This window comes from Athene noctua, chromosome 2 (genome assembly GCF_965140245.1).
Source record: "Athene noctua chromosome 2, bAthNoc1.hap1.1, whole genome shotgun sequence".
NCBI lineage: Eukaryota > Metazoa > Chordata > Aves > Strigiformes > Strigidae > Athene > Athene noctua.
Window position 1 is genome coordinate 88,617,068 of NC_134038.1, and position 72,089 is coordinate 88,689,156.

A 72,089-nucleotide genomic window follows, 5' to 3' on the forward strand; every position below is an offset into this window, starting at 1 on the left:
AAAGAAGATGACATGGAACCTGAAAGCGATTATGAACCTATTTCAGACCCTAATGAAGTCAATGAAAAGCATCTTAGTGACCACAGCAGACTTTGAATCAGTCCTTAATATAATTGTGATGTACTGTCTAGGAAGCATAAGATAAAAATAAAATTAAGAAAAAAGGGTATGGAACATTAAGTATCAGGGTGGCTTATATCTGCCAAAAAAAAAATCAAGATGCATTGTGAAAAGTACCTTATCATCATTTCTTTGCTGACTTGTGTTTAAACAGTCTGCAACAGCTCCTGTAAGTCAATAAAGGAAGGAAACTGACTGAGCTTCTAGTACAAAGTATGGAATGAGAATGAGACTTTAACTACTAGACAATCAAGGTCTGATCCGACTCTCATCAAAATCAATATGAAATGTATCTGTTACCCTATAATTTCCTCTGTTGAATGATGAGGTCTACAGAGCTACAATAATAAGGTTTTGTTAATGATGCTGGAGAACAAGATTGTCAGTTAATGTCTGTGAAGATGAGCACCACAGTCCTTCAGCAACAGCTGAGACACATAGCTTCAGAAATCCCCAGACAGGCTTACAAGGATAGAAAAGTAATAGATTAAATAAAACATTTACACTTCACAGAAAATAATTTGATGAATACCAAACTCTGAATTCCAATTATTTATCACTTTTTGTGCTAATTAATGACAGTTTGCCACAAGTTGGCTCTCTGGTCCCACAGAGAAAAATGGTTGTAGGCGAAGACAGTTTTTTCCACTCAAATTTGTTTTGGGATCATGAATTTATGTTACTGGATGAATATTCTCTGAAGGAGAAAGATGATACTACAATATGCCCAGCTAAAAGAAACAACTTTCTCAGACACTAAAATCCTGCAGTGAAGAGTGCTTGTCTACAATATAAAGCAATGATATGTAGTAACTAGATGACCATATCTTAAAAATAAGTGAAAATGTGAACCTACATGGCTCTCTAACTCATGGATATCTCTGAATGTGGCTCAGGAGATTCCTTTTCATGAAATCTCTAGAAATCTAAGTAAACAAGTCCTGATTACGAAGATGAGATTAAACATTCTCTACTTTAAAAAGTTCCTGGTTTGCTTTTATGTTCTGCTAACTCGTACAACAGTGCTCTGGCCTACTCAATATCTGTCATAGAATATGATAAAACCAAAATATTTGCTGATCTGAACTAAGCAATGTTGTATTTGGCAATGCTCCAGTTGAGACAGAGTTTTGTTTTCCTTTTTATTTTAAGTGCTGGAAAGCTAAGTAGACAGAAAAAATAATTACTTACTTTTCTCTGTGGAATTTAGTGTTCATTTTAATTTAGTATTAATAGTTTGAAGGCAATTTCCAGGTACCATTTCGTAGGAAAGTATTAAGATACTCCACCAAATCAGATCAAGGTTAAATATGGAAAAAATCTTTTTGGTTACCTTTTTAACAAGACACCTTGTTTTATAGAGCTCCTTGATTCACTGTGACTGAATATACTGCAAATAGTTCTGGTTTTAAGTTTTTAAGAAGTATTGAAATATTGAGTGTAGTTCTCATTTTGGAAAATCTAGTTTTATGTGAAAAACAAGATGACTTTCTTTCCAATGTATGATAAGCAATTTAATTCTGTGGTCTTAATCATTAGATAACCATTGGTTATGCTCTTAATCATTAGATAACCATTGGCCTTATTTCTCTTTACTGGGGTGTCTCTATTTAATTTGCTATCAAAATAGATAAGTAAGCAGAGCCAAATAAAATCTTTATTTAATCAGATTAAACCAATTTATGTTATTTTGTATACTTATGTTTACATCTCATTCCCTATATTGTTTCAACCCTATACAAGCACCTCAGCTTTTCAGGCTTATATCAGTGGTGACAGGCTCCCTGAGCGAAAAGCCAATTCTTGAATGCAGCATAGTACTTCCACTGTTTGAATGACCTGAAGCCATGAGATTTAACTGAAGCTGAAAAAGAGGAAGAAGAACTATATGCCATCAGGAAACACTTGTTTCAGAACAAAAATAAGCATATAAGTGCATAAATACTAAAGCATACTTTGATATTTCTGAAGTGGTCTTTTTCTGTAATCAGAAAACTCATAGAGGATTGTGTCTCCACCCTAGGATTGGTGATCTACCAATAAGTTGTCAGCTTTGTTGTGCAGAACCTCTATTAACTGGATTATGTATGCTATGATTTTGACTTTGTATCACACTGAAGTAAAGAGATTGTGAAAAAATGTTGGTTATATTTGGCAGATGCTGTCTGCATTTACATTAATTTTAAAGGCAGTGCTGTAACGAAATGGCAAGAACCCATTACACTTCCATATAAAAAGAAGTGGAAACAAAATTTTTGAGACTTTTGGACAAAAGTGAATTACAGACATCTTTCAAAGTCTTGAGGTCACACAGTCCCCTTTCTAATGTCATTCGGGTTTTTTTGTTGTTTTGGGGTTTTTTTAAGTATTTATCATGAATTTGTTTTTTTAATGGACCTCTGAAGTATTTGAGGTCAGCTACTCATCTGCTGTCTTTTGATTTATTTTTATAGGTTGAAGGGATCATATCTGCAATACTGTCACATGTTTGAATTGCTTGTGTAAGCATGTGAAAATTCTCAAGGTGCTAGATGACAGTTCCTGAATATTTATTTGTGTTATCTTGTCCCTCTCCTTCTTGCTTCAGTAGTCTTCATGTCTGTAGAAGGGGGCTAAGAAAATATAACTTCCTGAAATGAGGCACCAGTTACAAGAGGGTGTTGTTTGTATGCATGTGCGCTTGTATTTACAAACCTAGTTGGAATTAGTGCGTACACTTAGTGGGAAATTTTAGTTTTCGGTATAAAATCTTTCCTTCATCATTCCTCCTCAGCTAAAAGATGGGGACAATATTGTTGTCTTAAATTGCACATAATAAAATAAACATTGTCTGGTACACACTGTGTAATAAAAGGCACTTGCAGAATGAAAGGTGAACAAAAGTAGTGAGAAGTAGGCAGAAAAAAGGGTTGACGTATAAGACTCCTTATTGGTTTTGGATCTTCCACATCTGGGCTACAGTCCCTCTGCTCCTCCCTTGCTCACTGTTAAGTGCTATAGGGATTAGGGAGGCATAGAAACCTGTCACAGATATTGGATACAATAGCATGGCCAGAGAGTCATAACTACATTTGAGGTCTTCAGTGGAACCTGGAAACAGTAATGGTATTTTCCCAGGCTTGCTTTTATCTGACTCATTAGTATTGTTAACTTGCAGCAGCACAATTTAAAGGAGATGAGAGGGAAAAGTCTGGTGCTCTAGAAATATGGTCTAGTGGTTATAGCAGACTTTTGAAAGCACATAGAGGAGAGTTTCAGTTCTCCTAGGTAGGTCTCACCATTTTATAAGAGGGCAGGGAATGCTAGGAAGAGGAGGAAAGTGAAATATATTTGAAAGGAATTATATATTTCATAAATACTAACAGCTAGTGGACATGGCATTTGGCTTTCCAGTGCTCTCGAGTTTGCAAGAATCTCTTGCTTTCAGAGTCACACTTAAGAAACTCAAAAATATACCTCTCTGATTCAAAATGCTATCAAGAATTAGAGACTGTAGACATTCATCTCTGACAGAGCAACTCTTACTGATGGATTTTTTTGTCTGTGTAAAGATGACATCTTGCTTGAAATCCTGGCAAATGTGTGTTTTTTTAACCATGTTCCTGAGTGTCAAGAGTTTCATTAATGTCTTGAAATTCTATCCTACAGACAAAAAGTTAAACTTTTAGAAGAAACAAATCAACAGTATAGCTGTTCACAAATTAGTTTTGCTGCATTATGCCTGATAAAGCATATTGCTCAGCAGTATATCTTGAAAAGTATTAGACATTTGTCTTTGAGCTGTTTAAAAGCATTAGCTTTCTTTCCTCCTCTTTTTCTGTACCTTGCTGTACTTTTCAAAATATCTTTGCAGCTTTCTTTGCTGTCTCAGTGCACACCAATGCAACATCAGTTTGATGTTATTATCAAAGTCTTGGAAATAAAAGCTGCAGCAAGCTGTTCACTGAAGATTTGATCTCTGACAAATAAGCTTGTGTCAGTGCGTCTAAAAAAACCTGAGTCCATACCTCTGTTTTCTTCCCAATAGGATCTTGGCAGGGATGCAATTAAAAAAGAAAATCAATCTGTGCTTTGCTGTCTGATTTCTGAAGAATGGCACTGAGCTGCCAGGGCGTGAAGAGGTGGTATTGCAAATACAGACAAGCCCTCATGAATTCTGCTTTCCTCACTGGTCTTTAAATGAGTCTGATTTATTAAAGCATTACAATGAGAGGGAGGAAAGACTGAGAAAAAGGGCAGTGGATTTTTTTAGCTGACTTCTGATAATTCAAAGAATGTCTTGTGTATCGTTTCAAAAGTACACTGTAAAAAAAAAAATATTTACACCCACCACGGATCATTTATTTTCTGATTTTCAGTAGGATTGAACATCCATCACTAGATAGAAAGCCTTAGGAGTTGCAGAACATATGCCAATCCAACCTTTTAAGTATTTTTTTCTCTTCTGAATGTGAGTTTTGGAAAACAAGAATCAAAAATGTTGGTCTGTGTGGGAGAGCTGAGCACGCACACGACCAGTGTGATCAAGCAATGCCCGTTTATTACAACTAAGAAAGCCCTTTTATGATGTTCTCCCGCACACGTGAGTAACATGCAGTACAAGTCCTCAAGATTGGACAGTTAACTTAGCCCGTGCTTTAAACCTTCTCATGACTGGATAAAAAGTGCCACATCAGCCTTGCCAGGCTTCCTGCCTTGTGTAACTTCCTCTTCCGTCCCAACCCCTTCCGGGGGTTGTTTGTCTCATCGAGTTTCTCCCCCCTCATTCAGGGTCACATCCTTATCGTATTCTTGCTCGGCTGAGGCTCTTATCAGTCTTGTTCTCATACAGGATTGCTCACATGGCCATTCTCTCACAGAAAGCCCTCTAGAATCCCAACAGGTCTGAAATTTATTTTGAGGTTCGTACATTAGGCCAATTGTGAGATTCCCAAACCTGTGAAGTACTTTTAGTCCCAGTGCAGCAAACATTCTAATTTCTACATCATATAACTTTTACTGTTTCAGTACTCCTGCTGAGGTCACTGATACTCCTTGCCTTGGGAAACTTGCACAAATGTTCAAGCTTCTGTAACATAATGACTTTTGGTTGCGTAAGAGTTAATTCAACACTCATCTACTAGTTTCAGTGCAGAAAATCAAAATCATCAACAAGCTATACTACATATGCAGCTGAATATCCTAACAGACATATTATGATTTTAAAATGAGCATTATTCAGTTTCTTAAAAAAAACCCAACCCTCACAAGACTATTTTGTCAGCACCACCTAATGACCTATAACTCACACTGCTCCTGCTTCAACTCCCTGAGCATCTCTGGGTTCAGAATAAAGAATAGGTCCATTGTTACAAGTTTAAAGGAAAGTAACATTCTTACTAAACACGCTTTTTGCTTTTCAAGTGGATAATCATTCTGCTAAGTTTAGTGTTGTAAGAATCTGAAATAAAACATACAATATTGTCCATGTTTTTTTCTTTTCAATTCTTTTTTTTTTTTTTTTAGTTTGCTGTACATTTGCACAGTGCTGCTTAAGTGTTATTGAGAATGTTGGCACAGATACTTCAGAGTGAAATCATAATAAAGGACTGAAACCTTCCCTGAGCGTTGCAGCTTGCCAAATGAGAACTGCCGTAGGTCTAAATAGGTTTTCTGTCCTCCCAAACTTGAGCAAGCTCATGAGCCATTATACTTACACAGCTCTTCTGTAGCATGCCCTGGGAACTGCACAATTGCCCAGAATTTGCACGCTGGTGTCCCCTGCCATACATCTCTTTCTTACCATGCTCCTGCAGCAGACATATTGGCAGAGTATTTTTTGGCAGTGGCAGGCCCAGTGGCATGCAGACATGCTTATGCAGCAGCAGTGGGTGCTAGTGGGGGTGGGAAAGGGAGCTTAAGGTCTTGTCAGTCTCTTCTCCCTTCCTTTCCTCTGTTAGAGGTGAGAGAGGACTGCTGGGGTAAAGGTGTGCCTGGTCTCACTGCTAGTGCCTGCATGCTCTCACCTAGAGGCTCCCATCTCACCTGAAGCAATGATTTGAGATTCTCTTCCTCCTCAAATGCTCCATCTGGCATAAGAGGGTTCATACGGTGTTTATCCTCCATACACACTGCAAGCACATGCTTGGTTTTGGGGCTTTTTGAAATGTTTATAATGTCCCTTTAAATAAGCATTCCCACAATTCAAATTCTTAGGACAGAAAATGTTTACCAGGCAGGTAGAATGGTCCAAAATCTTCCTAAATTCAATGAAGATTAAATTCAGATTTATTTCTTTTTATGGGTTAGCTATAGTGTAACAGCTGATCTAAATTAAAGAGACAATCAAACAATTAGATTATGCTAGGAATAAGTTGCTTGATGTGTCTTTTCTTCACTGAAACCACAGTGTCTCTGAAGCTTATAAACTTGCCAGACATTGCCACTAACATCTGAATGCTTATTGAAGGTGATATCTGATTATTTACTTGTAACTTTCCAAATGTAATCTTCAATTCTGAAATGTCCTCAGTTGGGATTGTATGAATTTTTTAAAAAATCATCCTTTAAAATATTTATATACACACACACACACATATAGATGATTTATGCATATGTAAGTACACATATATATGAATATATATAAGTTAATGTGTTTTATATATCCAAACATACGTAAGCACTTATTTAAGAGAGGATAATTATGTGTGTTCAGTTTTATTAAGATTTATGCATTGCTGGCCAAAACATTGGACAATGTTTTAGCTGTGCTCAGCTATGCACTCTGGCTCCTGGTCTACTGCAGCAGTTTACTTCCTGCGTTGAAAGTGATAAAGACAGTCATAAGCTGACAATGATTAAAACCAGCAATAAAATGACCAGGTCAATAAAACCAAATTATATAAACTTTTTGTGCTTCAATATCAGAGTTTACTGAAATGCTGTAATGAATACCAAAATAATAGAACATAACCTTGAGATAGTCTAAAACTGAGATCATGTGATTACGAGTACCTTTAGTCACATACTAAGCAAAATTCTACATAGTACAGAAAACAAACTTGTATTGTCTTTTGTCTTAGACAGGAAAATATATACAAATCTATTTTATTCAGTTTGTACATACACAAAATATACATAAAGAGTGGTGTCAAACCCATCAGTAAAAAAGGGCTGTTCCTGTTATTGTAATATAGATATATTTTATTTAGGATTTAATTATTTTTATTTACATAGATGACTTTTCATCACAGTGAGAAACTCCAGACACAAATATAGGAAATCAACTTGGAATTTCCCCACATGCCCCGCTTTATACACTGAATCTTGACTCTACTTTCCCAAAGCATCACAACCTTAATCAGATCTTCCAATAACAGTTACTGAAATTCAAGATCCTATAGCACAATCTCTGAGGAAGTTATGACTTCGACTCAGAAATGCAGGTGACCAAGGAACCTCTCAGAGACTATAGCTGAATCCTATAACTGGACAAGTGACTGTCAGACCTCATCTGGTTCATGAATATAAGGGCAAAACCAGCCACAACCTATCCCACAGATACCCAGTGTTGCACTGGTGCAGCTTCTTTGGGAAGGAAGCCTGTCCTCAAGAATTGGAAGTGACCATGATAAACAGATTGGTGGCCCCAAGACATGCCAGGGAATAATTCTCCAATCTCTGTCCCCTTAGTTAGGACATCAGCATATGGCAATGAGGCAATCACTACTATAGCTATGACAGCTATGTAATTAGGATCCTTTTATACATGCTTATGCACTGTAACAGGGAGCTGGAAGCTGTCTGAATAAAGAAAGTCTACAGTAGTGTTTTATAGGCAGCTTGTATAGGGTATAATTAATTCCCTCTAGTAATATGAGTATTAGACAAATTTATTCAAGGAAGATGAGCAGTGTGTTGGCAGGACTTTTAATTAAATAATAGTACTAAATAACGTGCAGTCATATTTCTCCTGCATCTGTAGTGTATATTTCTCTCTGGGTCAGAGACTGTCCTCTGTGTTTGTAGAGTGCCTACACAATGAGCTAGCATTCCAGCAAGTTCTCTCGACACATATCTTCTTCTTCTGCAACCAACTGTGTGAGCTCAAAGTTGATTTCTTTATCCTCACAGACTTCTTGAAGGTAGATGAAGAAAATAGTAATCAGTTAGATTGGGGTTGTCAATTAAAAGTTTCATGCTCCATGCCATTATTCATTATTCCTCACCTTCCTCTATAGCAAAATTATTGTAAAACTTTACAATAAATATTTAATCTCAGGTTCTGTAAATATAAATACAATGCATGTACAAATTAATGTTTGTTAAATTAGGCCTATAAGAATTGCCCTACTGGATCTGACCTACAGCCAATATTCTGTCTGAATAGCTGGTAGCAGAAGGATACAAGAAACCCTTAAGTAAACAGCTGTGGAATAATCTGTGCTCATTAAATCAGTTCCTTATACCTAGCAGTCAGTAACTGACTTAAACCCAGTAGCATGATGTGTAAAATTAATTTTGTTATTTGGGATGTGATCACACATAATAAGATGTTCTAAGCCTAGTATCAATTGTTTTATGGTTTAACAACAATTTCAATCACTTTAACAGTTTCATTTTCAACATTCTGATTTATTGAATTCCATTTCAAGGTTGCTTCAGGACATACTTCTGTATCGCATTGCTGACTGGCTCCTGTTAGGCCTTAAATCTGTCACACTTCAGAAAATGTAGGCAAATGCCTGCCTTCCTGTGAATGTTTGTTAAGCTAAATTTAGGCTGTGTGTATTAAGCAGGGTCCTTGTTGCTTTCCCCTCATCATTCCCTCCATCATGAACATGAAGTAGTGGAATGAGACAATGTGCCTTTGGTATTGCTAGCAAAGGTAAAAGGATATGGAATATGTGGCTTGTTTGAGATTGATCTAGAAATCATGGTGGTGTATCTTGCTTATCCAAAAGAAGTAGTGAATAACAAAAGCAGAAATATTTGTTGTGACTTTTGCTATCTTGTAAGTTATTCAAGAAAATGAATGAAAATCTTTGGTATAAATCAATACTGTTGTTAAATATTGCCCTTTGTGATGCTCATGTCATAACATCGGGCTTGTTTGAATCAAATCTGCAAGCACAAAAGACCAGATTCAATATGGAGATACCTGAAAAGCCTACAGCAAAATGAAAATCTGAAAGGAAGGTTAATCAGAAGTTTATAGGACTCAGCACATGTCAGTGCTTTGAGGAACCATTTGAAGAGGTAAAGCTTTCTCCAATGCTATTCATGCACAAGGAGGCTGCTAGGAAAACAGGGATTTCAGAAGACTCATTCAGACCAGCAAATGAGGAATGGAATACCAAAGGCAAAAAGATGATACTTTGAACCAATCAATCAGATATGTAGGTAGTATGAGAAGATCCCAAATCATAAGAGGTGAGCTAAGAGTGAGTTACTTTCGGCTCAACATGTCACAGCAGCAAGAAGTCACAGAAATAGACACAGTTGAGAGGGGCACTAGAAGTAAGAGAGCCAAGAATTTAATGGTACGGTAGAAAACTCTGTGCCTGAAATTCAGAGAACTACCAAAAACATCTTCCACATTGACTTCCAAGAGTATGTTTTACATTATGTATGGATAACAGATGAACTCAGCTATATTTTGAGTTGGAAAAAATAATCCTGTGTGATACTGTGTGAAAGCTGTACATCTTTTCAAAAGATTTTATCAGCTCAGATATGGTGTGATAAGTCTAGTGGTAATACTGCTTTTTCTTTTGTTGTTCGTCCACTTGTGACTGCAGCATGAAGTAGCTTAAGAGAAGACTTGTAACTCCCCACAACAAGGACTGAGAAAAACAGCCTGGAGAAACAAGACTTGATAAAAATAAGGGATAGTGGGGAGTGGAGGCCCTCTGAGCCGAGGAATGTCTCAAACACTCACGAATAATGAACTATAGTCACAGGGTGTATAATGTGGAAACTGGAGCTGCTAAGGCTGCCTGGATAGCACAGGATGCAGCTGGAGTGGGGACCTCTGTGAAGGTTCTGCTCTGGTGCACCTTACAAAGTTTCAAGGGCCATCTGTTCAGTGAATGACCTTTGCTTCATTACCCACTAAATAAGTATTAAAGTTGACACCCCTGCATATGCTAATGAAGATCAACAAGATCATGCTAGTTACATCATCCCATGAAACACCTTACTTCTCCCCATACATGTGATGCGTATATAGGTAGGGGAGGGACCCAAAGAAAGTGTGTACAAACTGTGTGTGTGTGTGAAAAAGAATTGAAGACGTGAAAAAGATTAATACATCCTTGAACCCTCGTTAATGGGACCAACGTCAAACCCATACTGGTGATCTCTATTTCTACGTCTCTACCTATATCTCTTCTTTTATTTTTTTCATTTTTCCTTATTAGCATTAGGTAATGCAATGGATACCATATCTCTTCCCTTATTTTGTTATATACTTAGTCAATTATTATGTATCCAGTTAGTACATTGTGGGAAATTAATAAATGTTTGTGTATGGACTTTGAGACTTGTCTCACCATTGTCTACTTCACTGGGGATTTACAAAGCTAAGTGACTTGTCTTCCTCTTCTGAGAAGAACATGACAAACAGTAACACACTTTGGAAGGTATTTGAGCTCACGTGTTTGTGATCTACAGATTGTTCTGAAGTGGTATGAGGTAAAGCAAAATGTTAGGAAGATATCAGCAATCTAACAACAAGGAGCAAAGTGATTATATTCAATCAAGATTTGGCAACAGTCAGTGTGAAGCAATGGTTCCTGGTGCCTTTCTATTTATCTTGAGAGACTGATACAGTTTAATGGCCATACATCTCAGGGAAAAAATTCGCAGTAAGGAGATTTGGAAAAAAAAAAAAAAAGAAAAAAAAAAGAAGTGATGACACTGATTTGCTTCACACAGAAAACAAGAACATGGAGGACTGGTGAATGCTTACAATTGAAATTACTGTGAACAAAAGGATTAAAAAAGAGGAAAAATTATATGATTCCAGCACTGAGGAACTATAGAGACATTAAAGGAGGTGGCAATAAATTGAAAAGCACAGATGGTTTTCTCCCAGAAGTTTCAGTATATGGTACAAAGATTGCTTTGAGAAAATCACAAAGAAGTTGCCGCTGGTACAAGTGTCCTAGAGCAAAGTGTAACTGCCATGAGGAATAAACTCTCTCCAAGAACAAACTGCTCAAGCTGGACATGTTCTCACACTATACCATGTGGCAGAGGCATAAAGGCTGACATCAGAAGTTAAATACTAAATCACCAGTGATAAGGAATCTGTAGTTACTTAGTTATCTACCGAGTGAAGGACTGTCAGGTTTGTAAGCATAATAAAGGACAGCAGATGTAGAGGGAGGCCATGATGAGGTCACATAACAGAATGGTATGGCATTGATGTAATGTGCTATATTTTGAATGTAAGTATCAATTCTTCATAATTCCTTTCCTTTCTGTGCCTTGGGTTGAGCTGTCTTCTCAAACTCATAGATGTTTAAAGGGGGAGGGAACACTGATCATACAGGCTGGTCTGTCGAGTGTAGGTTAGAGAATTCCTCTTTCCAGTGGACGTTGAGAGCAAATATCCTTTTTGTATGAGAAAATGAGTAAGCGTACCTTACACATGAAAAAATGTGTGTTTTGATGATATTAATTTAGGTGCTCACAACCTTTAAGGAAATTTCCTCACTAATGAAACAATTCTGTGTTTTAGCTGAGCCTTTTGCTAACACAAAGGAAGATGTACAGAGCAAGAATAGTGTTTTGGTTTAAGAATCACATTTTCTAATACCAAAGCAAAGAATTTAACAATAGTCTACATCAAAGAACTGGCAGTTCTCCCCAATAAAAATGCTAAACATTGTGTATATTCATCTGGGCTTATTTCTTTGGTTACAGACAGAGAATAAAGAGTAATCACTGAAGGTTAAAAGGCAAACTAGGAAGAAAGGAGATTATCTTGCCTTTAGAAGTTCCTGAATTTTCAAACTGTTTTAAAGTAACAGGATCTAATTAGTATCATTCATACTTCATATAATCCTTTGTAGCTTCTTCAAAAGATGCCTCACTTGTTGGATTTCCATGCCTTTGAGAAAATTCTGGCTGTACTGGGAAAGAGAAAAACTCCTGTTTATACAAAAAAGGGAATATAAAAATTTGGGAAGACTATCATGAACCAGCTTGAAGTCTGATGATGATGATAAAATCAGAAATAAAGTTGAACTACTAAAGTGAAATAAGAAGGCAGTTGAAGAAGCAATCAAAAGCAAATGAATATTAGTTGATTGTAGCTATATGTAATGAGTTCCCCAAAATAAGAACTGTGATATGACCATTTATGAAATTCTACATTAAACCTATTCTCTCCCTGACCTATCCCAAAAGATTTTTATTTCTTTTCTAAATGGTTTAAAGGCACTATTTTCAAACATAGGCAAATGTGTGAATATATACAGTTCTGGTGACTTATGAAATTAATGTAATTTTTCTACTGCAGTGCAGTTTCAGAACAGATCCTACTACGCTACCACTGTAAAATCATTTTGTTTTTTCTCATTAGACTGGAAAGTGGTCTGCTTTCATTTAGTTCAATGGCGGATGTTTAAAAATATAGTGCTAAAGATAAAGTCTTTATTATGTGTATGGTTGTGCATAAAGGAATACTTTTTATAAGATCTCTGATTCTGGAAAGAAGCATATCTACAGCAACAAGAATTCTACATGCAGAATAAAATAGTTTATTATGTCTAAAAATTAAGTTTCCTAGAGCTTTTTAACTTGAGCATCTATCATCCTGTTAAAAATGGCATCTTTAAGACAATTCAGAACTGCTCCAGGCTTCCCAGCCTTCATATGGAAATCCAACTCTTCATTAAAAAATCTGTTAGATGATCTGCAACATATTCAGCAGATAAATATAAAGTGTTTGCTCTCATCATTGATCTTCCTGACTGGCAGATGATGTGTAAACAGAATGATTCTAGTCTGATGGCTTATTATATATCTACATGAGAATGATCAAGAAGAAAGTTCCGTTTAATTAGATGGTGGGACCCTGGGGGGTCTCCTGCACACTTGATTTCCCCCAGAGCATGTCATTTAAATCACATGAATCCTTGAAGCTCAGTAAGCCTGTTGGGCTTTGACAAGTCTCTCGGTGTCCCACAGAGGCGAAAGCAAATGCAGGTTGAATGTATTTTTTTCCCCAAAATATAAGTGCTGTGCAGCTTTGTATCTACATTTCTAATTTCTTTTTCTAAATTTAAGGACCTGTAGATAAGACATGCATAGTAAATAGCAGAAGTGAGGTAAATTCAGTGAAAACCAGAACTCTGATAGCAATCATAAGGTTTTTTACTTTTGTACCTTTGTAAACCATTATATCAGCTCTACCATTGTAAACTTACAGGACTTACAACAATATAATAGTTGTCCCACTATTATTAACATTAAAGGATACACGTATACACTTTTTTTTTTGGTTTTTTTTTTTTCCCCAACAGATAGAATATATTCAGTAAAACCAATAACTCCATTCTGAGGAGATAACAATTGAAAGACGGAAATAGTAAGACTCACCATAGAAAGCATTTCAGAAGTGATTCAGCACAGGTGATAGAAAGGTGAACAGCAGGTTGTACAATCTCTACTGCTGAAGATGTCTAAGAAGAGATCAGATGAAAGTCTCTCAGGATCAATACAGGTGAAGTTAGGACAGGAGAATTAAGTAGATTACCTCTTGCTATCTTTTCTAAGCCTATTTTTCCATGTTACATGTGATTAAGCATTCCATCACTCATAGACCTTGAGTATGGAGGGAAGAGAAATGGCAGCATAGCAGGATCTGTTCTGAAACAGCACTGCAGTAGAAAAATTACCTTAATTTCATAAGTCACCAGAGTCATATGTGATCACGAACAGAGCCCCAGACTGTCAGATTTGAGTGCTTATGCTTGGAAATGCACAGGGACTATTAGTGCCATTCATCTTAAGGACACATCACCACTCAAACCTGGTCATAGTTTCCCTTAAATTACCACAAGACTGTCTACCGAAGCGCTTAGTTATTAACTTATAGCTCTCTAAAATACCATCCCTTTACAGTCTCACAGAATGTCTTGATTTCAAAATAATCCTAATGCCTGGAGGTGGTAAGGACAGAGGAATAGAATGAAACAGAATTAAAAATTGGAGAGTCTAAATCTACTTCTCTGAAAGATACTGGAACAAACAATCAATTGACATTTCAGTAAGTAGAAATGCAAATGAAGCCAAATCTTGTTTGGGTTTGTTTCTCAAATCTGATCTGTTATGCAGATTCTCCAGTGTCAGTGAGAAGTAAACACATATTGCAATATTTCCATAAAAAGGGGCAGTTCTAGGTCTTACTTCTCCACTCATTTGTCTGTTTTCAGTAAACTTGTAGGGATTTACTTATCATTCAGATAATTAATCTGAATTTGGCTAAAACCTGTAGGATGTAACAGATAGACACACAGACTGATCATGTTTGCTCCCTGATGAATCGGGTAAGAAAATAAAGAACAAAGTAAGAATTATAGAGTGTACAGCTATATTATTAAATGAAGTATGTTGGTGGCCATTTCCGAAGATGAACTGACCCATAATGGCCCATGTCCACGTTAATAAACTATCCAAAAGAAGGTGCTCATACGTAAGATATATCCACAAGCAAAGTGCCTGCAAGTCTATGGTAATTCCCTAAACATGCCTAGGCGTTATTTGGGAGAGTGTACGTCAAACCAATAGTAAGAACTGTTTTAGTAACTTAGGTTGCTGATTTCTTGTGTATAGAAATAGCCTTGTCATAATTGAATTTGTTAATATCTATGTAGGCAGTGTTTCCCCATACGCAGGTTTAAACTTTTTCTAAGACTAAGGCAATAAATCATTTGAAAAATTTTACTTACTACAAAGCTCTCCTACTGTGTCATACAACTTATTCTACTGTAAAATTTGTATGATGTACATATATTCACTTTCTTCATTCTGTCTCTTTAATTTTCTCAGCTTGTTAATGATGGAGCCAGTGATGCCTTCTGTGTGAAACTGCAGTGTAATCTGTGATTGTCAGCATCTTCTCCAATTCATTTTGTGGATATTCTGCATTAGAAACTTCTCTTTACATATTAGCACACATAAATTCAGCTGAAATTCTTCTCATTCACTGGGATTGCCAGGACATGGAATGTGTCTTTTATAGGTGTCAAATTTGTGCTCTTGTGTTTGCTTCTGTGATGTTTAAGCCATAAGGAATTTTGATTGAAATCAGCCTTTGGAGATCAAGAACTATTCCACTTATTTTATAGAGCGATGGCCCTTGTTTATGTAGCAAAACTTAAACTATCATTGTGCTAGATTTTGGTGCCTGATTTTGTTATTCTTTAGGATTTGTTTTGTCAACACGATGATCCTGATGAAAAAAATGTGCCACCATTTTTAAAAAAAGAATACAAAATGAGTGTTAGAGAAAAGTTGATGTGTACAACTAAGAAAGTCAAGCAAAACTGAACCCAAATTTACCTAAGCAAAAATGATAGGGGGTAGATAACACATCTTAAGCAGCATTTGTACCAATTTATAGAAACCAAGAATGTTTCCTTAAAAGACACATTGGATAGAAAGGATTTTTTTTTTTTTTAATGCCAACAATCAATGATTGTCACATTGCCTTTTCATTAGCTTTCTCTAAAAATATTTGTGAATAGTAGTAATCATCTGAAACCATTTCAGAAGCTCTGGATGATAGAAATATTTTGGCACTAGTTTAGATATAGAAAGTAATAACTTGAAAAACAGTGGGCTATGTTCCCAGCTGGTAGAAATTACCACCGCTGCAATGACTTCCACAAGCACAATTTACACAGTTTTTTTTATTAGTCCAGTAGCACCAACGTTCTCAAAAAATTAAGATTCATTAATGTTGCTTTGGGATTAGTATGCATGAGTTTGATGCACTTACTTTCTTAATTATATTGACATTCTATGCTTTATCCTTTAACAAGAAAAGGAGGGAAAATAACCTTAATTAAAAAGGGACATAACCCCATGCTGTATACTTTCCTTGAAATCTAGTCACTTTGTGTTGCTCAAAAAAATATTAGAGAATAATTTTTCTTCCTAATAACTACACAGAAATCAAATTCAATGGGAATCTATAGGAGCCATTTCCTTGAAGCTACCTAACACTGATGACTATTTTTGGTTTTAACATTTTCTTTTTCCCAAGGGAAACAGGCTGGATGACATCTGGACCACTTATTTTATGCAATCATTTGACAGCCTAGTCTTAGGCTTTTCATTAAAACATCCTGTATCTCTGTAAAATGAGGGAAAATCAGAGGTGAGGACTCATTAGTGGAAGCTTTGAGAAGCAGTAAAGATGAACTGTGGAGAGAGCTGGGCACAGCTCTGTAATTGGCTGTTTCTCTGTAGATAGGCTTTCTGACGTGCATGGGGCCCACAGGAATGGTGACGTGTCTCGTAGCAGGGTCCATGCGTTCTCTGAAATGTGCTGTTATCCACTGCCTTGTTGGAAAGCCTGGAGAATTCTGTGGCCACTGAAGACAGATTTCATGAAACATTTGTGCACTGCTTCCTCCTTGCTCCCTTCTGGTACTCTTTGTAAGTGGGACCTGTTTCAAAATAAGGTAGCAGAGAATATGACAGTGTAGTACTGACTTGCATATCCTATTTTGAGAAGTGGTGTGCTGATGAGCTTCTGTTGTTCTTGAATGCTTTGGGTGAAGCCTCAACTCTTCTGGTGCTAGCAAAGTTTCCCTGCAGGTGCCAGTGGAGTCAGGATTTCATTCTCTGGTTTATGTGACATCTATATTGTGCAGTACTATTGCCTTAAATATTTTCTGATATTTTATAGTATGAGATATGTGGATATGCATGGATTGTCCTAAGTATCAAAATAAGACACTGATGGTCTCTTTTGGTTTGATGTGAATTTATAGAAATATTTATATATTTTTCAAAATATTTCTAATAAGGAATCATCATAAAATTAAATGAAATTTTAAAAATTTGTCTGCATTGGTTACTAGCTAAGCTACACAAGATTTCGGATTTTCTCTGAGTCTTGGTAACGCAAATTATATATGAACAGCATTTGTCTTTGTACTGAAATGTTCTAAAGCTTAATCAATGGTAGGCCTTGCCTTACAACAGCCCTGTCCCTTGAGATAGGATACATAAGAAGCTTTGTAAATGATATTTCATTTAACTAGGACAGGACATTTATCCTCCTGAATTATATTCTGTTGGAAAGAAGATGATGAATTAAATGGAATATATGCAGACTTGCTACCTATGTTATTCATGCATAGCTGAGGTAGTCCATCATCTTCACTTTTTTACAGGAGATAAGAATGGGTGGAGACACAGCATATTTCTGAGTTGCAGAAACATCTCAATAAGATTTTCTGCATTTTCTCCCTTCTGAACCTGTTGCTGAGATAGTGTTATTCTTTCCATTAATATGTAATGCACAGGAGAAATATTGTCTAAAACATTCCAGATGTTTATTGAGGGAAATTAACACATACATACACAAGTGTGTTTCTATATGAAATTCAATATATTACACTGGTTTTAGGTAAAGAGCGTTTCCAGGTGATTTACAACTCCTTCCCAGAATGGCTAGAGCTAGTTGTAACAAAAGATAACAGCTTTGTTAAACACTGCTTGGAGAGCCAGGAAGTTTGATAAGTTCTGTAAAATGAGTATAGAATTATTAAGTGTCTTAGTCTGGACTGGGGTAAACCATTATGGTAGTCATAAACCTACATTTTCAAGTTAAAAAGTGTGTTTATGTGGTTTAAGGTTCATTCTGCCACATAAAGGAGCACAGAGGCACAGTGAGAAGTGTGGGATACTCAGTAACCTCACCAGAGATATGTGCCCCAGCTCCTGTTAGGTTTGTCCCAGGAGAGCATCAGCCCCAGTGTCCAGTTGTCACACTCGGAGGATTCATACACAGGAAGGTTCAAGGTGTTTTGGGAAGGAATAAGCATGGGACAGAGGGATAAAAGGACAAAAGGGATGGTCACATGTAAACAGGTGGCTGGGCAGTATCTTGGTCTGCCCATGCTTTATGTCTGAACAATGTAGTCTGGTTTTTTTCTTATTAAATACCCTTTCCAGCTGTTTTTCTGGGTGTAGGACTTTATCTGTGTGCATATGTGTGTATATGTGCTAGCAACTTGTGTGGGACCAGGGCTCAGAAGGACTGTGTGTCTTTGGTGCCAGTGGCTGGAGAGACCAGAGTGCGTGCATATTGTGTGGGTACGTATGTCAGTGCATGATGGCTAGCCAGCATCAAGCTGGGATACTCAGTGAGTAGGCAAAGTGGCTTGGGAGCCAGTTATTGGAGTGGCCATAAATCTGGGCTGAACAGCAGGGAGACCAATGTCGTCTAAGAGTCAGCTGCTGGAGGGAACAACTCCTAGACAGGCTGAGTACTAGGGACAACTGCTGCCCTTAGTAGGTAGGACATATATATGTAAATAATGTGGATGTTCCCACATTATATATGCTTCTCACTAATGGACCTTCATCATGAATAGCCATAGAAGGGGACAAGATTAGTCCATTTGTGTCATCTGTGTTTGTATGAGTGGTTTTGTCTTCTGTCTTAATTTGTGTGGCCAGCTGAGTATATGTATATATATTGGGTACTGTGTGACTGTGCCTATTGGGTTCCGTATCAGCTTCACTACTGACTGGGCCTGGGACATGGATCTGCAGCAGACTCACCTCTTTCTGCCTACTGTACTGAGAAACCTCTCAGAAAAATAACTTAATATTAGTTGGATGTGTCAGTTAAATGTGTTTTGTGTCCATAATACATTGGGTGAACAATTAGCTGACATGTCATGCTCAGTGAGTTACTGTAGGTGGGGTTACATCAGGCTGACTACCAGCTACCAGTCGGGTTCTCCAGAGCTCAATTTTGGGCATAGTGCTCTTGTTTTTATAAATTATTTGGACACAGGGATTGAATGTACATTAAGTAAATTTGCCAACGATACTAAATTAGGAGGAGCTGTGGACTTCCTCAAGGGTAAACAGGTCTTACAGAGAAATCTGAATAGACTAGAGAGCTGGGCAATCACCAACTGTATGAAATTAAACAAGAACAAAAGCTGGATTCTCCACCTAGGATGGAGTAATCCTGGTTATATGTCCAATCTTGAGGACAAGAGACTGGAGAGCAGTCCCACAGAAAGAGATCTGTGGGTTTGGGTTGATGGCAAATTGAATATAAGTCAACAATGTGCCCTGGCAGCCAAAAGGGCCAGGACTGTGTCCTGGGGTGCATCAAGCACAGCACAGCTAGCTGGTCGAGGGAGATTATTGTCCCACTCTACATGGCACTGGTGCGGCCCCACCTTGAGTATTGTGTGCAGGTTCAGGCACCTCAATATAAGGACATCACACTGATAGAGTGTGTCCAGAGGAGGGCAACCAAGATGGTGAAAGGCCTCAGGGGCAAAACTTACTAGGAGTGGCTAAAGTCATTTTTCTTGTTCAGCTTGGAGAAGAGGAGGATGAGGGGTGACCTCGCTGCAGTCTACAACTTCCTCAAGGAGGGCAGCAGAGGGGGAGTGCTAATTTCCTCTGATGACCAGTGATAGGACATGAGGAAATGGAATGAAGTTGCGTTAGGACAAGTTCAGACTGGACATTAGTTCTTCACTGAGAGTGTAGTTGGTCACTGGAACAGGCTCCCGGGGAAAGTGGTCATGGCACCAAGCCTATCAGAGTTCAGGGATTATGTGGATGCTGTTCTTAGTCATATGGTTTAGTTTTAGGTGGTCCTGTGAGGAGCAGGGACTTGGACCTTTAACTTGAGGTATTCTATGATTCTGTGACCCTATGATTTTAATAAACAAAGCCACAAAATTTAAAGAAACATGTCAAACCTCCCAACTGATGGTTTTATTGAGCACTCAATACTTTTCCTCCCTTCATCTTCTCTACCCTCATCACACCTTTCCCACAAGATCTCCTAACAGGAATCCACAACAGGGCATGAGTGCGGCTCTATGAAGAAGACTAGAGAGAAGCAAGGAAAAGATGAAGTTCATCAGAAATTTGCAGCTACAGGATAGACTGTATGACATACTGCAGACAAATGTGAGTTCACTCTGCTGATATTTATCATTGGACAAGAAATATGTAATCACATAGCACAACAACCTGCCTCTCCAAGAAATTACAGTTTTTATTTTTGCTTCCTATTCAGGAGAAATAATCTGATATCCTCACAGATCCTGGAATTAAGAACCACCTGCACACAAAAAGGGTGAAGGAAACATTTCATTTCAACTTATTTCTTGTCAATAATGAAGCAAAACAGCCTTGTGTCAGGATGATAAAACAAGATTTAGGTGACCTCAATTCAGTTCCATGTTCTTGAAGAAACTTCTTACAAAATCGTGGGTGTACTCACCATGGAGTGGGTTTAATCTTTCTTTTGGCTTTTAGAAATTTAAGTTTCAAAGTTTTGGGGAAGGCGATCTTTCTCAGTGGTCAAGATAATTTATTTTTCTGCTTGATCAAAGACATAATTTCATATTAGCAGCTACCTAATGAATGACAAAGTAGTCTTGACTGACAAAGTAGTAGTGCTGATATTCATTACCATCTAAAGCAATGGCTATGCTAATTTGTGATTGCATATTACAGCTATTCTCTATTTCAGCAATGCTGGGCTTTACACTGATCTAAATAATCTTCTTTACCTTCTTCAAGCATCTGTACCACCAGTCATGTTACAGTTTCGCCAGTGTACTTCCCGTGTCTACATGTGAGGAACATCTGCTCACCCAGATGAGTTGAATGGGGATCATATTTCTGCATACTCCTGTTTGCTGAAACAGGGCTGTCAGGAGGCTGTAGACCTGGCCTGAATCTATTCAGCCATCTGGTGCTTGCTGGCTTTGTAATCCCAGATCATGCCAAGATTTATAACAGAAGCATTGGCTTTACAGATAAAAACAATTGAAAATAGTGGCTTTTTGCAAAGGAACGCAAAAATCAGAGAGCATAGTTACTTTCTGCTGACAGTTTCCTCCAGTCCCATCTGGCATTCTGTGTGCTCTGATTGAACCCATATACCATTAGAGGCAGTGACACATGCTAACAGTTGCTATAGCTTGTGATCCAAATACAACTAGCAAAATCTTTCCTGAATAGTAACTTTGTTCTGCTTGAACATCTTCTATTTATCTGCCTGAATTTGAAAGTTTCTTTCCTTCTGTTTTTTTTTTTTTTTTGTTTTTTTTTTTTGTAAATGATTTCGTGATGAGTTTAATTACAACAGACAGGTAAGAAGGTGTTTCAGTAGGATTTCAATTTGTAGAGTTTTTAAATGGGTTACTTTGGACATTGTTTCATTATATTATGGAAGGCTCTGTTTCCAGGAATTGCACAACTAAAGTGATTGTCCTTTGAAGTGAAAAAAAGGTCACCTTCTGTTTTCTTTTTTTCATCCATTTAGATTACGGTTTTACAGATTTTTAACAAAACTTCTGATATCTTTATGTATACTTCTTCGGCTTAATTACTATTGGATACATGACCTGGATAACAGATAAGTTTCATTTCTGCAATATTCATTCAATCTGAGGAAAAAGCCAGTTGTAATATGAATTCTTTACAGGATAATCTATTATCCTTCAAACTTCCTGATATCAGTGTAAAAGGATTTTTATATTGCTCTTATATGCCACTTACTGATGAGCCCCAGATACCCTGAAGATCCTGATGCGTGAATCCTACTTAGGATTAGCCCATTTGTTTCATATGAAAATGGGCTGCAATTGCCTGACCTATTTTTATTAACTTTCTTTCTCACTTAACTGTAAGCAACTTTTCTCCTTTACTTTCCCCCCCCCCCCCCCTTCCTGCATCTTCACATCTAGCTATTGATTTACAACTGCTGCAGGGCCACCATTTCTCAGAATATATAACAATGGGTGGTGTTTAATCATAAAGCAAACAATAAAGGGAATAAAGGTTTCAAAATCAAGCTTTCATGATAAAAGCCAGGTGAAAAAATCCATCATGGCACACTATAAAATGTAGGTGCTCTACAGTGTGGCCGTTCAATCAGCACTACACCATGTCTCTTGCAGAGAGGACAGCTTCTCCTGCAGTGGTGATGCTAACCCCACGGCCCGGCAGACCTGCATTCACATATCTGATTTGACCTTCCCTTCTGTGACTGCTGGGAAGTCACTTGTCCATTCTGTTTCCTTACTCTCTATAAGTGTTTTTGAGGTTGGGCTTTTAGTCTGGTTTGTTGTTATTATTGTTGCTTTTTTTTTTTTTTTTTTTTTCAATAGAGAAAGAGTAAGTTAGAAAGCTGTGCCTTGGCCCCACAGTGAAGTTTTTGATGTTGCTCTGCATTGTGCTGAACACAATTGGGGCAGGGCAGGGTATACTATTTTTCTCTGTCTGACATTTCATTTCATCAGCTATGAGGGACTCAGTACCTACAAAACCTGTGCTTTCCAAAAGCCTTTAAAGACAGATAATTACAGTAACTTAGAAAAATTAGTGAAATCAAAATATTCTTTAGTCAACTAAACTAACCTACCACAGGGAAAAAAGGGTTAAAACAAGAGATGGGTCTCTCTCACACTGCAGTCTTTCCTGTCAGTCTTCTGTAAATGCACCTTTGCTCAATTATCTTTGTTTCTGGGCTGGAGAAGAGACTTCACTTCACACAGGTGCTTTAATGTGGCCTCTCTGTGTATCTCCCAGCACTTCAGAAAAGGAAAACTTAAAATGTGAAGTTTTGCAGGAGACTTAGTTTAGAAGAATGAATACAGTGAAGTGATTGTGTTAATGTTGGTTTGTAGGGGCTGTGAGTACACGTTCATTACCAATGAAAGAGAAACATATTAGCCTTTATTTATGGAGGTGACATCTCAGGTGAATTTAATAACTTCAGAAGGGATTTTTTGCAGGTAAAGAACTATAAGGCATCAGGATGACAAAGGTAATTCAGGTTGACATGCTACAAGGTATGTGATGTGACTACACTATATAAAGTGAGGCTTTACATCTATTGCGTACTTTAACCTCTACATTTTTATTTGTATTTAATGCAATTCTATATTGCTCAGAATCAATCACTTGCCCAGAAGAGAAGGATGTTCAAGACAGGTTGTTGCTATCCTTTGCCAAACTTGCAACGGTTTTGAACATAAATTGTAAAAATTCAAGTGCTAGAAGAACTGTTAGTATGATGGTCACTATTAATGCTCCAGGATACACAGGATGAATCATCTTACTCTGAAAGCACTACAGTGATAACATTACCTTCAGTAAAGTAAAAGCATGTTTTAACGTACTGTCGTTAACATCATAGGCTTTCTCCTCTGAATTTATTAGAGGAAAGTTATTTGATTTTTTTTCCACAGATAAGTTGTGTGGAAAAATGTATACATAGAGGAATAGCTTGTAGTGAGCTTCAGACACAATGAATAGTTTCTTTCAGCTCTCAATATACATAGAATAATACTACCTGTGAATGTGAAGGGGTGAAAATGCATAAGGTTCAATGATTTCTATCTTTACCTTATGAAAACTTGGCATCTGAAATCCATTCCTTATTTTTCTATACATAGAAAGTATGTGCATTAATGTATGTTGCTACCATATACCATATTTCTATAGTGAAAGACATAGCTGAATCTTTTCCCTTCATGTTATTCTTTCTGTTGGCTGTATTATTAGTAACATAGATTACAATTTACTCATTAAACATCCAGAAATGAAGGAGACTTGGGAAGCAGGAATACCTGAGTGTGCCCCAAGAAGAAAACTAGCCACTGAGGTTCATTCATTTTATATTTTTTTTTTCTACTATACATGGTAAATTGAGCTGCTAGTGATGTTTTTTTCTAAACCTTTGACAACTTGTTACAGCCCTATCAGGTTAACCCCTATCAGGTTAACAGACACTGGATCTTAAAATAAGCTCAGGTAAAACTAGTATTCTGCTATGCTTAAACAGAAGTGTTTCTATCAATTTTTACCAGATGGTGGTTACTCCAAGGGGAAGAAATGAAAACATGGTATATAATCTTTTTAATCTACCACACTCTACAGAATCAAAAATGAGCAGTTGGTTGGCAGCAGCTGAAAGACGAAAACCTGTTCTTTTCGATTCCTTTGCAGCATGTGTTATTTCAAAGGTGAAATACTATACCAAGTGTGAGAAACAAATTACTAAGGTTAGGAAAAATGACCATACAGGAATGCCCTTTGACTGAAAAACCATGTTATGCTGCAGAGGATCCCAGGTATTAAGAATGGTAGTTGAGAGAAGGCAACGGAAGTGTAATGTATGTATCACTTGATTGATAGCTTTTCCAGCAGTACAGTTCATGTATGTGATCTTAAATTCTGATGGTTTCCACATGAAGCTTCATTTAGGGTTTTGCTTATCACTGCAGGAGTGGTAGAAAGCTGAATGCACAACACTGATAAAGGAAAATAAAACCAAATGGCACTTTGGAATGCCACAGAGGCAGTGATCACATTCACCTAGAATACCTTATTATACATTGAAATCTTATCTTTCCAAGCAATCCAGTTTGAACCAATAATAATGTTTAGAAGCAAAATGCTCACACAATTTAAAATCTTCTAGGCAAATCCTCTGCTTTGGCAAAGATGCACTCAATTAATCTTTAGCACAGATAGCGAAGAAGCTAGAAAATGCCACCTTCTAGTCTGACCTTCGTTAAATACTTACCTGTTGCAGGATGAGGTTGTGAGACAAGACACACACCAATATGGTTAACAGTCAAGCTCTGATGTTTATTATATATAGTATATTTATAATATTAAATATTATAATTATATATCTAATATATATAGTATTATATAACATTATAATATTATATATTATAACTAGTTCCTCTCAGCACTTTCGATAAGGACTACTAACCGCGCGCAGCCGGTAGATAAGTTTCTGCTTTGTTATTTTAAGGAATCCCTTCTTATCTGTTTCTTCCCTAACAAGCACAAATTCTTTTGCTTTTAGCCAGCATTAATCTAGATGCCGTTAGTCTTCTAACCCAAATGCATCATTAATTTAGATGTCATTAATCTTCTAACCCTAATGCTGATGATACTTTTACATTGTCAGTGACGCAGAAGGTTCGCGACCAGGCATACGCACCCACAATTCCCCCTTTTCTTTTTATTAAGGTCTCTAGGCTATTTACTTAACAAGATAGGCAACATTTCAACAGAAGAAAAAGACAGTATTCCGATAATCCCGCTATGCATATTGTCTTGCAATTACTAATACTGCCTAAATATAAATTGAGGGTGATTAGAAAGATTTATACAGCACAAACTTAATAAAGCACTAACACTCAGATCTGCAATCGCTGGGGAACCCTGGATGCAGCGAGAATTTAGAGTACTCTTCCTTGCAAATCGGAAATCCTACACAATGCGTCCATCCGTAGGTAAGACATCCAAAGTCACTGCAAACAGGTCCAGCCTCTAAATCAACAGGCCAAAATAACTGGCACTTTTCTTTGAGTGGAAACATCTGATTTCATCCTCCTGTTGGGTTCCACCCAGAGCCTGGCCACCACTCAGGGGGGAAAACCCCTTTCTAATAAGGTAAAACACTTTGAGTTCTTAATTCTTAATATTGCTAAACAAAGAAAGTTGAATACACATTTTTATAGCTTTTCATCCTTATTGATAACTACATTCTGTCTAAGCTACATCTTTCACTAGTGACTAGTAAGCCTATATATTTCATTAAAGAGTTGCAATTACTGTTAGCATTTTCTCTTTTAAGAGTTGGCAACTGTAGTGTCTTTTGTACTGTTGCAGTATCAAACATTACCCAGACATTCTGCTTAAATCATCAGTCGAAGAGACCGCAAACTGTCCGCACAGGGGCACTCACAGCACCCACACTTGGATCCTGAGTGCTGGCTGCCTCTCACGCCTCAGGTGTGGTTGCACACACCTTGACAGCAACCACTGGAGACCGAGACCTGTGAAGACACAAGCATAACCTCTTCCCCAGGTAATTTAAGGACACGGTCCTACCCAGCTACCACTTTCTAGGGTTTTTGTCAACATTTGAGCTTTGCTTTGGACTTCTTGTTGATCTGGTATCTGTGATGAGAAATGACACAATATTGGTGGCACCTGTGAGACAGGGGAAATGTTTAAAAGGTTCATGACATATAATGCCTTATTTAGCCTTTCGTAAGGTGTAGATTGATACCCTGCATCTCTCCTTTTTTCTTTTTTCTTTTTTCTTTTTTCTTTTTTCTTTTTTCTTTTTTCTTTTTTCTTTTTTCTTTTTTCTTCTCTTTTTTTCTCTCCTCTTTTTTATTTTTTTTTCTCCTTTTTTCCTTTTTTTCTCTTTTTTTTCCTCCTTTTTTTTTTTTTCATGAAGTGTAGATTGATAGCCTCCATCTCCCCCCTTTGTTGTTGTTGTTGTAATAGATGCTTTAGCTTGCCAGGTGTATGCTCCACAATGGCCTGTCCAGCTGGTGAGTGGTGAATGCATGAGTGCTCCTGCTGATTGCCAGCCTCCCTTGAGGATGATGTTGCAAATAACCCCAGACCAACGGCTCCACCAAGGCTGCTTTAATAGCATTACAGCTGATGGTGGTGATGGACTGTAACTAGGTGGTGAATTGTTAGTAGCACAGCCCTTTGCTGATATTTCTGTTTTTTGCAACTTGTCTAGTATCTTGTTTAAACCATCCTCTTTTCTACCCTTGTTGTTCTTCAGCAAACTGCTGGGAGACACTGATGACACACTTCCACTGGGCAACACTGCCACACTGCCACCACACGGCGCTGCCACCCTTCCTTAAATGATGTTACTGGCCCCTCTCTCTCCAGAGGACTCCTGGCTCCCATCCTCTTTTTGTTTCCTTATTTCTAGCCGTATAACCGATAACTCCTCCTCTTGGTGAGTATTCTCTACTCCTTGTCTGGCTTCAGTTACTGAGGAGCATACTTTTGCCTGCACCCCTCTTGAGGGAGCAAGATGATCCATTCCACAAAACATGCTAAGCATGATACTGGGGCACCACTCTGGTGGACGGGCGGTGTAAGAGCCTCCACGGCTGCAGTAGCTACCTTTTGTTCAGTGTTCATTGTTTTCAAAGCATTTATCACCACCTTCCAAGTTTTTCCCAAGTGTTTGGCTATTTTTCCTTCCTTTCCACTGCTTACTGTTATATCCCATAGTTCGTTCCCCACTTCATGCCATTCCTCCACACTAAAAAAAAGCGCTGTTTCTTTAATGTGGTCCTTTTGTTTCGCCCACTCAGTGAGCTTCTTAAGATTGATAAGAGCTGTTTCTTCACCTCTCTCAGAGAGGATACTTAACAACAGTCTTAGTGCCTTGTCTTTTTCCATCACAGACTTACCTGCAGGATTTCCATGTTCCAGTGTTTCCGCCTGCTCCCCCACCTGCAAGCTCCCAGTATCACCTTCAGCGATATTTTGGAGTCTTCCACATTTAAAACTTCCACTTTTAAGCTTTCCACATTTAAGCCTTCCGCATTTAAGCCTTTAAGTTTTCCACATTGAAGCCTTCTGCATTTAAGACTTCTTTATGTCCCTGTTTGGGCGCCATATGTTACAGGGCGAGGTTGTGAGGCAAGACACACACCAATATGGTTAACAGTAAAAGCTCTGAAGTTTATTAGAAAAACAAGTCCTTACATATTCTTGTACATTCTAAAAATAACAGCAAATCCGTGTGCTGCTCTAGCGCATGCTCATTTCAAACCCTAGTTCCTCTCAGCACTTTTGATAAGGACTACTAACTGCGTGCAGCCGGTAGATAAGTTTCTGCTTTGTTATTTTAAGGAATCCTTTCTTATCTGTTTCTTCCCTAACAAGCACAAATTCTTTTGCTTCTAGCCATCATTAATCTAGATGCTGTTAGTCTTCTAACACAAGTGCATCATTAATTTAGACGTCATTAATCTTCTAACCCTAATGCTGATGATACTTTTACATTGTCAGTGACGCAGCAGGTTCATGACCAGGCATACGCACCCACACTTACCTGTTTCAGACAGCTAACACAAGCTGAGTCATCATATGACACATTTGAACTTGCTGGGGTTTTGTTTGTTTGTTTGTTTGTTTTTTTCTTGTGAGAGCACCCACAGGTGCAGAAAACTAGACAGTATAGAAGTACTTGAGGCACAAGTGTATAATCCAAGAATTTTCTTATAGGAGATTTCAGTAAATACTCCAGTACTCAGGTTAGGCAGAATGGGAATGATGGCTTGAGGATATTTTTAACTTTTGGGGGTTGATAATTCAGACATGTAAAGTGATTTAGATTAAAATAAAAATGGTGACAAAAGTTTGTGCTTCTGCATAACAGAATGGATTCAAAGGTGATTGCATGTCTTTAGCAAGGTTATAAATAGTCTTACGTGAGATATCTAAAGGTCTTTGAATACAGACAAACTAAAATGAGTGATTATACTAAACATCTGTGTTAGGATAAAAAAATAACCACATAGTAGTACTGTCACAGTCACAATATGGTATTTCAAAAACTGTCAAAACAACGCAAGCAAAAAGCTTTTAAAACACCATGATGTTTTGGTAAAACTTCGAAGTATATTATTTCTTATAAATTTGTGTGAGGCAATCTCATAATTCCTTAGCCTATATTTTGTTAGGATCATCACAAAAAAAGGACTATACTTTTACACTGAATCAAAATTTCATTATCTAATGTATTTTTGTTGTTTTGACAGGGGGGGTTGTGAGTTGTGTTTTGTTCTTCACCACTAGGTACTTTAAATACTACATTTCTGAGTGTCTGAACTTTAATTTTAAAAAATTTAAGAATTCTCCAACTTTAATTTGTAAAGGGATTTTTTTTTTTTAAATATAAGCAAGAGGCACTCTAGATTGAAGGCACTGTGAATACAGTATTATCCTTTTATTTTTATCCAGCCTTTTATATCATGTTGTCTGCCTTATGATTCAGAACAATGAAAAATTAAAAGGTAAAAGAATAATCTTTTGAAAGCAGGAGAAAACAGAAATGAATGCATCTATAAAATACCTTTTATTTGATGTATCTTTACTTTTCAAAAACATACTTTGTAGTATAGCGAAAAGAGACAGACAATGAGCTAATTGTTCCTAATTCATAACCTGTACCTTTGTCACTGCCTTCAGTTGTAGGATCACTGAATTCACAGCTCAAAAAGTAATTTGGCTGTACACAGAGCAGATTTAAGCCACAGAATGGGCATAACCACACAAAAGCTACCCAAATGTCTTCCTTTCACATTGTATGAAAGTTATATATGTATATAAGATACGATAACATATATATTTTATATGTATTCACCTAATTTTCTGCATCTGGTACAACTGGTCTTCATTCCAGGACAAGGAAATGAAGCAGAATGGCACTGCTGGATGATCCATCCAGTGAGCAGAAAAAGGCAAACATCTGTACTCCTTTCCTGATCCTCTTTATAGTGTCTGATCTGATCAATTAGCAGATCCTACCACCTCCCTTTAAAGGAAAAGTATGTTAAAAATGGTTTTGGTCAGCGCATAAAGGTCCATCCTCTGTATATCATACTATTTGGCTCCTGTCCTGGTTTTGGCCAGGATAGAGTTAACTTTTCCCCGGGATGAGAGGGAGCACAGCTAGAGGTCCAGGCCCAGATTGGTAATTGGAGTATTCCATATCATGTGATGTCATGCTCAGTATATAAGGGGACGGTGCTCTCTCATTTTTAGTTTCAGTTTCCTGGTTGGTGGCAGGATTTCTGATGTGGTCAGGATCGCTGCTGGGGGTGCAGGCTGCATACCAGTCGCTGGTCGGTGAGCCACTTCTGTATTTTACCTGTTTGGACTTACTATTGTTACTGTTTTGTTACTACCAGTATTTTATTTTTTTTAATTCAACGTACGAATATTTTTTTTTGTCCCTCTCCTATTTCACTGAGGAGGGGAGGGGAAGTAAATGACTGGCCTCGTGGTGATTGGCTACCAGCTGAGTTCAAACTACAACAGTCTTTTGGTGCCCAACATAGGGCCAGAGGTTTGAGATAATGACAGATTGGGTCATAAAGTTTATTGCTTTGCTCCTTAAAATTTTATCACCACTTTCCTATGCTGTTACTCACCATCCTTGAGATTTGACAAAGACATTGGAAAGAAGACACAAAATCTCAGTCTCTGGAGGCAACTCCTCTCAAGTGTGGGGGAGAGGTATCCCTTCAAGGATGATTTTGTATGTCATCCAAGTAAGTGGACTCCTATGGAGAGAGGTATGGAATGCTTGAGGGAGCTGGCCTTGTGGGAGATGGTTTACTATGACCCAGATGATGCACAGCTACTCACAGATCCAGATGAAGTCCAATGCACCCTGCCCATGTGGCGGAAGTTTGTACGGAGAACATCATCATCATATGGCAATTCATTAGCAGTAATGGACTGGAGAAACCAAGAGGGGACCAACAGTGGATGAACTGGCTCACCGACTACGACAATATGAACAAATTCTTTCTTCCCCCATCATCGTGGCTGTGGAGAAATTTTCTCAAGAATTCCAGCAATTTAAAGAGGACATGTCCTACTCCCTACCTGCATGGACTAGGATCTCGTCTACTAGGAGCAGTCATTTCTCTACATGAGACAACTGGTATACACCACAGGGGAAGCTGTGGCATCACCTGCATGACTATGGAAAACTCATGAAGAAATGGGATGGAAAACCTACCTACCTCCTAGAAGAGCGGGTACATGATTTGGAAAGAAGAACAAGCACAAAACAGGGTTCTTTTAGGGCAAATGTTGCTTCAGTTTCTGGTAATGAAGTGCCTAAACAGAGCAGAAAGGTTGACTTTTCTCACGATCCTATGAGAAGAGCTTCTGATTTGTATTCACAAGGAGTGACCAAGACGAGACTGAAACCCGTGCACACCACACCAACCCATTTGTCATTAGCAGTTATTATGACCAACATTAGAGGGGCCCCGCCTGCAGCCAGGTGGAGGACAGGGACAATCGAGTTTATTGGTCTGTGTGGATTCAAGGGCCTGGCACATCTGACCCCCAGCAGTATAAGGCTCTAGTGGACACTGGTGCTCGATGCACCCTAATGCTGTCAAATTTTAAATGGGCAGAACCTGTTTGTATTTCAGGAGTGACAGGGGGGTCTCAACAGCTGACTGTATTGGAGGCTGAGGTGAGCCTAAGTGGAAAAGAGTGGGAAAAACACCCCATTGTGACTGGACCAGAATTTCCATGTATTCTTGGCATAGATTATCTCAGGAGAGGGTATTTTAAGGACCCAAAAGGGTATCGGTCGGCTTTTGGTATAGCTGCCTTGGAAACAGAAGAAATTAAACAGCTGTCTGCATTACCTGGTCTCTAGAGGACCCTTCTGTTGTGGGATTGCTGAGGGGGTGCCAATTGCCACTACAACGGTGCACTGATGGTAATATCATACCAATAGAGGGTCTGTAATTCCTATCTGTGGACTGATTTGTTGACTAGAATGCCAAGGAGTCATCAGCAAGTCTCTCTCCCCCATTAATGGGCCCATGTGGCCAGTGCAAAAGTCTAATGGAGAGTGGAGATTTGACAGTAGGCTGTTGTGGCCTGAATGAAGTCATGTCACTGCTGAGCAATGCCGTGCCAGACATGATAGAACATCATAGAACAGTATGAACTAGAGTTGAAGGTCGCCAAATGGTACACCATGACTGATATTGCCAACACATTTTTCTCCATCCCTCTGGCAGCAGAATGCAGGCCACGGTTTGCTTTTACCTAGAAGGGTGTCCAATAAACCTGGAATCGACAGCCCCAGGGGTGGAAACGCAGCCCCACCATTTGCCATGGACTGATCTAGACTGCACTGGAACAGGGTGAAGCCCCAGAGCACTTGCAGTACATTGATGACATCATTGTATGGGGTAATACAGCAGAAGTTTTTGAGAGAGGCGAGAAAATAATACAAATCCTTCTGAGAGCCGGTTTTGCCATAAAGCATGGTAAGGTCAAGGGACCTTCATAAGACATGCAGTTTTTAGGAGTAAAATGGTGAGATGGATGTTGTTAGATTCCGATGGAGATGATTAATAAAATCACAGCTATGTCCCCACCAACTAACAGAAAGGAAACACAGCTTTCTTGGGTGTTGTGGGTTTCTGGAGACTGCACGTTCTAAATTAATCAGACTGTAAGCTCTCTCTATCAAGTGACCCAGAAAAAGAATGATTTTATGTGGGGCCTGGAGCAACGACAGACTTTTGAATAAATTAAAGAGGGAATAGTTCATGCAGTAGCGCTTGGGCCAGTTTGGACAGGACAAGATGTTAAAAATGTGCTCTACACTGCAGCCAGGAAGAATGGCCCTACCTGGAGTCTCTGGCAGAGAGCACCAGGGGAGACTCGGGGTCGACCCCTGGGGTTTTGGATTCAGGGATACAGAGGATCTGAGGCCCACTACACTCCAATGAAAAAAAGTTATTGGCAGCATGTGAAGGGGTCTGAGCTGCTTCAGAGGTGATTGTTACTGAAGCACAGCTCCTCCTGGCTCCCCGACTGCCCGTGCTGGGCTGGATGTTCAAAGGGAGTGTCCCCTCTACACACCATGCAACTGATGCCACGTGGAGTAAATGGGTCGCATGAATCACACAACGGGCTCAAATAGGGAGCCCCAGCCATCCAGGAATACTGGAAGTGATCACAAATTGTCCAAAAGGCAAAGATTTTGGAATGGCGCCAGAGGAAGAGGGAGCACGTGCTGAAGAGGCCCCACCACATAATAAACTACTGGATAATGAGAAGCGATATGCCCCATTTACTGACGGGTCCTGTCACACTGTGGGGAAATATCGAAGGTGGAAAGCAGCTGCATGGAGCCCCACACGACGGGTTTCTGAAGCTGCTGAAGGAGAAGGTGAATCGAGTCAGTTCGCAGAGGTGAAAGCCGTCCAGCTGGCCTTGGGTATCGCTGAGCGAGAAAAGTGGCTGGTGTTCTGCCTCTGTACTGACTCATGGATGGTGGCAAATGTGCTGTGGGGGTGGTTACAGCAGTGGAAACAGAGCAACTGGCAGCGCAGAGGCAAACCCGTCTGGGCTGATGAATTATGGCAAGATATTGCTGCTCGGGTAGAGAATTTGGTTGTGAAAGTTCACCATGTAGACGCTCATGTACCCAAGAGCTGGGCCACTGAAGAACATCAGAACAACCAACAGGCGGATCAGGCTGCCAAGATTACAGTGGCTCTGGTAGATCTGTACTGGCAACATAAGGGTGAAAAATTTATCGCTCATTGGGCCCATGACTCCTCAGACCATCAGGGGAGAGATGCAACATATAGATGGGCTTGTGACTGAGGGGTGGGCTTAACCATGGATGTTATTGCACAGGTAATCCATGAATGTGAGACACATGCTCCGATCGAGCAAGCCAAACGGTTAAAGCCCATTTAGTATGGAGGACAATGTTTAAAATATAAATACGGGGAGGCCTGGCAGATTGATTATATGATGCTCCCACAAACTCGGCAAGGCAAACTCTATGTGCTTGCAACAGTGGAAGCAGCCACCAATTGGTTGGAAACTTATGCCGTGCCCCATGCTACTGCCCGGAACACCATTGTAGGCCCTGAGGAATGTCTCATGGCAGCATGGCACGCCAGGTAGAATTGAGTCAGATAATGGGATACAATTTTGAAACAACCTCATAGACGCCTGGGCCAAAGAACATGGCATTGAGTGGATATATCACATTCCCTACCATGCACCAGCCTCTGGGAAAATTGAGTGATACAATGGATAGCTAAAAACTACACTGAGAGCAATGGGTGGTGGAACTTTCAAACACTGGGACGTGCATTTAGCAAAAGTCACCTGGTTGGTCAACACCAGAGGTTCTGCCAAGCAGGCTAGGCCTGCTCAGTCACAACTCCTACATACTGTAGTTGGGGATAAAGCCCCCATAGTGCACATTAAAAATAATCTGGGGAAGACCATCTGGGTTATTCCTGAATTGGTAAACATAAACCCATGTGTGAGATTACTTTTGCCCAAAGACCTGGGTACATTTCTAGAGTAATGCAGATGGATGGAGAAGTCCAATGCGTGCCTCAAGGAGATTTGATTTTAGGTGAAAATGGCCAATGGATCTAACTGTCAAATAACCCTGTTATTGCAACTGGTGCCTCGCAACACCCTCCTGCCACATCCAAAGCCTCCTGCTCCACCGACTGAGCCAACTCCACCTCATTACTCCAGTCTTAAAGACTGTCGTGACAGATGGAATGCAAAGTTATGGACTAAAAGAACTCAGTAGACATTTTGGAAAGGTGACCGTTAGACTAAGGGAATGATATCTGTGAGACCTGGGAAAAGGGGTGGTGATTCCTTAGAATGTATTTGGAACCTGAGTATAATGTAAATGTTATGGAATAAGGGGTGGAGACTGCCCTGGTTTTGGCCAGAATAGAGTTAACTTTCCTTGGGCTGAGAGGGAGCACAGCTAGAGGGCCAGGCCTGGATTGGTCATTGGAGTATTCCATGTCATGTGATGTCATGCTCAGTATATACGGGCATGCGTGCTCTCTCATTTTCCATTTTGGTTTCAGTTTCCTGGTAGGCAGCAGGATTTCTGGTGTGGTCAGGATCGTTGCTGGGAGCGGGCTGCATACTGGTCACTGGTCAGTGAGCCACTGCTGTATTTTACCTGTTTGGACTTACTATTGTTACTGATGTTTTGTTACTACTAATAAATATTTTTTTTTAAATTCAACTTACAAATGTCTTTTTTTGGTCCCCCTCTGGGGAGGGGAAGGGGGGAAGTAAATGACTGGCCACGTGGTGATTGGCTACCAGCTGAGTTCAAACCACGACAGCTCCTCACGGGTATCAAATACTAATATATTTTGAAAATTTTCACGTAACATTCAAGAGACCTGGGGATGTGTCATGTAAACCTGCCTGCCTACTGCAATGTGCAGCCACATGATTTGCTTCAAGCTTGATCCAGTGTTTGCATGAGATCTGCTCATGAATAAAATAAATCTATGCAGGGTGAGACTGAAGAGGACGGGGCTCTAAAAGGTGACGGCTACTCTGTAGTTTTTTTGGAACTGAAGTTATGGCTTTGCCTTTATGGCCACCAAAACTACACATCTGGGAATCAGAACAGTAAAAAGCACTACCTCCAGGACAGAGGTCATGACCTCCTTTTATTCAAGAATGAAAAAGTCAATTTCTGAAGGAGATTAAACTTACCAATACCAAATTTTCCTAAGAGCTAAGGATTGTTCTGTATTTTTGCACTTTCTACACAGATTAAATGCATGGCTGTAGTTTTTTCCTAACTTTATCGTTCTAGCTAAACAAATGGATAGCTACAAATGAACTTGAAAGAGAACATTGTTACAAAACCCCAAAAGCTCTAAACAGAACAAACCCACAGAAAAGTTTACCATTAAACTACTTCATTAAAAAAAGTACACACCTTTCTTTGCCTTGGGAGATGATTCACACATGAAATGTATGTCCCTTAGCATATGCCTGCAGGAAACTCAGTCACTGTGAATAGTAGGTAAAAACCTAGTCAGAAAGGAATATTATATAGAGCTCAAAATTTGCCTCATATGTTTGAATGCAATATTTTTGATTTAGTTGTACTTTTTAGGAAAAAAAAATGCTTTCAAAAAGCATATAATTTATTTAATAACATGCAGAGAGGATTGTTATGACATTTCCAGAAAAAAACTGCTACATAAGAGGTTTTTAAGGCCATAAGAGACCTTTAGCTAATCTAGTCTGACCTCCTCAGTATCATAGGCTATGAAAATTGTTATCATTTTATGTTAGGGCAAAAGTATGGTCAGTTCAAAAGACAATAAAAGTTCTACATTAATGAACTATGAAGGTCAGCCACTTAAATTGGAGAAGAATAGCTATAAATATTAAAAATTAAAGAATTAAAAACCTGTCTAAAAAGAAGAAGACTGAATATAGGCTAAGTCAACTTCTATTCATAGTTATTTATATCCCGATTTTAAACACCTTCAAGGACAACGAATTTCAATTTCACTGACTTCTTCAGCCTTTTTATCTATCCTATAAATTTATTTCATAAGGCTCTGAAATCTGCAAGTTTGTCTTATACTTTTGTGTTTAGTGCTTATGTATGAAGTAGCTTACATGAACAGTAATGTTCAAACTAAGGAATGATAGTTTATGTCTATAAAATAAAAAATTTTAGTATTAAGAAGAATAATTTTTACATATGTTACATATGGATCTTTTTAACATGGCACGTATAAAGTCATAATAAAGTTTAATTTTTCACTTCATCATCCCTCCCCAAATTTTTTGAATTAAATTAATAATGATTGACTTTCCCCTACTGAATGATATTAGTATAACTGGTTTACAGAGAAACGTCAATTTAACTGCTTCAGTTTGTAACTTCCTTATTGACCTTCTAATGGGCAATGTTTCATCTAAACTGTTGAAGTGGCTAAAGAACAAGAAAAAAATCTATTAAATTTATAATGGATTTGACATATGTTAAGGGAACTATAGCATGTATATAGACATTCAGGTAGTCACCCAAATGCATATGAATGAACTCATATTTTCTTATAGATAAATCATGGCAGATCTGACAGTTCAGAAAATCTGTGTATGTAGTCTGTAGAGTCAATAGTATCAGATCAATGTTCAAAGAAGCATAAACTACTTGCTCCTTTTCCCCTTAAAAAAAAAAAAAAATCAATGACAACCTATCAAAATCATGAAGTTTGAAATAATTCATGCTGAGTTTTGCATTTTGTTCAGAAGCTTTATATTCAGTAGTTATTTCATTGTTAAGCTGAGAATATTGTGAAAATTGTTGAATCAGGACCAAAATTCCATTATGAATAATTCCTGATAGTGATATTCCTGGTACTGGTATTTTTCCTATTTGTTAGTGCATAGCTTACTCTTCCTTCAACAGCTTATCTCCATCTGATTCTCAATTAGAAAACACATGGCCTCACAAGCCAGAGGGCTTTTATCATAGTTGATACAATATGATTGAGCGTAAACAAAGCCACTCTAAGTTTAATTACTGTAAATTTGAATTTTAGCTTCCAAGGAAAAAACTATCCTGAGTATGAAGCATACAAACAGCCTCCTTAATATTCATGGTTCTTGGAGGTTCTCTGTGGTTATAACGGTATGTAGATATAAAAAGATGAAGCACATTTTTTTTATTCACCAGAACATGTCCCTTATTGGTCACTGCTGTCAGAGCTCTGTGGTAGGTATGTTCAAAGTGCCGTGCCACTGAGATTGTGATTAATGGCAGTTATCAATTTGGACTCTCAAAGTGACATAAAACTGATGGTAATCAGAATGTTTATCTAAACACTGATGTATGACACATAAAAAATAGGGAAAATGTTAATGCATGCTGAGCGTCATTAGAAGATTAAACTTTAAAAAGCATTTGTGGTATTTTATATTTTGTGATGGGTTAATTATAGTGCTTTAAGCTCCTTTAGCAAGTAATTTGAATATTTTACCCCCATGTAAATGAGTGGCATTTCATAGTTTAACCTATTACTATGTCAGAGGTTGAAAGGATACAGAGTGAATGAAAAAAAGCCAGAGTTGCTGACCATGGGAAACACTGAGGACATCATCACAGTACTTCTCTTTCTTCACCCCCACTTCTGACATTTATCTCACCACAGTCGCTAACCTAGAAGAAGCATTTATTCCTGGTCCAGTTTCACTTCTACTCAGGTGTCTGAACTTGATTTCCCTTATGCTTGCAGGCAAATCTACCTGATTTCAATTTTAATCAAAGATAAGAAGGAATTACAAATAAAATGGATGGCTTAGCAAGCAAGGCAAAGAGATTTTTTTTTTTCCCTATTGATTTGCAAGATTAATTAAGACCTTTGTAAAATAAAATGGGGCACAACATAAATAAAACAAAAATATCATCTGTAACTTTCTGAATATCTGATTGCAAGATGAATACACAAAACTAGATAAATAATTCTCTGCAAAGTCTATCATCATTCCACTAAAATGATCAAATACACTAAACAGCAGATGTGCTTTTGCTTTCCTCTGTTGAAGGAACAAAATTTGCATTTATTTTACTGGAAACAGAAATGCCACAAGCTGCACAGCCAAAAATGTGATTATACTGGTCCAAAGGCAAGCAAAATAGTTAATTCCTAATTCAAGATAGAAATTAAATCACAACAAAAGCATCAGCAAGTACAATTGATAGCCAAGGAAGCAGGCTAAATATCTCTGTCCTTGACTACATACAAAAAGACATCTATACATTATATATCTAAAGATAAAATTTCCTGTATATTCAGTTGCAGGATTCTGATCCAAGGCCAATTTGCCAGGAAAAATTTTTCAGAATAAATAGAGATCTCCATATATGAGGGATCAGTCTTATTGCTGCCATGGAAACAAATAGAATAAATCCCATGCAAGCTTTTAAAATGCGTGTTGGTGACAGCAGGGATAAAGAAAAAGTTAGAACAAACCGAAGTGTTAAGTACAAAGGACTTGAGTATTATGTGCAAGATGTCACTGAGCCCCTGCTCCTCTCATTTATTCCTCAATTTAGTCAGACTTAATCAGTAAATGATTAGAACGTTTCCAAATCTAAACACAACAAATACAATGTCAGCTGCTTTGCTTCATATATTTGGTGTTTCACAAGACCACATACCAATGCTGAACAAGGGCTAGATTTCCAGAGACATATGACATACCATAAAAAATAGTGGTAACAGCTGACACTAATGCTTTCAACATTTTTTTCTTTAACGCTGTTAGCTGTTAGGCAGCTAACTATACTATGTACCCATGAACTCCTGTCCCTAAACAATCACTTTTCCTTTATTTTTCAGTAAGCTGCCTCTGGAGCAGACTGATCCCATGTTGCCAGTTGCAGAAGCTGCATCCAGGTTCAAGACCCTTTCACAGATTTCCCCTCTGTCTCTTCCCATTTAAGAGCAGTGGGGTTTTTTTCTGCATCATCATGCATCCTTTTTTCAACAGCACCTACTTTTCTTCTCCCTTCTTTAAGTGGCAAGCGAAAGGGAGGACCTATTACATATTGTAACCATTAGCAGCAGACCTTGACTGCTCAGTGTTCTTGATGGTCGGTTAGAAGCTCAGTGAGTACCTTTTAGACACACAGCCATATTGACTGCTTTCAAGCAGCATAATCGGGTCAGAAAGGAACAAGACCGAAGCATCCTCCATCTGGAAGAGTCATCACTTCCACTGCTGCTGGAACCAACTCCCTGTATCCCGCATAGGGAATATTTCAGAAGCAGGGACTGGGAGAAAGATGGGGTACTGGAGTCTGAATGGGCAGGTCAGAAGTTTCTGGTGTACATTAGCACTTCAGTGGCAAGTTACCTCCTCCTGAGATGAATATTAACTTGTCAACAGACCTGAGAGATGATTCATAGCTCCCTGATAAGTAATCAGTGCTCCCTGTGTCAAGAAGATCACAGGTGCAGAAGAGAAACTATTGCTTTTGTGCATTCCCAAGGCAACATATCATCAGAAAAAACAGTAGAAGTCAGGCCACTTCAAACATATTAGATTTTTTGAAGTCCAATTTTCCTCCCTGACTGATCTCTTGTTCACTGATGCAAGGAACAAGTGACTGCACATAGTGATAGCAAATTATACCTTCCCTTATAACAAAATGAAGAGTCAGCCACAGCTAACATGTTGGTGCAGGGTGGGATGTGTGGATGTTAGAAAAGCTTCCAAAGACCATTTCCATCTTCAAACCTGTTGCAGGAAACTACAAAAGCCCATATAACTCAATAATGCTGAGCAGCATGTTTTCCTTTGTGTGCAGGTGTAATTTACTTTATACTGAACAAGACTCTGGCTCAATAGTCCATTATGTAGTTCCATGATCTAAACATTAATTGGTTGCATATCTCTAATTTTCTATTATTTCTTGGTTGGTTTTTGGTTCAACTACTGTGAACTCTATACATGTAGAATATAGGTCTGTAATGGTGAGACAATTATTTGGAAAATGACACTACAGAATTTTGTTCAGTGAGATTTGTGGGTATTTTTTGCTTATCTCTTATATCTATTAAGATTTGTTGTATATAAAAGTTGGTTTAATTCCATTTGGAATCTCTGTCAATACAGAAAAATCACAAAATACAAATTTGAGAATAACTTCAATAGTTACATTGTCCATCCCCTGTACCACCTAAGATCATGTAATAATGATAAAATTATAATCAAAAATTCTAATAATCTTTGTCATTTCACATATATTCATCTAATATACTTGTGATACTTCCAGGAAATCAACACCAGTGTTTTATTTCTATGAAGATTTTTTTTTTGATCTAACTTGAATGACCTTTGCTGCAGTTTAATTCCAAGTTTTCTCATTCTATTCATCACAGACATGGAACCGCATGTTTATAGAGGGCCATTCAAGAAGCTCACAGAGGAAACCCTTCTTCACAGAAGATTGTCATGTATCTGAAAACTGTTATGATGGCTTTCCTCATGCTCTTCTGTCTATTCTTTTCTAGATCAAGTAGTTTTTATGCATTTTTTTCCCTTTCACATTTTCTCAGCATGTGTTCATTCTTCTTCTAGTACTCTTCCTGAAGTCATCTACTTCTCTCCCAGCCTGGGATTCCCAAGGCTGAATGCAGTACTCTCCACAGTGACCAATATTTTACAAACTTACTGCGATGGTCCAATGAATCCATAGTTAATGTCACAAACATCTGATAAATAGCTTTGGTAAAGGAAATGGTTCCTATGGAAATGCCAGGGTTGGCAGGGAGGTATGATGAGGGGAGGGGGTCCCACAGATGTGGGACCACACTTTTATGAGGTTGAACTTCCTTATCTTGAATGACTCCATAAAGAGCCAATAGAGACGCTGTTTTCACTATGTATGTGCCAGAAGGAAAGGTTACCCAACAGTCATCCTGCAGGGAGCGAGGAGTAACTCCCTAATGACCCTCAAGCCCACCAACCCATTTTCAGAAGAATCTGAAGGTACAAGCCACAGATGCACCAAAGCAAGGGGAATTCTGGAAGCATAGACTGTGCATGATGCCTAATGAGTCCAAGTGCCCACCTGGAAGAGGGGCAGGGAATTATAAAAGGACAAGAGTCAAAATCCTGGGTAGTGGTGCCCCTGAGGAGCTGGACACCCTAGGCTGGATGGACCTATTCTGGAACCAGGAATGGTGATTTTTTTCTTTTTTGTCTTTCTCTCTCCCTCCCTGCCTCTCTTGCTCTCTTTTTCTCTCTTCCTCTCATTTTTCCTCTCATTCTGTATCCCCGTATATAAGGCAAGAATTGTTGGGGTATGTTTGCAGCTTGTTGGGGCATGTCATAAGATCTCTCACTAGTCAGTGTATGTTATAAGGTTTGTCAGTGTATGTTGTGAGGTTTACTGCTTGTTACAGAGGTTGCAAGGCTTACTGACAAAGTTTCATGCCAATATCTGTTGTGAGCAAATAAAAACTGAGTTTTGTGAATTGAAGATTCTCTGGTGTCATTTCACCTTAATCCTGACCTCGTAATTGGTTAATCTGAGCTGTTGTCCCAAGAAATTGGGATATGACACTTACATAGTAAACCAGATGGATTGTTTTCTGGTTTTCACAATGACACCCCTTTTTTTATATGTTTGAGTATTGCTTTAGTTATAGCATCACCTTCTTGATGCCTGCTCAGTTTTGTAACATACTGTAACATCTAGTTCCTCTTCAGCAGTATGACCAGTTGTCCTACATTCTTCATATTTGCAGATTATTATTTCCACTTATATTCTTTGGATGTTCCTTGAAGATATCTGCTTTTAGTTTATTATTATGCTTTTACCCCTGTCCAGAGGTCTCTCCCTTGTATGTCTTGCCTCTCATCTTCACATTCTTAACTAGCTCCTTCCAACTGACTGGTGACAACCACACCTAGATTTGTTTCTCTGGATTTTATATCAGAAAGTCAATGATGAGTAACAAGAACTTGATAGATAGCATTTGTCCTTCTTTATTGTGTTTTTCAGCAGATGTCTCTAGAGTTAAATCTTCTTTAACAAGAGGAGAACGAGGCAGGCAGTTTTAAGCTTTTAAACTGAGACTGCTTGTCAGGGAAATATGAGTTGTATGCTTTGGTATGCAGACTAGACAAATCCCTATCTAGTGATTTGGTAAATAAGTCAGTCATCTCAATACAGGGGCCTGCTGCCCCGAAGGAAGCAATGCTTCAGATGAATTACTTCATATTTTGAATATATGCCATATTTATAAAGTCATAAGATGCATAAAATGTATCTTATTCCATATTCATCTAACACAGATGGTGTGGTTCATTAAAAAATGTAACAATATAGGGAGCAGAATAAATAAGATATTTATTTATCTTAAGGCTGGTTCTGTAGTTACAAATCCTGCAGGTTCTGCTTCTTAATTAACACTATTATCCTGTGCTGGAAATCACCGGTAAGCCTTGTTCATCTGATTCCGGTTTCAAGGTTTATACTACAACCCCAGCATATTGCCAGCTGTGTTAGTGCTTTCTTTCTGGTATTAGCCAGGCTTTCTCCCGTTCTAACTTCCTTTGTGTACTGAAATTCAGAGTGAACAGTCACATCCTTGATATACAGAAGAATAACTTCTCTCTTTTAACACTATCCTTCCCAAATAGCACACTTGTTCTATATTAAAACTTTTGACACGTTCTTTTTATTAGACATATATTTTGGCACCAATACGCATATGGCAGATAGCCAGAGCTGTTGTTAATCTCGGTCACCCTTTTTGTTCTTTCTGTGATTTTATTGACCAAATTGTTTGGTTGTTTTTCTGTTCGTGTGACTGCTGTACATGCTTACCTTGGGCCTTTTGCGACCAGTCACTAGGTGCAGAGTTAAGTTCCTGTTTACTAGAATACTGAGCCAATCTACAGAGAAGGTGGTGAAGAGAAATGACATCTCTCCTTTTCCCTTTCCCTGATCTTCCTAGAAGAATGAAGATGGCGATACATTGACATGGCAATGTATCATGTAACATACTCAACATTAAAAGAAAAAAAAGGGGAGAACACATTATCCATGTAAGACAGGAGTTGTTTACATCATTTAGGAACTAAAAAAAAACCCTAAACAAAACAAACAAACAAACAAACAAACCCATGTCTATTGATTGGGAACTTCAGTTCTAGTCTGGAATTTTCATTATGAGCATTTTTGGCGGAAAGAAGGTTTTTTTCCTCTTAAAATTCTTAAATTGACTTTCTATGGAGTAAAGGTGAAAATTATATTCATTGTAACATTTAAAACCATAAATAGTGTTAGAAAAAGTAAAATTGAATGCAATATATTAACATAACATTCATATTATGCCATAAAAAAACTTCCTATTCTTCACATATTACTAGTAAAATCAAAGTATTCTGCAGGACCTCCAAACCCCACAAGATGAAGTAACTCTGTTTAATCTCTCTTACATTTAAAACATTGGAACACCTTAGTTTAATAAAACAAATTAAATTAAAATGAATTCTGTTACAAAATACCCCAGGGTAAAAATGTTAATGGTCAAAATGGGGCAAAATAAGTAGAATGAAAATGGTTTGTTGAAAAATTAGTCTTGCTACATATAATGAAATAAAATTAAATGTAAGAGAAAGAAACTCAGAAGAATAGGTGAAAGAGAATGACAGAATGTGACTGCAAGGGATTTTGTTTTGGTTTGCTTTCTTTCTGCCCTTTTGTAAAGATTAGTGACTTAATATTTAAACCTGTTCTTTAATTTTGGTTTGGGATACAATTTTTCTTAAAGGTCAGGCTATTATTGAATAGCTAGTGCTCTTTCAAAACAAATACTTAAATCATGGATTTTAATGTTCATTTTTGAGTGCTGTCTAAAATTAGTATGTTTGGACAAATCAATTATTCCATGCATATGTATGATTTGAACTGTAAACTGTTCTGAAACTACATTTTTAGCAACGAATTTCAAAGACACAGCTAATTACGGATTGTGAACTTTCCAAATAAGGCTTAATGCTATTAAAGAGATTCACTTGATTAGTCTTTAAAGACATAGTAGTGGGGTGAAATTCTTTTCGGTTTTATCTAAATTAAATTGTGTCAGTGTTAGCAAGAATGAACTTTCTTCTTATCATTCTGACTAAGAATTAATATCTAAACCTGTGCACATAAGTTATTATTTAACATTTTATAAATGTAATGGTCTTCAATATTTGTACACATACATAAATGTGTACATATGTGTGCATACTCAAATATATGTGTTAACAACATTATTCCAAAGAGGAAGGATAAAGCAACATAAATTATAATAGATTCTCTATATTTTAACTGTATTTAATTTTATTCTGTTGCATATTCCATCAGAACAGCATTAAAAACTTTTTGAATCATATGGCTATTCTTTATTTGTTCTAGACCAAACCTGAACCTTGAATTGAACTCTGCAGGGTGAGGCGAGTGAAATTATAAACAACCAACAGTGCAGGCCTCTAAATATTGTGTAAGATTGGTTTCCAGTGTCATGATTTTATCACCCAGTATCTTCCAGCCTGCCAGACTTAGGAAGAATTGTCATCTCTCATCACAACAGAAGACTCTCCTTTTTCTAATGTGATAAAGCATCCATTCAAAGTCAGGTAGCTCATGAAATATTGAAATTTAAACCTGTCACAAATCCAAGATTTAATATTGACCGTCCTGCATACCAAGCCCGTGTAGATCTCTCCCTCTCATTCCTTCACTTCTTGCTGTGAACCTCAAATGTATGAAAGGGGTAAAGAGAGAAACATTCATATTTGGAGTGAAAGGAAAAGCTACCTTATATTGGGCTCTGAAATTTCTTCTGAAAAAATTTAAAAGTTCATTTTACACTGTGTTTCTTATTATCAAGGATGAATGGTATATAGCCTCTTCTAAGCAATCTTCAAAAATAATTCAGGAATTTTGGGTATTTTTTTCCCTACATGATAGAGCTATAATTGAAAAAAGGAAGGATAAAAGAAACTTAAGTCAGGAATTCAGCTGAGAGACAGTTTGTGTATTTAATAGTTTATGCAAATCTCAAGAGGATAAGTTAGAGGCTTTTTTTTTTTTTTTTTTAATTGTTACATTTAAATGATGAGTAAATTAAAATGTGCTGAAAGCAGCTTTGATAATTTATGCATTACAGGCTCTAAAAGCTTTTCTGTAAAAAAAAAAATGTTTTCCATTCACGTCAGAAAAATAATTTAACTGTATTCTCCTACAGTGATACAGCTGGTAGTAATCAAAAGGCTTAATCTCTCCAGAGGTGTCTTTATGGACCTTCACAGAATGTTTTATGTCCATTCTGTTAACACTGGACTGATTTCCACATCATGTACTTAATCAAATAATCATTCTTTACAAGTTGTTTTAGGTATTTACTGGCTAAACACACCAGGGATTAACAGATGCTGAGTCTCAACTATACTTAAAGATGTGGGTAGATGTGACAACTACAGGATAAAACTGAATCACCTGGAGAAGGAGGACAAGCAAAGTGTTTGCTCTTCCTCTTGCATTGAAGAACAGTCTTTATATCAAGGCACAGATGTAATTGTTCCTTAAAAGATCTGAATACAGTAGAAGTTCAGGAGGTTGATATTCACATTTTCTTTGACAAGCTTGTTTCATGTCTCTATGCCTCAAAACTTTGTCTAAAAAAATGGGCTAATGATATTTCTTTTCTAGGTCATATTTCAACAGTTAAATTACCCATGAAAGGACTACCTCAATAATTCTGACAATTCAAGCATAGTGATGGTTTTGTACTCTATTGTAGTTTCAAGAAACTAATGTGATAAAAGTTAATAGCAGAAGTATTATGTCTTAAGTGCAGAGAATATAATCTCTGGTACTGTCATGATACATCAAAGTTTGTCTCCTTCGGTAAACATTAAATCACACAAATATAAAAATTGAAAGAGCAACTAAATTTTATGTCTTCTAACATTATTAATGCATTTCTCAGCCTCCAGTTATTTAATAATTATATATTCTTCTAATGATGTGTAAATAAATTAATAAAGATTCAACATTTAGCTGGCTAAACTTATTTATCAAGTAGTCTTTTCATAATCTGTCATATGTAACAATATGTAAAAGACATCCCTGACCTCACATTAGATGATTAGATGATAAATCTCTAAATATCTATATCTAATATCTAAATATCTATACACTAAGTACAGAATGAAAAAAGTAATTTTACTGTGATGCTAGCCAAAATTTGTGGTTTAAGGACATGGTCTCTATTGCAAAAATTAAATATTATGTGACTCTGAAATTATGCTTTATCTAGTTCTTATGGGATGTTAGAAACATTATTCTTTATGGGAACTGGTTACCGTTATTTACTCGTACTGAAGAATTTCTAGATTGTGAAGAAAGAAGAAAAAAAAAGTGTGACTGAGCCTCATCCTAAAGGTACTTTTGCAGGTGCAAATTGCCTTTGCAGAATCTCTCCTGCTCATCTCTAGACCTAAAGATACAGATTTGCCTTCAATTCAAGCACAATTAACTCTTATTACAAGAGCAGGAAGACATGAAGGACATGGAGGAGAAAGAGTCATTGCTATACCAATGGGGGAAAGAGCTGCTGGAAGCCAAGCACAGGATATGCTCGGGAAGAAAAGGCTTGGTCAGCATATGGGGATGCAGGAAGCAGCTGGGGGAATGTCAAAAGTTTGAACAGCACAGGCAGCAGGAGCAGAGTGAACTTGAACCTCTTGTCTGCAGCACCCCAGCCTTAGTTTACTCAGCTCTGGCAGGAAAAGATTTGCCCAAAGACTATGACTGCAATCTGATTCTTCTTTTTGGCCTTCACCAGCCATACCACCTCCTTTGTTCTCAGCAGCTCCATAGCTCCCTTTCCTTCCGCAGACAAAATCTTTTCCACTGTCACTTCAGTTAAAACAAAAAAATTTTACGTCAGCCATACATTTCACTTTTTTCATCTCCAACTCTGTAGTTCCAACTCATCTCAGGTAAACCAAATATTCCTGGTGGGGGAAGAAATTTATGGAGGTATTTGGTTTGCAAGTGATGGCTCTGATGATTTGCATTGCTGTACCTTAGGTAAATTTAGCTTTGCTGGGCCTTTGTTGTTTGTTTGTCATGACATTGGCATTTGAGCGTATCAGCCAGGTGGGTTTCTTAGCACATGTACATACCTAGACAATTAAACAAATGATACATAGATGTTCCTTGGCCCACTATGATTATGTTTTATAACAAATGCCTGTTGTGCAGCAAAGGCACAATAAAGATTTCACATGCATCACAGGACTAGTTAAAAGAAGGCATGACTGGCATACTCTGCTCATAGAAGCTATTGCCTAGGGTTTTGTTTCCACTGAAGTAGAAATAGAAACAAACAAAAAAAATTTCCCCCTCCAAAAAAAACAACCCACAAACCCAAAGCCAAACAATACCCCTGTCCCTCATAGTATTTTCACTAAACCACACAGGGAGACACAGATATTCTGTGAGGGTGGATGTGTGTGTGAATCCATAATTGCTAAAACCACACAGGTTTAGGACAGCAGGCACATACCAGCCTGTGCTAACACAAAACAGGGTGTTTATATTTGTGTGTACAGAGGGACAACCTGCAGTCCCCTTAGCTGTTGCTTTAGCAAATCCATCTTTATGATTCTGTGTAGCCGCCTTCTGCTAGTTAAAGCTCCGGGAAGAAACTGACCACTAGGCACATAAAATGAAATATCCTTTAACTAGTTAATATTGTTTAACAAGTGTAATTGATTGGTGTGTTAATGTATTAATACACAATAGTTTACCTTTTTGTAGAAGTAATTTGTTCTTCATATTACAATAGCTGTGTCCTACTTCAGAAGTGTCAGGGCAACTTCTGCACTCCATTCCAGGGCTCTCCAACCCCATGACTGTGCACTCATACAATAAACCATGCCATGTCTCACCTTCTGAAAAGATTACAGTCCCTTCTGTTCCCTTGTTTTTCAGCACACTTATTTCCCTTCTTTCCACTCATTTAACCTTTAACTAGCTCGAAGATACACTGCTTAATTATGATCATGTTAGTAGGCGACCTGAGGCTTTTCTCTGATTAACAGGACTGACCTTTACTTGTTTTGCCTCCACCTCACTGTTTTTGACTACCAGCACCGCGGGGGAAGCGAAGCAACTTGTTTTGTTAAAGCAGAGAGGAAAGAAATAAAAATAGTCATAGTAATAGCAATAATAATGAAAAATATCAACTTGATAAAGTGGTTTCCTTCTGCTTTCACAGTCTTTGTCAGTTGTACACACCCTTAATTATTCCCTGCAGGTTAACTGACTGAGAGTGTGAGATACAGCCTACAGAGTGGAGTGAGGCTGGTGTTTCATGTTTGCCAACCATCAGACATGTTATGGCTAGGGAGCCCTTTCAGCTCTGACAAGGTGATGCTTAGAAATAGTCAATCTGTTCCAAGTCTGGTGAGTACACTGACAAATAACATTTACAAAGACTAAAGAAAGAACTGTAAAAAGGAAAAGAATATAACAAATATAAAAGAGTACTAACATGTTTTTTCCAAGTCATTTACTTTTTTACGTAAACAAAACACTTGTTAAAAGGGAAAAAAAAAAAAAAAAAAAAAAGGACTTCTGTCATATCAGAGTTCTGTATCAAATTTCACTGTATCAGATTCCAGAGGCTGGATTTTGTAGTTGAGACAATGAAAAAAAGAGAGAGGTTCCTGTCTGTTTTGCATTGGTTTTTAACACAGCAGTTCTGTCATAGTTTTACAGTGTACCTGGGTTAATCTCCTAACTCAGAAATTTATTAGTATTTTTGCATGGTACATGTAATTATTAATCCCTAATGTAATTATCTGAATTTCTGTGAAATGGATTATGTTTCCTAAGTTCAGAATACCTTGCCTGCATTTGTAACAGGAAATATTTGCGTGTATACCTATGTAAAATGTTTATCTGGCCTACATCCCTAACTGAAGCTAGAGGCTCTCTGAGAAAAAAAACCCCAACAAATTAACAAACAAAAATGGATGTCTTTCAAAGACCCTGAAAATTTTAGGGATATTCATCACACTTTCTTTCTTAGTTTGTAAAGCTTTATTGAAAGAACAGTTGAATTAGCATGGAAGTGTTTACACAAAACAGGAAAGAGGGAGATACTCACAGACATGAAATTGCATGTAACTTCGGAAGGTACCCTTTGAAGAAGGTCTTTGTAAAATGCTGAGAATGCTACCATGCTGTTTAGAAGGAAACAGGAAGACTGAATGAATACCAATGCATAGTGTTTTACTTTAAATGCTTTGCACACCAGAACATATGGTACAATGGAGATTTTAGAGTGCTAGAAATGTAATCGCATTAATAAAATCATGTGTCTGTACTAATTGTACAAGGAGGTTCAGGTTAGAAGAATAATGTTCTGTTTAATGTATGTGTGTTGACACTTAAACAAGAAATAGTTACCAGGTAAGGAGCAAAACATATGGTTCAAGGATTCCTGTGAGAGTCTGAGGGAGCATTAGCTGAATGAGCATTTTTGCCTCCTCTAGGCAATACCCCTGGAAATCTGAACCAGAGTGAGGGACCTGTCAATAGAAATGCAGAGACACTAGTGTAAGATTGAATGATGTCTAATCTTGGTTCATAAATAGTAACTGCAAGAGTTATCTTTTGTTGAAAGCTGTTCTTTACTCTTGTGGTAGCTCTGATCAATGTTATTTGATTTGTTTTTCTCTCTCCTACAAATTCTGCTTAAGAGAACATAATTATTGACATTAACATCACACACAGGTGATCCAAAGGGAAACCTAAAGTAGTATTATGAGTCTTGTAATTATTCAAAAGTAATGAGATTTTTCTAAAATAATTAATTTTAAGGCCTTTAATTTTCTATATATTTTTGTTTTCATTTGTTCTAATTTTTATTTTCAAGGAAAACTTCTGGATCCAAAACCATATGAAATCTCTTAGAGGTCAAGTCCCATCTTAAACATCCATACAAAAAGATCCCAATATTATTTATTCCATTAGGATTTTCACCTGCAATGCATAGTATTGTTTAAGTTTTCAATACCATCCCTCCCCCTCCTCTTACACACTCACCTGCAGCATCAGCAGTGCTTGTCTCTTTATTCTTATAGACCAGTATCTAGTTTGTATTCTCCTCTTCCCCCTGCCCCAGGTCAAAGAGAAGGAGCCATTTTGCATGTGGTCAGAAATGTTGACATAATAGAAAATAAAAGCAGGTAGCATTTTTATGTATTATTTGGAGATGGTAGCCATAATGATTAAAGATTGACATCTTTGTATCACCCTTTCATGAAACAGGCAATGAAATACTTCATAACACCTAGGTTTATGATAATAAGAATAATAATAATTGACAGCACTACAGAAGTATAGTCTCAGATAAATAGGGAAAACACTCTGCCAAGAATAAGGAAAACAAATGAACCTTAATACAAGTATTTTGCCTACAACAGTTGGAAATCCCGAAATTTAAAAAAAAAAAAAAAAAAAAAAAAGCCAGGGGTCAGAAGAAAGGTCAGATGTTAGGTTACAGCAACCTCTTCTAAAACTTCTGACAACATAACAAAAAAGTGAAAAATCTTGGTTTCACTGGAGTCCTTGACAAAATCAAAGACTGCCCCAGTGCCCTAAGCAGAGTCCAGTTTTCCAGAACAGCTTAAGTAGAGGGCAGGTTGAGACCAGAGGGAACAAGGGAACAAACTTTATTCATTTTTTAGCTATGCAGCTGTCAAGAAATGACTTAATTTTACTTACATTTAGCTGTTCTTTTAGCACATATTTATTTGCAAATAATAAATTTGTTTTGCTTAGTTGATGCTCCTAATACTTGGAATGATTTGTGACAGTCCTTAAACACATGACTGCTGGGAAAAGAGAAGACTCTAAATAAATAATCCCTAAGCAATTTAATTTGATGTTATTGATCTGCATTTTTTAATTGATTTGAACAGCATTACAGGAGCAGCATTCTGTATTTTGCCATTTGAATTACTGTCTTGTACTGTGCTGAAGTCTAGACACTGTCTCAGTTTCCAAAGGGCACGGCTGTCTCTGATGATGTCTTCCCACAGAACAGTACCGATAGGTTCAGGAAAAGATATTTTTGCCTGTTCATTACTGCTTCTTTGATCACTTTATCTGCACAGTCACCAACTAAAATTTACCTGCTTTTATAGTATCATATTCACTGCTATTTTCAGGCTGCTGTATCCTTGGAGATGGTTCAGGTGTATGACAAAATCAGGCTGCCAGGGAAAGTGGCTCTGGAGCATGGTCAGCTTTTGCTTGCTGGCTAGCCTGAACCCAGGGAAGCCTCTGTGCACCATCAGCATTGTGGGTGCCTGCCCCACAGAGCCATCTCCATCTGTTTATCCTGGAGCGTGTTACAGCCCTGTGACTGGACTCAAAACCTGCCTCACCTAACCGACCAGGAGGAGTCATTTTGGTCTTTACACCAGTTTTGCCCACAGCTAGCACCCAGAAGTACCCACAGAGGGTGGGGGGTGGGGTTGGCGTTGGGCATGGAAAGCCAGGTATTGTCTTTACAGGGATATATATCATGTGGAATCACATCTTGGGGCAGAAGTGTAACAGCCCTGCTGTTTTTCAGGAAATCTGGTAATGCCCAGCTTTCCTTTTTCATAAAGTCCCCGTGGACTATAGAGTTGTGTGGTAGTGCTTGGTGATAGAAACACTACCATTACATCGTGCACTATAGAGTGACAAGCAGGAATACTTCATACACAAATTTATTACATTATCTGGTTTTTATAAATCTAAAAAAACAGGGTGACTTGGTTCTAAAGGTGACTGTCATTAAAAAGAAGTTTAAAATGTGTGAAAGGTGTTTTTAAAAAGACTGCAACAAAAAGATTCATAACGACTTTTTTTTTTGTCTCTTTTTCTTTTGAAAGTCTAAACCATTGTGCAGGATTCTAGAAATCAAAATGAACAAGCTGCCATAAAATGAAAAGTATCAACATACCTTATGTTGAACAAAATTAGTTTTTCAGAATGTTTTCCCTTGATAGTGTGTTTCTCTTTTTCTATCTTTTCCTTTAAGATTTTTCAGTCTAGATATTAAAGAGATATTTTTATTTGGTTTTAATACTTACTGAATTAAAAAAAGAAAAAATAACAGTCATACTATGAGATCAAGAGCAGTTTTCTAGTTAACATGGTTATAAAAGTGACTAAATTGATAAGATATGTTTATATTACTAAATCTGTAATCATTGTGGCTTGTACTTGTGCAGAAGAAATGATGGAATAAGCAGTAAGGATTTTAGTACAACTTTTTTTAAGTGTTAGTGTGCCTGTATTGCTTGTAACATTTTTTCTAATTTTTTTCCATGTTTATAAAATTTTTTGTTATTTTCTGGTCAGGTTTTTTTTTCATATAACCCTTCTTTTTTACAGACATTACATTTCTTTTCATTTTCTTTCTCTTTGGAGCTCATCCACACTTCCTTTAAATGAATGCAAAGATTGCCCTTGCCTTCAGTGAACCTTGCCAGTTATCCAGTATCATCTGAATCACTTATTATTAACCTTTAATTATCTTCCTACCATTCCTCATTGTCATTTTTGTATATCTTTTTTATTTTTTCAAGTTCATGTCTTCCTCAGTTTTTCTGAGTAATGCAGCTTTCACACTTGAGAACCATAAATATTATGCATATTATGAAGGACATGTCTCAGACAAAAACCAAGGAGCCTCTATACTTAAAGCCATCAAAACATCAAAATTTAATTGAGCCACATCTCTAACAATATTCTTATTATCATTAATGGTTTTCCAGTGATACTAGGAAGAAAATATGGGAGTAGTTTGTAAACGTCAATGAGGTTTTCAAATCTATACATCCTCTGGTATCGTTAAATCATTATTTTTATATTGATTTATTTTCAGGAGAAAATGATGCATTTGCCAGAATGCAGAGGTTGTTATCTTTACAATAAGAACAGAGATTCCTTGGTTAAGGAACTCATTTTTGTTTGCCTTGAATCATCATCACCCTTTATGTTTCCATTCCCTTACCCTTCCCTCTTCTTCCTTATTCTTTTTGTCTTCCTCATTTCATCTCTTTTTCCATTTCCCTTCTGTCTTCCTTACCCTATATATGTATTTAAATCACAATTTTTCTAATAAAACATTTGAAAAAATATCTCTGTTAAGGCAAAGGAACAGAAAAAGACCCCAACAAAACAAACACTGAAGACAGCATGAGAAGGCATGGTTAAAAGTATATGACATAATACTACAAGCAGAGTTAGTGCCTCATTTATTGTCAAAATGGAACATATGGACAACATGGTATGTTGTCATCAGAACATGGTGTTAATTAAAGCAAACATAATCTATTTGTAATGTTTTTAGAACTGAAAAATCTACAGTCTGGTAACTTTTTCTTTTTTTTTTTTTTTTTTTACATGTTGAGAATCAAGGATGCTTCAGTGACAAATTTAGGGCTATTGGTTCAGTCTTTAGTCACATAGATTAATTAGCAGTTTCATATTTTCCATTAATGAACATTTTCAGTTCTTTATATTCCTTATTTATCTGAAAATCCTTTAATGCACATTTGGCCTCATCCTGTAAGGTGCTCATTATATAACTACTTAGTAAAAGCATCTTTCTTAATAACATGAATAGTTGTATATATTTTAATAGGGTTTTTTTCATGGGTTGGAGATATTCAGGATCACGCCTTAATGAAAGAAAACAATAAACCAGATATAAATATTTCTGAGGAACTTCCAAAATTAAGAAAAAAACCCTAAAACTTCTTAGCTATAAGATTTATATACCAAATATATGACTAATATATTTGCCCCTTACTGGGGCAGCCAGAAGGAAATTCAAGACCCACTGCTATCCACTCCAAACACCACCAATATAACCTCCAGAAAATCCTCAATCCTAATAGCCTCTGAGGAGTGTTTGAAATAGTGAGGAAGAGAATTATAGATATCTTTCAATAAATGTAATAAGAATTCCATTCATTCAATAAGAATACCAGATGTTCTTTTAAGATGATAAATTTCTACTGGGTAGAAATGGCAGATAGACTTTATTAGTACATTCTAACCTGTTACCCAGGTATTTTTTTATGGAATATTGAAGGACAAATAGTGGGTCCTCACTGTCCATAACATTCTTTTAAGAGATGCTGAGCTCAGCATAAAGCAGAGTGTAGCAATCAACTTTTTATAATTTCAAACTTTCCATTCATTTCCATCATTATTCTCTCATAAAGGCTTTCTTTATGATTCACTGTAGCATCTGTCTGTTTCAACACACCAACTATACTATCATATCTAGCTTGACAAGCTCTCATCATCATTGCCATCATATTCTGAAATTGTGTTTCTGGAATATGTGTAGAACATTCCACAGGTGTCATTCATGACTCTGACATTCGGTGGTATTAGGTTCTGCAACGAGTTTTGCATTCACCTGACACTATTGCTCAGGAAATGGAGCACCTCCTTTTTCAGTTCCAGAATATCTGTTTGCTTTTTTTTCATTTGCCTTTCAGAGGGAGATCAAGGGACATTTCAGAAATAGATTACTGTGTAACTTTGTATAGGCCTTAAATCTTGCTTCCTGAGAAATTTGATATCTTCTGTAAAAGGTATATTATGTGCCCTATTTATGCTTTTTAACTCACACTGTATAAATTAGAAGACAGACTGTAAAAGTCTGAGTGCAAACTGCAGAATGTTTTTGTTCTCTTTTTTTCCCAAAGCTGAGTTCATCTTTAAAGTGTCTTTTTTCATCTTTAACTTGGGGCAGTAGTGCTTATTAGAATATTAGGTCTACCTTCTTATAAACATGCCATACCGTTTAAACCTTTCTTCTTTCTTTTACATGTTGGAAATATAACTTTTATAATTTTTTGTTGAGTAATTATTATAGATGCATTAGTAAAGACCAATCCTGAATTTTCCATTTAATGAGATGCCTGGTCAAACACAAAAGGAATGGAATTTGTATTCTCCTTCCACACCCCTGCCCAAATATGGGAAATTATCCCATGGAAGTAGTGTATGAAAGAATGACTAGAAAGCAGTTTTTAGAGTTTATCACATAAAATTAATTTAATTAAAAATTTATAATTTTATTAAGATCATAATCTTTTATGTGATCATTTAGTTCTATGACAAGTCATTTCTTTTAGCATCCTCAAGTTATCTGCTTTTCCTTATAGCCTCATTCTTTTCCAAATATTGTCTAGTCTATGACCATTTTCTTAAAACAATTATTCACTAAGCCTTCTGACATGGATCAGAGAAACATAGCCCTTTGTTCTTGCCCCTGCAAGAACCCTGTGTGGCTGAGATTTCATTCTCAGTGACAGGTAGGACTTTGTTTCTCTTGGCTTTTTCAGTGATCTTTACTCTGAGATATGGAAAGTCTTGATCTATCCCTTTAATCTGAAATGCCATCAAAAAGACAGAAAGAAGAAGCCATCTTCATCCAGTTACACAATATGTATATGTCTATTATTAAATAAGCACTTATACATCTTAAAAACAAGCCCCTTCCCTGATTTTGTTGTGTTTTCATAAAAGATTTAAATAAAGATGGCATGAAGTTGTTTTTTCTCAGAATAACTCTATCTTCATCTAACACATATTTATTACCTCCAAACTTGTATGGCATAAGGGAATATAATAGCAGACAAATGATCTAAATAATTAATGTTAAACCTCCTATGTTATATGACTCAGCATCTGGTACATTTACAAGAAGAAAATATTAGAATTTTTATGAGAGGAGTATCTTTTTATTCACTGTAACTAATGTTTAGGATCTAAACATGCTGACATGTTTGTTAAGTTCAGCTATTACCCTGTCTCCTTCAGGGCTAGCACTGCAAAGGAACTTGACTTCATGTCTATTTGTCAGACATGCATGTTGTCGTTGACATATACCATATGGAAATTTATGTATGTTTTAGAAACCAACACTGTCAAATCTGTCTCACTATATCATATTCTTTATACTAAAGAACTGAATAAGAAAAATTGTAATGAGAAGTGATCAGAAAATACCTTCAACTTCATTCTGCACAGATTATGATTTCTTGAAAGTCCTGTGGTAAATAGTGAAACAATATAACCACACAAAATTAACAGATTTAAAATACTTAATCGGGTGCTGACAGAAATACTTGTAATTCTTTTTAACAAATATGAAAATCTGTCAGTGAAGGGAAGATTAAAGCAGGGCCTAAAAGTAAAAATTAAAAAGAAGTCACCAACATAAATTATTTTTTGTGAAGAACCACAAGTTCTTACATGTTATAGTTTATTAGGCTTTTGTTATAAACCATAACATATATGGTTTATTATATACCACTTTCTAATTGAATTTGCCTTTGTCTTCATGTTCTCTAATAGTCCAAATAAAATCTTAGAATAACAATAGGAAATTCCTAAAGAAAACCCTAAATCAAACCAAACCAAAAAAAACCACAAAACCCAAAACAAACTACAGATTTATTAAAATCAGTGCTGGTTGGTTGTTGGGGTTTTTTGTTTGTTTGTTTGTTTGTTTGTTTGTTTTTCCTTTAAATAAAAATAAAATGTAGCAAGCAAGTGAGCTATTACAGACACATATGAAGAATCAAAGTGGGAATCAGAAAGGCAGAGTAGGGCTAAGTTTTGTTAGATGACTGTCCACCCCTGACAAAACACTGACATTCACAGCCCCTGATTTTCAAACACCTTTTCCCTCTCTTGCTCACATACATCCTTCCAGATCCAATGTATGTTTTTGCTTTGATACAAGCTTAAGAAGGGGTGGGGTGTGAAGGGAAGCTCCGCTAAATGTGTACATGCATTTACAAATTATAGAAAATACTTTTTTGTTTATTTTAGAGCACAGCTTTAGCTTCACATTCCTCTGATGCTCACACTAGCAACAACACACCCTGCCTTAACAAGATCTCTGTTGTAGTCCATGTATGATACTAACAGTATTAGAGGCATTCAGAGCATTACTGAGCTGTTAAGGGCATCATCCACAAATGTATTTGATATAGATTGATCCAATCATAAATCCTCCCCTCTGTATTTAAAAAATGTAGGCACATTTCTATTAACATAATTACAGTTTAAAACAGATAGCTTAGAACCAGTTTATATAGATTATGTTGAATTTACATACAATGCTTCCTGAAATTTTCTGGACTTTAAAATAATAAAGCATAATTCAATGATCTGAATGTTTCTCTGCTGGGTGGTTAGTCCTGAAATATTGCAGATCTAATATTCTGTAATGATACATAAAATTTTCTTCATCATTTGGTATTTACCCATGTCATTTTTTCTTAATTCCACTAATCTGTTCACTGCTTTCACACTCAGTTAACAAAGGAGACTAAAATGCTAAGATGAATATGTTAATTTTTTAAAAACTGTTAAGAAGGGAAAACTCAGTGTATATCATGCATAAGAAGTATTTTCAGCAATTAGAACCTAGTGCATTTTTTTGGTATTGACACCAAATGAAACAAATTTTGGCCAGTTTGCTCTCTATTAAAGAAATGACCCAAAAAAAGAAAATTCTGAATATACTCTTACACAACAATCTCATATATATCTTCTCCAGAATCTGTAAAAATCAAAGATGACTAATAGGAAAATTGGTGCAGCACGTGCTCTGGTTCTCATATATGTAGGTGAAATACAATGAATTGATAGAGAAGGAACACATTTCTTTCTGCAAATTCTCTCTACTTAGCAATAACTTTATAGCTGAGTGCACAGAAAAATATCCATTTTATATGGAAAATACAGTACTTCCTTTCCTTGTATTCTTTCCCAATTGGCTATTAAATGAGAATCTGTAATAAACCTGCTCAGCATTCTTAATCAGTCGCAGAGGAGTTGTAAGAAATTATACTACTGCACAATATTAATAGGAAATCTAAGGTTTTATGGTTTTATAATATTTCTGCTGACCTTGTAGAGTTACCTGTGTTACAAACTTGTTATTTTGTTAAGGCTGAATATTTACAGTCCATCTACATTTCTACTTCGCTTTGTCAAGTTACAGTGCGTGGTTATTCTGACTGGAAATAATCACAGAATTAAAGAGTTGGTGGTTCTTATTTTCATGACCAGAAATAGACCACTAGTTATCCACTGCCAGGTTGTACAAGCCATTTCATTTACATGATGACATATGAGACCTATAAGCTTTCATTAAAAAGAAAATTATGGAATACCATATATTTTTTCTGTGCAGAAGTTGTTTTATTTAAATAGTTTCAAATTTATAGAATGTCATTTTTCTTTCTCAACTCCAAATACACCCAAAGCAAACGGTCCCAGAAAAATACAAATCCACCACAAAATGTAATTAAAAAAACCCCTAGAATATTAAATGAGGCCATGTTATTGCAGATGTAGAAACAGATTAGGTTAAATGTGCACAGATCCAGTGGAATAAAGTATAGGCAGGTTTATATAATCTGATATTTCTGTAGCCATGAATCTTTCTTAGCTTTTGCAGATTCCCTTTCCACATCAAAGAAATATATGCAGTAGTTCTGAAGAAGACAAAATAATGGACAGGGACAAAAAGAAAATAATTGTCATAAACCATTTGAACTTGAAGTCATAGGAATAGTGAAAAAAATGCATATCCAAGACATCTTCACATGCATATCCAAGACATCTACACATCCAAGCAAAGATGCACAGAACATTATCACCCCTGGCAAGGGATTTTTCAGATTGACAGTGTTTTAGAAAGCAGGGTTATCTGACAAGAAATTGTGAAGAACAGCATTCTCAAAGTAATCAAGTATATGATGACTACACAAAAAGATTTTTTTCAGAAACCTACATACTTTTACATGCCTTTTACCACAGGAAAACCACTACAGTTAGGAAGGGGTAAGGTGGATTACCATCCTGCTTGTGTTTCAATACAATTATTAATATAGTATTATTAAGAAATAGAAATATTTCCAGTATAAAAAAATTCCTCTTCATTCTTCTGTCATAAGCTTTCTCAACCCCAAAGACGCTGAACATTAAGAGAAGTGTAGCTTTATGTGCCCCTGCGTCTTGTGGGATATGTAGAAATCCAAATCTATTTTGCAATGTGCATTCCTCTTCTTGCAGAACCCTTGTTCTGCAACCAGCACTGACAGCTGGTGACTTGTCTCCCCATGGCCTTTGCAGAAATCTTGTTGAAGGTAGGACCGTCAACAGAGATGGGGAAAATGTTCATGAGCACACTGTGTTTGGGCTAATTTTATCATTATTTCCCAATCCAGTCTTTAAAAAAAAAAGTTCCTCATGGCCTTCAGGGCCATTCAGGTAAGAAGAGAGTACAAGGCTTTCACTTTCGAGATTTCATGGGTTGTAATTCTGACTCTAATCTTTTTTGACCACTCATGGCTTAACCCCAGCCAGCAATTAAGCAACACTCAGCCGCTCACCCACTTCTCCCCACTCCCTGTTGGGTGGGAGAATGGGAAAAAAAAAAGTAAAACTCATGGGTTGAGATAAGAACAATTTAATAACTAAAACAGAATAAAAAAATAATAACAACAATAATAGTAATGCAAAGGAATCTAACAAAAAGAGAGAAATAAAACCCAAGAAAAGACAAGCAATGAGCAATGCAATTTCTCACCACCCGCTGACCGATGCCCAAGCAGTGATCTGCCCCTTCTGGCCAACTGCCTCCTGTTTATGTACTGAGCATGATGTTCTATGGTACAGAATATCCCTTTGGCTAGTTCAGGTCAGCTGTCCTGGCCATGCTCTCATCCAGCTTTCTGTTCACCTGCTCACTGGCAGAGTATGGGAAACTGAAAAATCCTTAATTTAGGATAAGTGCTACTTAACAACAAACACCAGTGTGTTATCAACATTATTCTCCCACTGAATCCAAAATGCAGCACTGTACCAGCTACTAGGAAGTACATTAACTCTATCTCAGCCAAAACCAGGGCAATCTCAAGGGATTTTCTCACACAAGGATCAAGGATGTGATTTGACAATAACAGAAATAGAATGAAGACTTAAATCTTCATTAAGTCTTCTGGGCACTTAATGTGGCTGGCAAACTTCATCTATTAGTAACTTCAATTTTAAAAGAAAAAAAAAAAAAAGATAAAGAATTAATTTCAGAAGCACTGGTTCCTGCAATTGACTAGCCTATTGTGCTGTTTTTAAACGTAAGGAATACAAATATTTTCATTTGTAATGAAAGTCCAATTGATCTGAAGATCAATCACACATCAAGATGCTTTGGAGAATCACGGTGCAATGACATTTTTACAAAGTCATTCCTCAGAGAACAACTTCTTAAAGCATAAGATTATGCCATGATCAAGGGCCTTCACTCCAGTGAAAGTTCAAGAGAAGTGCACAAATATTAAAAACAAAAATGTAGGATATTGAGGAAAGATGGGAGAAATGTGGAGAAATTAGAAGATCCAATCAGAAGGGGGAAAAGGTGGCTGAGAATTTAAAAGGTTATTGGAGCAACTTAGTAAAAAAAGGATTAAGATTATCTGAGGGAGAAAAAAAAAAGGAGAAAGGAGCACTAAATTTTTCAGAATTGCTCTTCTGAAGAGAAACTTGACTGGGAAATTGTCTACAAAACAAAACAAAAAAACCCTTAGCACTGCATCTTCATCCTAAGAGATCAACTGTGAGGCAACTATTATATACATATTCCTTACACGAAGCACTAAATAAAAAAGAAAGGTTTGAACACATGATGTACATTCAGTGACTGTTGAAAGGAGTTGGACAGAAATTGAAGTGCTTTATTTCCTTCAAAGATTATGCCATTATTCTTATGAATTTCAGCAAGTCACATCTGCTTACCACCAGGTCTAAGAATATTATTCAGAAAAAGGGACTTTTTTTCATATTATTCTCCAAGGTTAAAACCTGGAAATATTTTCCAACCTCTCCTCAAGGTTCATTTGCACATTTTCAAGGTAGGTTTCCCCAGTGAACTCTGATTACTGATGCCTATGGGGGATTATCTTTAAGCAGACAGTTCAAACTCTTGCCCCTGCTGCAACTTCAGTTTCCTTTCATCCTCATGTTATAAGAGGATCAGTAGTTACAAACTTCTCATTACAGTGTGTTGGTCAGCAAGAAAGCTACATGGACATTAACGTTTATTAGCAAGCTTTTTAGGAGAGTAATAGCGAAAGTGGTCTAAGCTTTAAAACTCTCCAGTGCCAGCTGAAGCATCAGAAAACGTGTATGAGGCTTTAATTAACTGTAAAATCTGAAGTGAACTGCATTGCACAATACCTGGGGATTTCAGTGAAGAACGTACATATGTTCTCTCTGCTAATTGAAGATGAGCTGCATTTTAAGGGATTACATCCCCTGAGGTCACAGAGCCAGAGAGAGCAAAAGATAGGAGAAGAATTTTAAAGGCCGAAAGTAAACTTTCTGCCCTTTGCAAACAAAATGTATTAACAGTTTATCTTTAAGCTGATTTATTGCATGTTATGTAAATTTTATATGGAAATGGGAATGTGGCACAAAAATGAAGTTTATATTTTTTTTCTTCCTCGCCATAAAACATAAAAACTGAAAGGCTTCTTACAGTTCTGTGACAAAGCTCACACTTCCTTTTTTGTTTTTCTTTAATCATGGAGAACTTTTCTTTGTTTGCTTTTAAAAGGTTACAGAAGTAGATTAAATGGAAAAGAAACTAATCCTGACTGCAAAATCATCTAAAATAAAGTGTACAGTTACAGTGTTCTAGTGTTGGGGTGAATTGAATTGTCTTTTTCAAAGCTGCACGAGAGCTAGCAGATTGCATGGCAATTTCACCTTGCAGCAGGGACAAATTACAGTACATTGTCCCAAAAGTGGTATTAAAGCCCTCAATTTTTTTGTAAGATTCCAGCCCTCTCCTTTCTCCTGCTCTCCCATCCCGTGTGTTTAGCCATTGGTTTTCTGGCAATCAGAGTATTTTCCTCTCCCAACCTCTTGGCCACACATTGGGAGGTATCTACAAGAGCAAGCACAATGCATCTTGTTCCTGGATTAAGTAAGACTTTTTGGCTGCTCATTCTTTCACTCCCTGCTGCCTCTCTAGGATGAGAAGAGAGTAAAGAAAAAGTAAAAGTAGCAGCTGCCTCCAATCCTTCCCTCAGGGTGAGACAGACAAGTGAAATTGCTGAGCAATCTGGTATCCTTCAGACCATACTATAAACTGACATATTAAAAACAGAGGAGCAGCTGAAGCATTACACAAAAATGCTTCATTTCATTCATTTTAGATTTGATGCGATATTATGCCACCTCTTGAAAAGTGTTGACAGGTTGAGAGAGACAGATTAAAAAGGGCAGTGGAAATTGCTTTTAGGTGTAACAAAGGAAGTAGAAGCTTCCAGAGTATCTATCGTGGTTAAATTTCAGTGAGGAGCAAAGCCAGTATTGTTGATAAGAAAGCACTAGTGTATTAAATGTACAGGCAAACAAAATGTATGAAGGGGCTAAGAAAATGTGGGGAAGTGGAAATTAAGATCAATTTAACTGCTTTCTTGATTAAATATATTGGACAGGGATATGAGGGAGAAAGAATTAGATGGAACACCCTAGATAAATGTTTCTCCAGTGTTTCTCCAAGTGGAGATAGGTTTTTTTCTCTGTATGTGTATCCATCACTTCTTCCAAAAATTGGTGTGTGACTGAGATAAGTAACCACTGAACTTGAGTGTGTACCTCATTGATATGAGTCCATTATATGGAAATGGACGGTGGATATGTAACATTTTGCAAGCTGCACACAGTTCTAGTGCACAGTTTACACAAGTTGAATGTGCATTTATCATAGTAAGTGGTTGTGGTAAGCAGGACATTCCTCAGTGTGCAGCATATTTTGAAACACCATTGTCAGATCACCTGTGTATTTGGAACCAAACTTTATCATAGTTTCTGGATGGAAACTAAGAAGAATGTAGACCAACAAATGAGTAAATATCTTCTTCACAATTCACTGAAAATCAAGAACTTGATAATTACTGTGGCTTCATTTATGTCAGCAAAGTAATTGCAATTTCTCTTACAGTTGAAACAGCGTTTTGGAAATGACACTGAAAATATTTCCAACACAATCTAAAATAATGTGTTGTTGCTGGAAAGTGATCCTGTTAAGATATGATGACTTCCCATATTACATGTTATTTCATACAGTGCTAAGTTAAAAAAAAAGATTTTCCTTAGTGAAGAAACTGAGCCCCTCTCTATGTTCAGTACATAAAATATTGAATACAATCTGAAGGAGAAACTGCTTACATTTCCTTTGTATGAAGTGTGTGAGACATAGAAGGTGAATACATAAAACAGCTCATATAATATTTAGCACAAGAACATTTGAGGAGGTTAATGAGCTGACTTCTATTAACTTCAGCAATGCTATACAAGCACAGGATCTGGTACGTAACCTACAGACTCATAACAGAATTATTTTGTGTCATTTTTCTCTCACTCTTAATTCCAAGTGAGAGAGAAATAATATCATGTGGACAGTCGCTGTGCACTAAGCATTATTGCTTTTATTAACACTGATGAGTCACAACTATTCCAGTCCTCCTTTCTTCTAAACTTCTTTATGAACACTGAACCTTTGATGTCATTCCTCTTTGTTCAGAACTATACTTTGCTGCTTATAAGTACTATTGTTATTTACCTTTTGCCTGTTGTAATGGTGATTTGACAGAAAAATCCTATGATAAGTAAACCTAACTGCTAGAATCATATGTTCTTCTTAATTTTTATTTTAAATATAACTGACACCTGCTGACTGCCTGGCCATCTAATTACCTCTTTCATTTAAGTATTACCTCTGGTCAAGATCTGTATGTAAAGTCAGGTGAGGTTTCCATTGCAGAGGTGTGTAACGTGACAGTACAGTGCAGCACATGGGCCTCTGCCTGATCCAAATCCCCAGCTATGTGAAGACATGAGGCACTTTTGAAGCTGAAATCAAAAGGTCATTGAGTGATCAAGGTGTGCATCCGTCTTCCCTCTGGTAATCGAGCAGTGAGATCTCCTAAGGAGGTCTCCTCTACCTTTAGTTCTCTTCTACCTTTGAACCATTCACAGGGACCTGTCTGCCCTTAGTTTCAGAATAAATGCCTTGTTGTTTTCAGACTTGTGGTGATTTTGGTATGCAGCTTGCAGGGCCAGGAAAGCTAGACACTGCTGTACTAGACATGGAGCTTAGCAGTTGCTGAACTTGGGAGCATTTTTCATTCTTTGCATCTCATTTGGGGAAGACAGGATATCCTTGAGCATCAATGATTGTCAGAAGATAGGCATCTATTTACATATCATTTACATACTGTAAATAGTTGTGTTTTCCTCATGAATCTTGCATAAAAACTGCGTATCATCTGGCTTAAGCTTTATTAAAAAACAGAATTTGGATTAAATGTTGACATGTATAACCAAAAATGTCTTTGTTTGTGTAAGTATTTAGATTATGGTAATACTATAGTTATAATAAGCAGTTAAACTTTCCAAACAACAAAAAGATACAATACTTACTGACTTTAAAATCCTAAAACAAAGTTTAAAAAAAAATTCTACAAAGAGTTTTAAGGGAAAAAAACCCCAGGAATAGAAACTATAATTCATAAAATCAAGAAAAAACTATTTTTTGACAACTAGTAGTTTTTTTATTAAGAAGGAAAAATAAAAATAAACTTTCAGTTACAAATTGATGGGGTTTTTTTAGGGCTGTTTTATATTCTTATACAAGAATCAAGTTACTGAAAGGAAACTTAACTGATTGTGGTATTTTTCTTGTTTGGAAAAGACTTTTAAAATTTGGCTTATTTTTTAACATTTCTATAAAATACTTTGCAAAAAACTGACTATGCTATGGGATGCTTAGCATATATCTATACATATATAAAAAAGGTTAGTTTGGTTTTTTTTCTTATTTATATCTTCTTATTCTGTATGTGTTCCAGTTTAATGGATCCATATGCATGTTTTCACGTATAAGAAACTAAGTCTTATGGTATTGACACCAAAGCAACATATCCAGGCACAGATAAAAGATTGAAGTTACAATTGCCTATATAATATTGCAGCTGTCCACCTCTGAAGCAAGCTCGTGATTGAAGATCTCCACAAAACTTGACCTTCTAGATTTTTCTATTTCACGAACAAACTACATAACTGTATCGGAGCTCTGATTAGCCCCAGTGCAAGTGGTTACATAGTACTCAGAAGAGTGATGTTTGGCATCGTACCTTTCCAACTAACTACAACTTTTTGTTGTAAAGACTCTAGGTGGAACAACTGAATGTGTATAAAGTCTTAGCAGGCTAATGGCTTGGGTAACCTCTGGTGATAGATTAAAATTAGTTTGCTGAAGCTGATAACATCACTAGGTGTATCCTCAATTCTCTGTCAGACACTGCTACACCTAGCACAGGCATAGCTGATCCACTGCATTTACTCAAGGACTGGACAATAATAGCATTTTCTACTGCCCCACTTCAGCTGACAGCTAGTATCTGTTAGCATGCTAAGGCTCACTGTCAACTGAAAACACTGAGAAAATGGCTAAGAGTCTGGTTACACTTTATTGGTGCCATTCCTGAGTTATACTAGGGTAATGTTAAGACATTCGTGTCCATACATGGAAATCTACTTTAATACTACTTAAGTGTTTATATGTTCCTGTGCTTTGGTGCTGTATAACGTGCCCAGATATATATATTTTTTTTTCCCAGTTAAGGCTAAAGACCAAATTATTTCTCTCTTATGACAGAGCAGAATTTCTCCCTTTTGGTCACTTCTGCAGAGAACCTGTAAGTCCAAAACTGTTGATCCTCACATTACTGCTATAAATATCATAAAAGTTTTGGGGTTTTGGTTGTTGTTGTTGCTGTTGTTTTTCATAATCAATATTCTTACAAAACATGCTTGCTGACTTTCTGCATTTATTTCAGTCTTGGCTAATGTTGGTGGTGTGTAGTTCCAAAAGAGTATCGAGGGAGAAGACAACCTAATGAAAATAGGGCAGATACAAAAAAATGTTCCAGAAGAAATCTAGGACCAAACTATAATGCGATGTGTAGGAAACTGAGAGAAATGATACAAGAATACAGAAGAAAATTATAACAGCAGTGGGAAGAAAACCACTATAAAAGAAAAAACTCTATGCCTTAAGCTACACAAATATTATGAAATCCATTCTAAGAAAAATCTCATTATAAAAAAAAGGAAAACTTTTGAGTTCTGCTCTATCCCTACAGTCTTTATTTTTGTCTGATTCATTCTTTCTTTGCAGCCCTAGCTATTAGAAATATAATTAAAAAAATAAAATAAAATAAAATAAAATAAAATAAAATAAAATAAAATAAAATAAAATAAAATAAAATAAAATAAAATAAGTGAAAATGGAGTGTTTTAAACAGACATTTGATTCCAATGACTGAATCTTCAAATGAGGCACAAGTGTCTCAGGGTCATCTCTAGAATACTGTGAGTTAGCAGTCCTGGAGGTGAAAAGGGAGAGACACCTGTGATAAGAAGTAGAATCAGGACTGAGAAATTTAAAGGATAAAGAGAGTTGTAGACATTAATTTGGAAGAAAAAATAGATGAGGAACAACGTAGGTGAACTAACAGTCCCAACATGAACAGGCAAGTGAGCTGTTATTGGGAGTTGAAGGTAGATTCATACTGGATAATACACTGAAGGTGGCTACCCTAGTTTATTATAGCAGTAAGGAGAGCCTCCATGTTAACTTACAACTTGTTCTTCTCAGTCTCTTGATGGCCCCAGACATCCTTCTCTTTCTATTTTCTGCTGTCCTTTGGCAGCTAACATAAAGTTCCTCCTTATCTCTTCTCTGAGCCCAGGTAAGGCTCAAGAGCTGTCCTCTTTTCCTGAAAAGGATCTCTCTGCTCTTACTTCAGTCCCACACCATCTTTCTGCTCAGATTAGTGATTTCTCTGTAAGGGCACTTCTTTTCTTACTTCTTTTAATCTTCTTTACAACTTTCACCAGTTTTCTTTGTAACTCTTACGAAAGAAAAAGGGGTAAAGAGGCTAAACTAAATGATCTCATTATACTTTAACCTATCTTTGAAAGACTGTGGTTTGAATCCCATAATTTTTGGAAAATACTGAGCCATCCACTGTAAGATTTTTATGGAAATATTATTGTTCAAGTGTCTGCATAAAACAATCGAGAAACATCTGTGGTTCTCTGAGAAAGAAAAGTGCAAGACAATTGATTTCCAGACTAATATATATATATAACATTCTGCCACATTCTGTGCTGCTGTTGAAGGCATACGGAGGCTATATCAAACCAAGACAATTGCTAAATATTTTTAGCTTTTTAAAAATATATTTTTTGTGTATGCATTTTTAATTCTGGAATCTTGTACTATTCTAAGTCATTGAGCAGTAACAAACAGAGGTTAAATGAATTTGTTTTAGAAAGGAGATGCTATACTTTGGAATCAACCTTGGGCAGCTCCAATACTGAGCTCTCTCTGCTACTGCCCACAGCAATGACATAATGCTAGTTTCTTATAGAATTGATATTTCTGAGATTTGTCATCAGCTGTAACTTACACTTTTACCCAAACTCATCTTTGGAAAACAAGATTTTTTATTTTTTATTTTTTTTTCTTTGGTGCTTATCCTGGGTTGGTGTATTTCAATGATTCTCTATATTCTAGAGATAGTAACACCATACTTCGTTTCCTCTGTTCAGCTCTTAAGTACAATCTACTCTCCACTATGTACACAGAGGAAGTTTTCACACAGTTGGGATACTCTCACTGAAAAGTACTGAGATAAATTTGAGGGAGAGAAAAGCTTCTTCATTGCCACTGCAAAATAGTTGATATTCTTCAAAATACTACCATGTATGCTGATGACACACTAAATTTTCATTTACTCTCAAGACAAAGAAAACAGGAGTACTATTATGAAAACAGTAGTGTAAGTTATCTGCTATCACTGTGAGGCCATTATACTGAAAAAGCAGAAAATATACATTTGATTATGAAGGTTGATTGAAGCATTTTTCAGCTGCTTTGTTTGCATGCAAAACACATCCTGATATTTCAAAGTGACTTAAGAAAGGTTAAGATGAATTCACAAGTCCAGTTTTCCCTACTGATGTGATGGAAATCTTTTAATAAAATCTCATGGGATTTTTGAGAAAGCTTCTGGATATGACACACAATGATAATAGATGAAGCAACAATAGGTGAATTGGTCATGAACAGAAAGTAAGTGGTTTTGTATCTGTGATGTATGAATAATGATATGCACATATCTGAAGAGTTGATTAGACTTCATAATCTAGCCGGCACATAAGCAGCCAGAATTTAAATATATGATTATATAAATCTGAAAGTGAACAACTCTAAAAAAACATCTCTGTGATGAGGTCATTAAAATGAAATGTGTAGGTTTATTTGTATCAACTAAACCAAGCCCAGAGTACCAGCATATGCATGCCAGGAAGTTTCCCCTCCCTTGTCCTTGAAGCCTGGCTACTGGCTACTATCCAGTTGGCTTTTGAATGTCTCCAAGGATGGAAACTCCACAGTCTCTGAGTAACGTGTTTCATCACTCTCCCGCTGAAAATCTGTTTTCTCGTGTTTAAAGGAATTTCTTGTATTTCAATATGTGCCTACTGTTTCGTGTACTTCACTGGAAACCACTGAGGTGGAGTCTGGCTTCTCATTATTTACTCCCATCCAGCAGGTATTTTTACACATTTATATGTGTATGCCACAAAAACTCATGCCACAAACCCTACTCCTCTAAAAGGAGTATAACACCACTGGGAAAAACTGATAATCAAATATAGAGGTTGTCACAGATGGCGCTTCTTTTTCCCCCAAGTCCATTAAAACACCCAGATGAAATACCCCATCTGACAATTTAAAATATGAAAAAATAATTCCTTCACAAGCAGCCACATGTCTGTCCTCTCAGACAGAACTTTCCCATAAAACTTTTTACTTCCTGATAAATATCTGTTAAAAAGTATAACTGGGGTGTAACCTCCAGTTAAAATTTCCAGAAAGACATCTTCATTTTCAAAAGACACATGTCTACTTCTTATTTACCAAAGGACATAGGACTTACATAGGACTCTGGTAGCATATACTATAATAACCCATATTAATACCATATGAGTAATGAAGTATCAATAATGTCAGTAAGCAGTTCCCTCAGTCATAATGTCCTTGGATAATCAAAGATCACAGAATTCCTTTTTTGTAGGCTTCTTCCTACACTTCAGACAAATCCGAAGATCTTTGTTGGTGCGTATATGTGTGTACTATGTGATAGTGGGGTATGTATGTCGATCTCCTTTAGCTATCTAATTGTAGGTATTGTTTGCTACTTCTTGTAAATATGTGACTAGGCATAAACTGCAGCAATCCAACCACTGAAACTGAGCAACAGTCTCAAAAATTGAGAAGACTGTTATTCCATTTGTTATTTGAGAATTCAACAAACGATATCAGCTAATACTTCATCTCCCCGTTTTCCATGTATGAAACTCCTATGAAAAAATATTCAACACGAGTATTTCAGCGGCTAAAATACATTTATGCCAATATCACCAAGATTTATAGTTATGGAGGACATGGTGAATTATAATAAAAGAAATCCTGAAAACAAAAGATTGGGTTGGTGGCCCAAAACTAAGGAAAGCTTTCTTATTTAAATGTAGAGACATTAATATCTGATGATAACTATCTTTATTTTACTTCAGTCTGATGAAACGTTTTCTGGACGAAAAAATCTGTGGATGTTGAAGATGATGTGAATGCTTCAATTTTCAGAACTAGAGAAGAGTTCCCCAAATATGCACAGGTAAACTCAGCTATGCATATGCAGTTGGAAGTAACTGATTTTGAAAAAGTTAATATTGGAACAGTGTGTCAATATTATATCAATTCTTGAGGCCTCCATAGCTACTCCAAATGTAATAGAAATGTGAGTTTAAGATGGTTCCAGGTGCATGGTTCTGTTTTCAGCCATGATCAGCTGATTACTCATCATCATCTGTTGCAAGCCAGCTGTCAGCTCACAGGGAGAGCATTGAAGTCATTTTGGCTGAGCAAACAGAGTTATTTTTGAACTGAATGTCAATTGGTTTCCAAAGCAGTGAAAGTAATAAAAGTGGTGATGTCAGTACCAGCAATCAAGCTGCACAGAGAAGCATTATTTCACTGCCCTAAATCATATTAAACCATGACTTTGATTAACAATGAGACAATCTTTGTTCCACAAGTTCAGGCTTCTACTTATATATTAGGACAAAACTGTGTTATTGTTAGATCAGAAAGAGAGGGGAAGTGGTTTTAAGAAACCCAGTTTAATGACTTCATTTTTCTACTTTTATTGAAAAGAGAAAAATACATTACTCAGTTAAATTCAATGTTTTCTTTATTTTTTTTTTCCCAATGGTCTTCACAGTGGAGTCAGGGAGAGTGCTAAAATATATCTGTTTGGAAGTACCTCAGCAGATATTCTATATCTGTATGTGTGCAATGGTGCATATGTTCTGTAAATTGTGATTCATTTGAACACACATGCCTGTAGATACTATTAATGAATGACAGCTCTAGTGTTTAAGAAATGCTGATCATGCTGAAAATGTACAGAGCAACTGTATGTTGCTTGTTTAATAGATAATTACATCCATCAGATTCATATTTGTCATTCCCAGAGTAGCTGCAGGTTGTCTGGAGTTGTTGTTCATTTCTTAATTGCATGGTTGGAAATGCCAGATATAGCTAGAAAATTCTAAAAATCTGCCTGGACAAAATAAAGTGTTCAGGAAGCTTCAACAGCCCTTCCAGTCATGAGTAAACACAAGCAATGTTGAAAGAAATATAAAAACAGCAGGTCCAGATGTTAAGTAAGAACAAAGTTTAAACGAGAGCAAAGAGTAAATCTGAATGAAAACAGTGCTGAAAACTCATATTGGTACAGGACTATTAAAGGATGAATTTCAGACTGAAAGCCATAAAAAATTAATGTCCCTGTTAAAACCATACAGACAAACAAAAAATACCTTGACAAATATTTGAAACAAAATTTTAAGCTTTCTAATTTTTAAATCAACCTCATGATCCTGCAGACAGTCTACATCATGATTTTCTCAACCTGTAGGACTGATAGCTCTACAACTGTCAGAGAATCAGAGTGGACTGGATTGGAAGGGACCTTAAAGATCATCCAGTTCCAATCCCCTGCCACGGGCAGAGACACCTTCCACGAGACCAGGTTGCTCAAAGCTCCGTCCAACCTGGCCTTGAGCACTGCCAGGGAGGGGGCAGCCACAGCTTCTCTGGGCAACCAGTTCCAGTGTCTGACCACCCTCAGAGTAAAGAATTTCTTCCTTATATTTTATTTTTATCTAATCTAATCTAATCTAATCTACCCTCTTTCAGTTTAAATCCTTTAGCCCTTGTCCTATCACTACATGTCCTTGTAAAACGTCCCTCTCCAGCTTTCTTGAAGTCCCCCCTTAGGTACTAAAAGGCTGATAGATCTCCCCTGAGCCTTCTCTTTTCCAGGCTGAACAACCCCAAGTCTCTCAACCTGTCCTTTTAGGGGAGGTACTCCAGCTCCCTGATCATCTTCATGGCCCAGCTCTGACTTAGTGTAAGAGGTCCATGTTTCATGTGAGCCATAAGTTTCCATGCCACTGAAAA